General features: G+C 37.0%; 4 protein-coding genes across 6 annotated transcripts; 2 read left to right on the top strand and 2 right to left on the bottom strand.

Annotated features, from left to right (window-relative positions):
- The first annotated feature begins 25239 nt into the window (after window positions 1-25239).
- On the top strand, window positions 25240-27680 carry LOC111888285 (CDP-diacylglycerol--glycerol-3-phosphate 3-phosphatidyltransferase 2). Its single transcript, XM_023884435.3, has 7 exons — window positions 25240-25855; window positions 26361-26458; window positions 26537-26587; window positions 26696-26809; window positions 26937-26993; window positions 27079-27164; window positions 27338-27680. Exons 1-7 carry the CDS (start codon window positions 25369-25371, stop codon window positions 27459-27461), a joined length of 1017 nt encoding a protein of 338 aa, XP_023740203.1. The 5' UTR covers window positions 25240-25368; the 3' UTR covers window positions 27462-27680.
- A 1838-nt stretch (window positions 27681-29518) lies between these two features.
- Window positions 29519-31952, top strand: LOC111888287 (glutathione S-transferase L3). Its single transcript, XM_023884439.3, has 10 exons — window positions 29519-29829; window positions 30006-30077; window positions 30326-30386; window positions 30477-30563; window positions 30672-30770; window positions 30862-30964; window positions 31059-31135; window positions 31215-31322; window positions 31460-31540; window positions 31670-31952. The coding sequence occupies exons 1-10, from the start codon at window positions 29636-29638 to the stop codon at window positions 31679-31681; spliced, it is 894 nt and encodes a 297-aa protein (XP_023740207.1). The 5' UTR covers window positions 29519-29635; the 3' UTR covers window positions 31682-31952.
- Window positions 31953-32747: 795 nt separating this feature from the next.
- Window positions 32748-36695, bottom strand: LOC111888275 (uncharacterized). Of its 3 annotated transcripts, none has more exons than XM_023884416.3 (6): window positions 36406-36695; window positions 35781-35861; window positions 35342-35668; window positions 33617-35249; window positions 33298-33504; window positions 32748-33229 (listed from the first exon to the last, which is right to left on the bottom strand). In XM_023884416.3, the coding sequence occupies exons 3-6, from the start codon at window positions 35626-35628 to the stop codon at window positions 32915-32917; spliced, it is 2442 nt and encodes an 813-aa protein (XP_023740184.1). In that variant the 5' UTR covers window positions 35629-35668; window positions 35781-35861; window positions 36406-36695; the 3' UTR covers window positions 32748-32914. The 3 variants fall into 3 exon arrangements, with proteins under 3 accessions (XP_023740184.1, XP_023740185.1, XP_023740186.1); XM_023884417.3 differs by lacking the exon at window positions 36406-36695 and adding an exon at window positions 36319-36354; XM_023884418.3 differs by lacking the exon at window positions 35781-35861.
- Window positions 36696-39478: 2783 nt separating this feature from the next.
- On the bottom strand, window positions 39479-42586 carry LOC111888263 (serine/arginine-rich splicing factor RS2Z33). Its single transcript, XM_023884402.3, has 7 exons — window positions 42436-42586; window positions 41401-41512; window positions 40805-40844; window positions 40613-40708; window positions 40270-40514; window positions 40096-40194; window positions 39479-39986 (listed from the first exon to the last, which is right to left on the bottom strand). The coding sequence occupies exons 2-7, from the start codon at window positions 41505-41507 to the stop codon at window positions 39617-39619; spliced, it is 957 nt and encodes a 318-aa protein (XP_023740170.1). The 5' UTR covers window positions 41508-41512; window positions 42436-42586; the 3' UTR covers window positions 39479-39616.
- Window positions 42587-72089: the final 29503 nt, after the last annotated feature.

The raw sequence follows: 72089 nt of genomic DNA, 5'->3' as shown, positions 1-72089 counted from the left end.
AAGGAAAAAACATGATTTGGTTTGTTTGTACCTTCAAAAATCAGATATTGATTTACTTGTTCCTCTTATTTTCCAAATCGATTTCTTCATGCCTTCCGATTTTCGAAACTCCTTTGTATGTACTTTCAAAATCAAAAAAATCATAATCTCTTATCTTCTTACTTCAAACCATAAAAGCAAAGCACAAAAAATAGAACCAAAAAAGATAAAAAATCAGAAATACTTTACCTTCAGATTTCGAAACCTCAAGGTTGATTTTTAAAGAGGAGAAAAAAGATTTTAAGATTCGGTGTTTTCTTCCTTGAGATTGTAAGCACTCAAAGCTGATTTGAGTAGACTGTAGAATTGTTGTTTCTGATTTTCGAGAAAAATAAGAAAGAAATGAGATTGTTAGAGATTGTTGTCCCTGAAATCGGTTGACCGGACATCATTAATTTTCGCCTCTTGCGTAAATCGACAAACAAGAAATCGAAGAGTTTTTTTTTTCTTTTTTCGAAGGTTCAAATTTACCTCTTCGCTACCTTTGTGTGCTTGCGTCATAACTCGTACTTGTTGTATCTAAAAACAATGTTAACCTAATTTGAATTGGGCCAAGAACTTAACATAAGCTAATAAGCTAATATATAAGTTACAAAATTTTAGTCCTTTTGATTTTGTATGTCGTGTTTATGGGCACACTTTGAACTCCTTTTGTTTTGACTATGTGCTCATCTCTAAAGATTATTTAAGAACTAAACAATTATTCCTATGTAAGGGAAAAAAGTTAAGTGCACGAAAAAAAAATAAAAAGTACAAGTTTTTTATAACATTATTTATATTTGTAATATATATGTGTCTGTTTTAACTATAAAATTTATATATGTGCAACGTATAATGTTTGTCTAACTTATAATAAAATTAAACAAGTGGCTGCGTGTTAAGTAGAATAAAATTATTTGCTTAGAATTTTGTAAATACATGGGGGAAATAATTATGTTAATGAAATTAACTATAAATAATAATGGTTACACTAAGTTGATATTTAACATTATAATTATTTTGAATGTATAAAATAAATATTTATTTGGATCATATCATTCAATGTTTTTCAATTAAGGCTTATCCATACCTATGCTATCAATAGCGCGCTATAGCGTTTTGCGGTATTACTGAACCGCTATTTTGAAATAGCGTTTACGAATAGCGGTGACACTATCATCAGCGTTACTGACCGCTATTTACCGCGAATCTCATCGGTGTTATAGCAACGTTAAACCCGCTTTTACAATTTCATACACATTAGGATAATTTTAAAAAGAAAAAACCTATTGTTGGCTATTTCAATATTAAATATGTATTTTTTTAATTTGTCCACTATAATTTTGTTTTAATAAGTCCAAATAATAAATCTAATTAGTTACAAACTATAAAGCAACAAATGTCAATTTCTCTTTCTCGTGTCTCTTTCTGTACTTAGAAACCACGAACGACTTAAGTTGCAATGACATTTTAAAACTTTTTAGTTCCATGTTACTATTTATTAGAATATTATATATATAGTTTATGTGATGTTCTTATATGACATTTTATAATATGAATTGTATATAGTATTAATACTCCAATATATATAAACTTTGTATAAATATATAATATAAATTACACATAATATTAAAAAAATGATATATCATCGCTATACCACCGTGATAATCGCGATTCAAATAGCGGCATATGACCGCTCTTGAAATTCCGATCGCGGTAATTGCTTAGATCCATACAAATAAATACATTTTTTTTTTGCCACATGTCATATTTTCATGCATTTTGACACATGTAATTTTGTGGTTAATTCTTAGAAATTAATTTTCACATCTCATTTTGTGGTAATTTTTTTATTTTCTTAAATAACCATCTAATTTTTAGGTTATAGAAAGTAATTAATGTGTCATTAATTTATTTCCTTATATTTTCAATTTTTTAATATGTTTCCTTCAATATATATAATTTAAAATTGACATGTTTCTTTTAAAGTTCACTGCTATTTTAGGCAAAATGATCTATATAGAAAAAAAATAATCAAACTTTGTTGTTTTTTATTGACAATCTAAAAAAATGTTATATGGTCAAAATATAATTATTTTTCTGTAGTTTGTATTATTGATATAAATTAAATTATTTATTTATTCATCATTTTGTTTGTATATATTTTGAAATTTTATTTTAAAAAATACTTAATGTATACACTTTGATATTTAAAGTTTTCTTTAAAAAATATATTTAATGTTTGTATTTTCATATATAATTTTTTTTAATCAACCCGTGTAGTACACGGGTTTCACACCTAGTGTATGAATAAAACTAAATATAATTTCTAGTATTTGTTGTTTTAACATGATGATTAAAAAATGAATATGTATATATGTTTTAGATTTTTACTATTAATACTACTATGATTAATAAAGAGATTAAATGGATATTGATTAAAGTTTAACTAGATTATAACCCGCGTTAAACGCGGAAGAACATATAAAAAAATACATACAAATGTTTACAGATATTGCGTGATAATTATTAAAAAAAGTTATGGTTATTGGTATTATTGAAAAATGCAGAACATAAATTGAAATCTATAAATATATATAATCGTTGAAGGACCTCTTTGTACACAATATTTTTTGTTTTATTAGTTGAACGACATCCTTCATCACATATGAGTACCTTCAAAATCATAGATGATTACATTAGTGTAATTTAACGAAAGATTGATAGGTAAAACGTTAGGGACAAGACATTTAGCTTTTTCTTTTCTCGAAAAAAATGAATCGTCACTTGAGTCTATCACTTTGTTTTAGTGTTAATGTTGCTCATAAAAGTTAAATATAAATATACAGGCATATTGATAAGTTTTATTATTTTATATGAGGAAAGTAATAATTATAATGGGACAATATTATCTTAAAAATAAATGTTTGAAATATTTTTGGAGGAAAAAATCAGGATCATTAAAAAGTTTTATATAAGGAAAATACAAATATAGATTTGGTGAAATTATGTATGAAATTATTAACGAATATTATTTTGGAGAGAATTGTATTTTGTAAGGTATAATAATATGACAAAATTTGAAATATGTATATTTGTTGTGTAAAATTACAAATTTTATTATTACTATATAAAGATAAAACAAAGTAGGTTGGTATATTATACAAAATAAAAAAATTTAATCACTTGTTCTAGTGTTAATGTTGCTTATAAAATCGATATATATATATATATATATATATATATATATATATATATATATATATATATATATATATATATATATTGGTAAGTTTTATTATTTTATATGAGGAAAAGTAATAATTATAAGGGGACAACATTATCTAAAAATAAATGCTTGAAATATTTTTGGATGGAAAATCGGGTCATCGGGATCTCTAAAAAAATTTATATATGGAAAATAAAAATTTTAATTGGGTTTGAAATTGTGGATTAAGTTAATGACGAGTATATTGATAGATTACGATTAAATCCAATTTTGAAAAATTTAAATTTGATAAAGGAAACGCGTAAGTTATCAAAATATTTTTTTATAGATATAAGGAAAATGCAAATTTAAATTTGATAAAAGAACGCTTAAGAAATAAATGCTTGAAATATTTTTGGAGGGAAAAATCAAGATCGTTAAAAAATTTTATATAAAGGAAATACAAATTTAAATTGAGTAAAATTATAGATAAAATTAATGACAATAAAATTGGTAGGTTACAATCGGAATCCGATTTTGGAAAGTTTGAATTTGATAAAGGAAATGTGTAAGTCGTCAAAATATAAAATTTTAAATGCAGGGAAACATATAAAAAAATACATATAAAGTTATAAATAGTCAAAAAAAAATAAAAAAATAAGATAAAGCCAAATAAAAAAATATATATCCTAATAAATAAGAATCATTTTGCCACATATTATTTTCTCATTCATTTTGTCACGTGACAATTTTTGGTATTTTTGAATTAATTATTTTTCACTTGTTATTATTCTATGTTTTTCAGTTATTTGGAAATGTTACTTAATTATAATGTTATATAAGCATAAACATTCAAATTAGACATTCATTCTATAATAAGATTACTTAATCTAAACCAATATTAAGATTACTTAATTTAAACCAATAAAGGAAAGGTGATAGTTATGAACGTGATTTTAATTAGGAAGGAACGGAATTTACTTTCAAAAATTATGATGAGGTTCAAATGAGTTGAATATATTCCTTTTATAAATGATATTTACATTAAATCAATTAGTCAAACCTTCAAATTTAGTCAATATTAATTTAATTTAATTTGATTTTAGGATAACATCATAAAAATGATCCAAGGGTTGACTAATTGATTTAATTTAATTTGATTTAAATTAATTTAAGGATGACATCATCAAAATTAGCCAAACCTTCAAATTTAGTCAATATAAATTTAATTTTAGGATGACATCATCAAAATGATCCAAGGGTTGAAATTAATCAAGAAAACACAATGAATGATCCTGATTGTTGAAGATGATGTCATAAGGTTTATCTTTTAATATATATATAAAGATTTCAAGATTAACTGTCTTAAATACAAAACTCTGTTCACTGATTTCGACCAAAAAGGGTTTCCCATGACCGATATGTGACCTTTCAAGGACATGGACAAATTGGGGAAAAATGTTGAAATAAAAGCTTTGGCTTTTTAAATAACAAAAACACATACGCACATTGCTAGTAACTAAATATGTTAAAAACAAAATAGAAATTACAGTGCACTTTGTATCCACTGAACACAGTTATAACAACTCAAAAGAAATTTAGAAATTACAATTCAAAACATTATTGATTAAAGTCAAAGTACATTGCTATTAACTAAATCTGTTAAAAACCAAGAATTATGGGCAAATATGTCAAATTAATAGCAGTATAATATTGATAATTAAAAACACTTAAGGGTAAATGGTAGTTTTTAATCATCAACTGTCGTGCAATCCAAAGAATCTCATAAAAATTTAATCACATAAGACACACATACATACATACATATATACATACATACAGTTAATCAAAAGTCACTATGCTTTTCTCATGGGCATTTTATCAAACATATAGAGTGCAACATCAAATGCAAGGTTAAAAAGACAAAATAAAATACTGAAAAACTAATACTAACATTTATAATTAACATTATTCATGAATTCAAAGATCACAGCCAAATACAACACTAATGAGAATCAAAAAATCAAATATAATTAATAAAAATTAAGAACATCATATTAAAGAAGGAACCTAGATGATGAACGTGATGTTGCAAAAGGTGATACTGTTCGAATGTGATGCTGCAAAGGTTCTGAAGAAAACATAATATACGAACAGTAGCACATTTTTTATACATAACTTTCAATAATGATTATGGAAAGGATATCAAATTTCGAATTCTTTGATTTTTTAAATTGAACAACGATATCCCGTAATCTTGTAGATACGTTTCATATAATAGATATATATTGAAAGAATATATACGAAAGGTGATAGTTATGAACATGATTTTAATTAGGAAGGAACGAAATTTACTTTCAAAAATTATGATGAGGTTTAAATGTGTTGAATGCATTCCTTTTATAAATGATATTAACATTAAATCAATTAGTCAAACTTTCAAATTTAGTCAATATTAATTTAATTTAATTTAATTTTAGGATGACATCATCAAAATTATCCAAGGGTTGAAATTAATCAAGAAAACACAATGAATGATCTTGATTGTTGAAGATGATATCATAAGGTTTCTCTTTTAATATATATATATATAAAGATTTTCATGCATTTTGACACATGTAATTTTATGGTTAATTCTTAGAAATTATTTTTCACATCTCATTTTGTGGTAATTTTTTCATTTTCTTAAATAACCATCTAATTTTTAGGTTATAGAAAGTAATTAATGTGTCATTAATTTATTTCCTTATATTTTCAATTTTTTAATATGTTTCCTTCAATATATATAATTTAAAATTGACATGTTTCTTTTAAAGTTCATTGCTATTTTAGGCAAAATGGTCTATATAGAAAAAAAAATCAAACTTTGTTGTTTTTTATTGACAATCTAAAAAAATGTTATATGGTCAAAATATAATTATTTTTCTGTAGTTTGTATTATTGATATAAATTAAATTATTTATTTATTCATCATTTTGTTTGTATATATTTTGAAATTCTATTTTAAAAAATATTTAATGTATACACTTTGATATTTAAAGTTTTCTTTAAAAAAATATTTAATGTTTGTATTTTCATATATAATTTTTTTTAATCAACCCGTGTAGTATACGGGTTTCACACCTAGTGTATGAATAAAACTAAATATAATTTATGATATTTGTTGTTTTAACATTATGATTAAAAAATGAATATGTATATATGTTTTAGATTTTTACTATTACTACTACTATGATTAATAAAGAGATTAAATGGATATTGATTAAAGTTTAAAGTGTTTGAGCGATAGAGAAATTTATATCTCATTGCAAATGATAAAAATAACTAAATATCAACGTGGAACTTATAAGATTTATTTAATTCGTTATAAGTTCCTATTTTATAAGTTCCCATTTTATAGAGAAAAAAAAAACATTTTGTATCTAATTTTCATTTTTTATTTAATTATAAAAGAGTATGTTTATTACTAAAAAATAGATTCTTTTCTACACTTTAATACTATATCTAATTCAAGAAATTAATTGGGTACAAGTTATATTTTTGGAGCGATAGATATCTCAATAGAAATGATGAAAATAATTATATAGATGTTGAATCTGTGAGACTTATTTAATTTGTGAGCGGAAGAACCGATTGTACAAATGACTAAGAAACTTTATGAACATATCACTAAACTTGGATGATGAAGAAAATTGTAGCAAATGATGGAAGTTGAAACGATCGTTGGAGTTAGTGGACTTGAAATGATTTAGGGATGGAAGATAACAATGTGTAGGCAATGGAAGTGGACATCATTTCCCCCTTGGTGTTATGAATGAGGTGACACCAATTTGGTGTTACATCCAGTTGCCTACACCCAATGCTCTTATAAGAAGTCTTCTGTTTAAGTTTAGGATGAAAAACAAACTAGTAGTCTATTGATGAACCTAGACAACAACTTTTGTACAATTCCACTTGTTTACGTTTATGTTTGAAAGTAGGAACAACTTTTGATGTATATGCAATGAAAGTAGAGGTGACAAAAATTAACACGACACGAAACCCGACACGAAATAAACGGGTTTGGATAAGACATTTCAACCCGTTTAAATAAACGGGTTGACACGACACGACACGAAAATTAAATGGGTAAGGTTAGGGTTGAGAATTTCAACTCGAATATGACTCAAAAATGACCCGTTTATTTATATGCAAGTATTTTGAATTATTTAAATAAACTAGAGAGATACAAAATAAAAACCATAAGTAAAAGAAAGCCTTCGAATTAAATTGTTTTGTAATGTTGAAATGACTTAGCCATCTAGATCAATACTTCATTTCAATTTTTCATTTTCTTCTAAACTACACAGTTTCTTTCACCACTCTCGCATCCTCATGACATTTGTCATCCGCCTCCCCAACTCCCACTCTTTTAATTTTGTCATCTGAACTTGCTATGACTTCATCTATTCTGCCTCCAAAGTATTAGCTTTTCCTTTTTGCCTACCTAACTACTACTCTTTCAACATGCTCAATCTTTTAACCTCACATGACACGACATATTTCGAGCTATAGCCCTAACCCGAAACCCAACATGAACTCGACACGGAAATAAACGGGTTGACACGACACGACACATTAATTAAATGGGTCAGGTTATGGTCAAGCACTTTCAACCCGTTTAGTGTTTCGACACGACACGAACCCGACACGACATAACACGATTGCCACCTCTAAATGAAAGTGGGAATGCTTTGTATTGTTCGCATTATATCTTTTGTTTGGCTTATTTCCATTAAATAACATATTAGGACAAAATGTCAAACACAATTCATATTTTTATTACATTTACATTACATTACATTTCAAAAACTAACATTCTGGATCAACCTATTCTCAAAAAAACTTTTGTTTTTCTTTGGATTCTTGCGTAAACAGAAGCAAATGCTTATAGAGGGAAGATTGCTTCGAATAAATAAGACAAATTCGGAAACACGACACTTACCGGTTACCATTGGGTTAGAGCACAACCTAAGCCTTCTTTCAAAGTTATCTTCACTCCAAGAAATTCATATTCAAGGGTAAGCCACATTAGCATAAAATTTTGGTTTCTCCAAATGTAAATGTGATGGAGAAGGTAGAAGAAAAAGGCATGCTTGGAAGCTTTTTTGTTCAGTTTGAGGGCACAACATATGCAAGTCACATTAATATAAGCAAACATCTACGTAATGCATCAATCTTAAGCCATGTAAGATGCCAAATCAACAATAACATAAAATAACAAGTTATAATTGTTGGAAAAATAATTGGTGAATTGAAACTAATCACCAAAGTTAAGGGGTTGAACGGTGTATAATCGAAATTTGATGTTGAATTTCCGGTTACAACTCGTAATTAAGAACGATATTAAATATAATGTTGGTTACGAATTGTGTTTAATTGACAATTAAATTGTTTGTTGGTTATGGTTTGTAGTATAAATACAACCATTCCACAACCATTTGAGACATGCTAAAAATGCAATAAAAATCACTTCTCCATTTTTGTCTTCTTCATTAACTTGTTATATCGAAGGTATAATCTATGCACATTGAGGGTTTGGGTGGTCTTGAAGAGCCACTTCAAACTGATGTATCCTAGGAAACAAACAATCGGTAACAGACTGTAACGCCCGGTTCACTAGTACGCGTTTAATTAAGTATTTATCTATTTTATTCTGAAAGAAGGACTCGACGAGTTGGTAGCCGTGACTCGTCGAGTAGAAGGCAATTTGTACGTGGGGTTTAAGTGAGCTACTCACGAGTAGCAGCCCTGACTCGACGAGTAGGACAGGCTGGATGAAACCCTAATCTTTAGGGTTTGCACCATATTTAAGCATCATATATGGCCTCCATTCCAGCCTCCATCACCTCCAAACCCCTAATTTTGAAACCCTATTCCGCCATAAGTGATCTTGAGCTATTTCTTGCCATTTTGAGTGTTATTTGTGCCTTTTGAAGCATGTGGAAGAAGTATAAGATAGAAGACTCAAGAGGGAAGGAGTAGATCCAGGAACTAAACTCCATTTGCTATATTTTCTGGTAATCAAGTTTCCAACTTGATCATTCTTCTCTTAGATCTATTTGTTTCCATTTTATGAAATTTTTGGTTCTAGAACCTTGGTCCTTAGGGTTGGGATGTCCCAAGTGACTTATATCTGATATATAGGATCTATGAAGGGTTCCATGGCATAAAGGTGCAAACTTTATGACCATGAAAACCCCATGCAAGCATATAAGCAAGTTTATGGTCTTTTTAGCCCTAAAAGACAATGCATGGAAGGAAAGCTCGAAACTTTATGTGTCCAACAAATGTTAAAACCCTAGATCTAGGTTTATATGCGTGGATTTGAGATTCTATGGCCTTTTGGACGAGATCCATGTCTTATAGGAATTAGGGTTTTGTCCAAACCCTTTTAGAAGAGTTATGAATGGGTAAAGTTGGAAACTTTACCCTTAGAAAGTCCTTACCGGTGGGCAAATGAACTAAGAACCTTGGATCTAGAAGATTGGGGCTTAATCTGTTAAGATGGCCAAACAGACAGAAGGACTCGTCGAGTCCATAAGGGAACTCGACGAGTTGTGTCGTGTTGTCCTGATTTCAGTTAGTAGAATTCGACGAGTCTGAACAGGGACTCGACGAGTAGATGAGCCAAGTTGCGACTGAACAACTCAATAGGACTCGACGAGTCGGTGAAGCGACTCAACGAGTTGAGTCGCGATTTCAGGAATTCTAAGTTATAGAACTCGGCGAGTCGAAAGGTTGACTCGGCGAGTTGGTCAACCAAAAATGTTGACTTTTACCAGAGTGTTGACTTTGACCAGGGGTAAAATGGTCATTTTACCCTGTGAAGAGTTATTAGTTTTTGATTAAGTGTTATTATGGAATTTATAGCCGTAGAGTCGCCGGAACAGCAGACAATGATTCCTCACTCGGGTTTTCAGTAGTCAGTCGTACGAGGTGAGTTCCCTTTCAGTAGGAACGGGTCCAAGGCACCAAGGTCGGCCCGTATATATGATATGTTAGCAGTCAAGTGTGGGCGGAGCCCGAATCTCGTAGCAGTCTAGAATGTGCGGGGCCCGAACCTCATAGTATTATTTGAGTATAGATATGTTATTATTTGGTAGTTATACTTGTTGTTTGTGTGATACTTTTATGCATGTTAGACAGTGGAGTGTGGGTGGGGCCCGAATCTCCTAGACAACGGAGTGTGGGCGGGGCCTGAATCTCCATGAGAGTGGGTGGGGCCCATATCTCCTAGTTGCATGATATTTGTATGGTATGTGGTAGTTTGAGGGAGCTCACTAAGCTTCGTGTTTATGGTTTTCAGTTTTGGTTTCAGGTACTTCCACTAGCAAAGGGAAGGGCTCGGGATGACCGCATGGCACACACCATTGTCTTCAGTCTGGGAGTTTTACTCTGGTATTTTGATATGAGATTTTGGTATGCGACAGATATTATGATACATGATAAATGATACACGGTTTTATTTATGATTATGGATGAATTATGGTTTTAACAATGATTTGAAAACGAAAATTTTGGACCGTATTTTTGGGACGCTTCAAGTTGGTATCAGAGCCTTGCTTTGAGGGATTCGAGCACACTCTCGGGTGTGTCTGGACTCAAACTAAGGACTTGGTATGAAAACTTTCAAAAGAAAATCATTTTTATAAAAAAAAAAAAGGAATTTTGAAATGAGAATAGGATTTTGAAAAAGAAAAGAACTTTGAAAAGAGAAAAGGGTGTGGTGCATGCAATCAGCCGAGCTTAAGTAAGTACTCCCAGATTACCCATACAAGTTTATGTTATGATATGATTATCAGTATTATGAGAATTGCATGCTAGATTAGGACTAAGGATCTAGGGATGATGCCTTTTGTGCCTGTTATATGTGTATCAGCTTTATGAGAAATGCATGCTAGTACAGATCAGTCAGTATGATAGCCAGAGTAGTATATGCTTGATTATGTGTACTCAATGCTCAAATGTTGCTTGCTTTGTGCTTTTAGGAGTTCTAACTATCTTTTACTAACCAGTAGATGAATATGTTAAGTTACATACTGAGAGGACTAAATAATTTCAGAAGGTTAGGTTTAGCCTTACTTCGCAGCTCTCGTCTGAGTCTAACTGTAGTAGGGTAGAACCTCTCATTCGAAGAATTATCTAGTCTTAGTGATATGTAATCGTATTCACGAGCTAGTTAGGGGAAGATAGTAGGGACTTCTTATGCAGTTGATGGCAGAGGGTGGGATGATGATTACCCTAGGGCGAGCCTAGGATGAGAGTAGCGTGTGAAGCGGTAGTAGTAGAAAGGGACTTGGCGGAGTCAAGGCAGTTCTTGAGGAAAGTACGGATAGATGTGGAAGGTAGGCTGAGATGAATCCGTACTTGAATCAAGGAAGGCTGAGATGGATCCAGGAAACTTGTAGTGTATGAGATTCCTTAAGTTATGTTAAGTATTTTGATGTATGTTATGATGTGTTTATTTTCAGAATGGTGGTTTTACACCCTAGACCAGCAGTCGGCAATTCAGGTGCCGGTAAGGGATCAGGCTCAGGCTCTAGAGTTAAGCAGCTAGACGAGTAAACCAGGGAGTTCATCTCCTCAGAGATCACGCGCATCATACTAGACCAGACTCCTGTGATCTTTGGCACGATCAAGGAGGGCATTTTTGAGCTTATGGATGAGAGGTGGGGTGCTTTTCGCACTGAGGTGGCGGCCATGATGGGGTCGCACACCATGACTTTCAGGGAGTTCAGGGCTTGTGGAGCCCCCGACTACCATGGGGATCGGGACCCCATTGCGAGTACCAGATGGTTGGCGGATGTTGCCAACGCGTTCCGCACCAGCAGATGTCCCGAGGTGGACAAGGTTAGAATTGTGTCATGTCTTCTGAAGGACATGGCACGGAACTGGTGGGAGGAGGTTGGGAGAGCCATTGGTGATAATACAATGGTGGATATGATAACCTGGAGTGATTTCATGACCCGGTTTAGGGCTGAGTTTGCACCTGTGATCGAGGTGCAACAACTAGCGAGGGAGTTTCAGGATCTTGAGCAGACTACTGAGACTGTGGTGGAGATCACCGCTAACTTCAGGGAAAGGGCCCTTCTTGTTACGCAGTACGTGGCGTATGAGGATATGAAGAAGGCCTGGTATCATGAGATGTTGCGGAGTCATATCCGCCAGTTTGTGAGACCCTCCAGCTACAAGACGCTAGAGGACATGATTGCGAGGGCTCGTGAGAGGGAGATTGATTTAGAGATGGAGAGGAAGAGGAAGCCAGAGTCAATATCTGGCATGGAGGGCTCGTGCAAGATGCAGAAGACAGATTCCCGAGGGAAGGGCCAGCAGGGCTGAGGCCGTTGTGGCAAGTGCGGCAGGGGGCACGGAGGGTCGTGTAGTGCAGGTAGTTTAGGCTGCCTTAAGTGCGGCCGAACTAGACATGTCAGCAGGGATTGTACTGATACCACCACCACAACTACAACATCTGATCTGATTTGCTTTCAGTGCAATCAGAGGGGACACAAGAAGTGCCAGTGTCCGAGTCTAGCATCAGCACGATGGGTGGTGGCACCCATTCTTACCACTTTGAGGATTACAGATGGCCGGCAGGGCCGGGCTAAGGCGCCATTAGCGAAGAGCAGAGCCTTCCATTTGACACCATAGGAGGCACGTGCAACTCCTGATGTGGTTACGGGTATGTACCTTCTCCATTATCTCTTATTTATTTCTGATTATTGCTTATGTTTATGTGTTTTGTTATAGGATCGTTCTTAGTGAATGGCATATCAGCTATGGTATTGTTTGATTCGGGGGCTACTCAATCTTTTGTGTCGCTCGCACTTAGCAAGTGATTTAGTGGAGCTCTAGGGGAGCTAGATTGCCCACTTGATGTAGAGATAGTAGATGATAGGACCGTCAGGGTCGCGAGTGTTCATAGAGGATGTACGCTACGATTATTTGATGAGCAGTTTTCAGTGGGTTTGGTTCCTATTCCCCTGCAAGGGAATAAGGTTATAGTTGGTATGGAATGGTTGAGCCCCAATGGGGCAGTGATCGACTACGAGCAGCAGCTAGTGAGGGTTCCTACTCCTAGTGGAGAAGACCTAGTAATTCAGCGCGAGACGCCACAGGACAGACCGATTCTTTGTTCAGTAGCGAGGGCGAGGCGCCACCTTCAGCAGGGTTGCGTCGGATACGTCTCCTATGTCATGGATACCGAGGATAAGGGTAAGGAGACAACTGATGATGTTCCGGTGGTGCGGGAGTACCCGGACGTATTTCCAGAGGATCTACCTGGGATAACTCCGGAGAGACGGTTTGAGTTTAGGATTTACATGGTTCCTGGTGCGACTCCGATAGCCAAGGCACCATATCGGCTGGATCCTCCCGAGATGCAGAAGTTGTCTACGCAATTGCAGGAAGTTCTAGACAAGGGTTTTATCAGGCCGAGTTGTTCACCATGGGGAGCCCCGATCCTGTTTGTGAAGAAGAAGGACGAGTCACATCGCATGTGCATAGACTACCGAGAGCTGAACAAGGTAACGGCGAAGAACCGTTACCTACTTCCAAGGATAAACGATTCGTTTGATCAACTTCAGGGAGCATCTTGGCGCTCTAAGATTGATCTACGGTCAGGGTATCACCAAATGCGAGTCAGAGATGATGATGTACAGAAGAAAACTTTTAGGACTCGCTATGGTCATTATGAGTTTGTGGTGTTTCTGTTTGGGCTCACTAATGCTCCAGCCGCATTCATGGATCTCATGAACCGAGTGTGTAAACCGATGATAGGTCGATCTATAATAGTATTCATTGACGACATCTTGGTTTACTCCAAGACTCAGGAGCAACATGAGGAGCACCTGAGGGTGGTGTTGGAGACACTGGGGAGGGAGAGAATTTTCGCAAAGTTCTCCAAGTGTGAGTTCTGGTTGCGCGAGGGTAGTTCCTTGGGCATCTCGTCAACCAAAAGGGTATTCTGATCGATCCGGCCAAGATAGAGGCCGTGATGCAGTGGGCGATTCCGAGGTCTCCAAGCGAGATTCAGAGTTTTCTGGGTTTGGCAAGGTATTACAAGAGATTTATCCAGGACTTCTCCAAGATTGTAGTTCCCTTGACCCGACTGACCAAGAAGTCGGTGGTTTTTCATTGGGGACCTAAGCAGCAGGCAACCTTTGAGACGCTTAGGCAGCGGTTGTGCGAGGCACTAATTCTCACTCTACCAGAGGGTGTAGATGACTTCGTAGTCTACTGTTATGATTCAATCACAGGCATGGGAGCAGTGTTGATGCAACGGGGTCATGTGATAACTTATGCTTCGAGGAAGCTGAAGCCTCATGAGGCTAACTATCCGACACACAATTTAGAGCTAGGGGAAGTGGTGTTCGCCCTCAAGATTTGGCGGCATTACCTCTATGGGGTCCAATGTACCATTTACACGAATCACACGAGTTTGAGGTACCTTATGGATCAGCCGAATCTGAACATGAGGCAGCGTCAGTGGTTAGATGTGGTGATGGACTATGATTCTGGGATCCTTTACCACCCGGGCAAGGCCAACGTAGTGGCTGATGCCTCGATCCGATACATCTGTCTGAGGATGATAGTTATTACTCCATTGTTGGAGCAGATCCGAGAGGCGCAGGTTAAGGGCCTAAAGGAGGAGCGCCAAAAGTGCGAGAGGATTGTGGGTCGATTGGCCTCGTTTGATTATGACAGCCGAGGGTTGTTGACTTTGCATGGGAGAGTCTGGCTTCCCTAACAGGGCGGAGTACGGCAGGTATTGATGGATGAGGCCCACAAGTCTAGGTTCTCCATCCATCCGGGGGCGACAAAGATGTACAGAGATCTTCGACCTGATTACTGGTGGCCCTGCATGAAGCGGGACGTAGCGTGGTACGTGGAGAGATGCCTGACCTGCAGGAAGGTCAAGGCAGAGCATCAGAGACCGCATAACAAGATGCAACCGTTAGACATTCCCATGTGGAAATGGGAGGATATCACCATGAATTTCATTACTAAGTTTCCCAAGACAGCACGTGGGGTCGATACGATATGGGTCATCATGGATCGGTTGACCAAGAGCGCCCACTTTATACCGATCCAATAGAGCATCTCGGCCAAGAAGCTGGTCAAGATTTATGTGTGAGAGATAGTGGAACGTCATGGAGTGCCTGTCTCGGTGGTGTCAGACCGAGATGTCCGTTTCACCTCCATATTTTGGAAGCGGTTTCATGAGGAGATGGGTACTCGTCTCCACTTCAACACCGCTTTCCACCCCCAGATGGACGGGAAGAGTGAGAGGATGATTCATACTCTCGAGTACATGCTACACACATACGTGTTAGATTTCGGTGGCAGTTGGGATACGTATCTTCCGTTAGCGGAATTTTCGTATAACAACAGTTACCATGCCAGCATAGACCGACCTCCCTTTGAGATGCTTTACGGGAGGAAGCATAGGAACCCAATATGTTGGGGTGAGGTCGGTCAGAGGGTCATGGGGAGTACGGAGGTAGTACTCAAGACCATAGAGTCCAGAGCAGGCTCCAGACTGCTCAGAGTCGGCAGAAGAGTTACGCCGACAAGCGCCGTTCAGACTTAGAGTTTTAGGTGGGCGATATGGGTCTCGTGAAGGTGTCACCCTAGAAGGGTGTTATTAGGTTCCGAAAGCGGGGAAAACTAGGCCCCAGGTTCATCGGTTCGTTTAGGGTTTTAGCTCGGGTGGGTCAGGTTTCTTACGCCGGTTAGACCTTCCAACAGAGCTCAGCTTGATCCACAGTACCTTCCATGTTTCTTAGTTGCAGAAGTGCTTAGTGGATGATTTAGCAGTGGTACCCCTTGAGGATATTCAGGTTGATGACAACTTGAACTACATTGAGCGACCAATAGTTATTCTTGAAAGGAAGTCGAAGGATTTGAGGAACAAGAGTGTGAAGTTAGTAAAGGTGCAATGGCAACTCCACAACAGCTCGGAGTGGACTTGGGAGCCCAAGGAGGAGATGAGGGAGCATTACCCAGAATTTTTTTCAGACACAGCAGACTTCGAGGACGAGATCTAAGATAAGTGGGGGAGAATTGTAACGCTCGGTTCCCTAGTATGAATTTAATTAATTAATTATTTATTTTGAGAGAAGGACTCGATGAGTTGGTAGCCCTAACTCATCGAGTAGAAGGCAGGCTATGCGTGGAGTTTAAGTTGTTTGCTCGACGAGTCAAGTCCCTGACTCGACGAGTAGCTCAGTCAGGGGGAAACCCTAATTCCAGGGTTGTGCACCCTATTTAAACACTTTAATCCCCACCCACTTAGCTTCATTTGCAGCCTTCTTGTCCCAAACCCTCAACTACGAAACCCTAGAGTGCTTTTTGAGTGTGTAAGCCACTTTTGAGTGTTATTTGTTCCTTTTGAAGCTTGTGGAAGAAGAAGAAGTTGGAGGACTCAAGATACAGATTGTAGATTCAAAAGTTTCATCCCTTTAGCTGTACTTTCTGGTAATAAAGCCTCAAACTTGATCATTCTCTTCTTAGATCTATTTATGACCTCTTTTGTGGGTTTTTGGTCCAAGATTTGCTAACTTGTGGGTAAGGATCGACCCATGAGTTGTCCTTCCAGATATAGTGCCTTGAGAGGCTTTGAGGACATAAAGGGTGCAAACTTTATGCCCTTAATGTCCACATGCAAGTGCTAAAGAAGTATTTATGGCCTTTTGAGCTCAAAAAGTCCATGCATGGAAGCAAGCTTGAGACTTTTTGTGATTATTTGATAGCTAGGCCCTATATCTAGGTTTGCATGTGTGGATTTAAGATTCTAAGGCTTTTTGGACAATAACCATGTCTTAAAGGAATTAGGGTTTTGTCTAAACCCTTTAAGAAGAGTTATGAACGGGTAAAGTTGGAAGATTTACCCTTAGAAAGGCTATTCCAGTGAGCAAACAAACTAAGGACCTTGGATCTAGAAGATAGGGGCTTAATCTATTGAGATGGCGAAGCAGACAGAGGGACTCGTCGAGTCCATAAGGAAACTCAACGAGTCGATTTGTGTTGTCCCGATTCCATTTTATATTAGAACTTGACGAGTCTATAGAAGGACTCAACGAGTTGATTCGCCAAGTCGCAACTAAGCAGTTCGATAGGACTCAACGAGTCAAGGGAATGACTCGACGAGTTGAGCGTGATTCCAAGATTTATGAGTTATAGAACTCGGCGAGTTGAAAGGGTGACTCGGCGAGTTGATCAACTTAGAATGTTGACTTTGACCAGAGCTTTGAATTTGACTGGGGGTAAATGGTCATTTTACCTTTAGATGGATTTCTAGTTTTCTGACTAAGTAATATTGTATAGAGCTAGTCGGGGAGTCGTGGGAGCACCCAACAGAGATTCCTCACGCACGAGTACAACATCCAGTTTGATAGGTGAGTCCTCTTCCAGTAGGAACAGGTCTAAGGCCACAATGTCGGCCTGTTTAGTTGTTAGTAGTGTCAGACTACGGTCCGATACAGGGGCGGTCCCGAGAAGAGTATATGTATGCTTGATGTCTTTGTGATTCATGCATGTTATGTGTTATGTGTTATGGGGTAAGCCCAATGTATGTTAGTTTATTTGTTATGTGTTATGTGATCCGGGGTAAGCCCGATGTATGTTACTTTATTTCGGTCTGATGTCGGGGTAATCCTGATGTATGTTATATGTTTATGTTATGTGTTTATGATATATGATATGTTGTGTATGTGTCGGGGTAAGCCCGGTGTCGGGGTGAGCCCGATGCCAGATGTAGTCTGATGTCGGGGTAAGCCCAATGTTGGGCTGGAGTCCGATGTCGGGTTCGTCCCGATGCAGCTGGGCGGTGTCCCAAAGTTTATGTTACATGTTCTTTTTTATGTGTATGGTATGTGGTAGTTTGGGAGACTCACTAAGCTTCGTGCTTACAGTTTTCAGTTTTGGTTTCAGGTACTTCCACTAGCAAAGGGAAGGGCTCGGGATGATCACATGGCACACACCACAGTTTTAGCCTGAGATTGTTTTAGACTATGATATTTACTCATATGATTTTGATAAATTATTTGACATGATGTTTTGAGATACATGGTTCTTGATTTTGTTATGATAATGGATGATTTATGGTTTTATTATAAGTTTTTAAAATGAAATTTTTGGGTTGTATTTTTGGGATGTTTCATAATAAGCCCAAAATCAATGAAATGATTAATTATTCCACTTACTTGCTTGTGTCTTCTAATGTGTGGCATGCTAGACTAAAACATATTAATTTTGACACATTAAGATGGTTAGTAAAATTTGAACATATACATTTAAGTCAAAATATGGACACAACACATGTGTTGAATCAAAGTCGACATGACAATCATTCAAGTTTTTGACAAGACACCTAAACCCCTTGGATTAATTCACACAAATGTGTGTGATATGAATTTGAATCCATTTAAAGGTGGAAATAAGTACTTGATCACTTTTATTGACGATTGCACTAAACTATGTTATGTCTATTTACTTAAAAGTAATGATAAACAGACTCAAAGTGTATAAAAGTGAAGTTCCAAATCAATTCAACAAAAAAATTTAAGTACTAAGAAGTGATTGTGGAGGTGAATATGTATATCACCATTTAAAGAATTTTTTGCAAATCATGGTATAAGACATGAGATTATTACATTTTATTCACTACAATAAAAATAGTATCACAGAAAGAAAAAAATGTATCTTAAAAGATATGTCATGTTTATAAGTTATGGTTTCCCCGGTCAATGTGGGGGTAGCTATCTTGTAAGCTAATTAACTTTTAAACAAGGTGTAACGCCCCGATTCTCAGGTATTGCTTAAACGAGATTCATTGAGTTAAGCTCTACTCGACGAGTTGGTTGACCTACTCGTCGAGTAGCAGCGAGGTGGGATCGCGTGTTAAGTGACCTACTCGACGAGTCCATGTTGGACTCAGCGAGTAGGAGCTGGCAGTGGAAACCCTAAATCCCGGGGTTTACACCTCTATTTAAAGGGGCCTTATCCTCCTTTGGCATCTTTATAGTCTTTGAGAGCCCCTTAAAACCCTAATCTGTTGTGTGTGCATTGGTGTGGTGTTTGAAGCTTGGAAAAGAGGTTCTTGGAGGAAGAAGCTAAGAGTGCAAAGGAAATTGAAGCAAGGAAGGAGTGGGAAGCAGGAATTTCCATAGCTAGCATCCTTTGGAGGTATCAAAGTGCCATTATTACTTCCCTTTTTCCCTTTTGTTGAGTTTTTAGGGCTTCTTATGGATTTTCAAGTTGGTATGATGAGTTATGGGCTAGATCTGAAGTTGTAACTTCAGATCTGGACCCTCCTTGGATTCTAGAAGCATAAAGTCACAGTCTTGGTTGTGATTAAGGTCCCTCTTGAGCATGAAGTTCCATTAAGAACTTAGAATAGACATTTAGAGCCTCTAGAGTCATGCATGCACGTAAAGTTTGCAACTTTACGTGATAAGCATGCCCTAGAAGCTTGGATCTATGAGTTGGAACCGTTGCATGGCTCAAAATATGTCTGTATGGAGGAAGAGGACTAAATGGACTCGGCGAGTCAGATGAAGATGGTCGTGAACTCGACAAGTTGGATGAACAACTTGGCGAGTCCGATGAAGATCGCCATAAGACTCGACGAGTTGAAGAGCAACTCGGCGAGTCGGATGAGTTTCCTCCGGATTATGTACGAGTGTGTATCCGTCGAGTTGCAAGGAAGGAACTCGACGGGTGACCTTAAGTTGATCAAGAATCAAAGGAACTCGATGAGTCACTCCGATGACTCGACAAGTTGAAATGTACTTCAGGGAACTCGGTGAGTAGCCAAGGGTACTCGGCGAGTTAAAGTCAACATGGACTGTTGACCTTAACTAAGGACTTTGACCTTGACCAGGGGCTGACTAGTGGGTGATGGAGTACCTTATAAGGTTAAGGACTTATGAGTATGATGTACTATGATGATAGGTGGTGGAATCTGTGTCAAGTGATCCGAGAGTTAGAGTCTACCGTTTGTGTCTACATCTGCGAGGTGAGTTATCCCCACTATATCGATAGGGTCTACGGCACCAAGGCCGACCCTTTAGTTGTTATTGTTGTGGTATGCTACATGTGGTTATGATCTGTTAGATCAGAATCGGGGTAGACACTATGTTATGCTCTTATGATCCGTAGGGATTGGTATGTTAGTGACCTGCTAGGTCAGTACTCTAGTTACAGGAGAATTCTATGACTGATGATCAGTGTGACAAATATGTTTAATGTTTGTATATGCATGTATATGATAGTATGCGCACATGGTTATTTGCTGGTGGTTGGGTTGAGGCGGTCCTGCTTTGTGCTGAAGGCCAATATACCCTATGAGCGGTCCGGGGAGATTGTAGGCCCACGTGGCGGACCAGTCATGCTGAAGGCTCGGGATAGTTTCAGACAGACTGTAGGCCCGGCAGGGCGGTCCAGTCAGGTCGATGGCCTAGTATGTATGATGATTGATGGATTATTACTGATATGGTATTGTCAGTGTGGTATTGGTATTTTGGGGGTAGCTCACTAAGCCCTCGGGCTTACAGTTTTCAGTTTATTGTTTCAGGTACTTCAGGAGATCATGGAAAGGTGAAGGCGTGACCGTACCGCTCATCATCGTTATGTTATGATTTTTGGGACACTCTGATGGAAAATGACTTGAAAACATTTTGTAAAATATGATATTTGGTTTTTATGTATGATTGAAAAAAGTTAAAATTTGGCGTAAATTTTATGGATGTTACACAAGGTAACTGAAAGAAAATGAATAAAACATCATACGAGTTATGGTCGGGTATAAAATCATCTTACAAATACATTCGAATGTGGGGGTGTCTCGCAAATGGTATTATACCTAACCCAGAGGTTGTAAGGATTGGACACTAGATTTTTGGTTGCATCTTAATTTATTACGGACAAAACAATATTGTTTATTGTTTTCTTGTAAACTAATGGAATCAACAAATGCATCATACTTTGAAAATGTGTTTCCATGTCTTGATAAATAAAAGACAAGTGCTCCAAAACAATTGGGCAGAAAGAATCCTCTCGTGAATAAGAAATGGATGAATAAATTGATCATGATTGGGTAAAAGGGACAAGTGAGAAATCATTTGGAGATGATTTATGCATGTATATGGTTGAAAGAGAGCCTCGAACTTTCAAAAAAGAATTCACTTCCTTTGAAAGATCTCAATGAAAAGAGGCAATTAAAAGTAAAATGGATTCTATCTTGCAAAATCACGCATGAAAGCTAGTAGATATACCTCTAGGATGTAAGCTACTAGGTTATATATGTATTTTCAAGATGAAAAAGAAAGCAGATTAGATCCAAAAAATATGAGAATCAGTAGAACATAATGGTCTATGATTTCAATAGAAATATGCATCGCTTTCTTGTTTGGAAATTTAGAATCAAATGATATTTCCATACTCCAAGAAGCTATTTCCATTAAATGTAATAATATTGGTTGGAATTCATCAAAACAAGATAAAGGTTTTGATGAATATTAAGATATTCAACATGAAGTTGAAAGGACTATGAATGGAAATATGAGTATTCAAATTCATATTTGTAAATGGTTCTATCGTTTCAATTATTGAGTTTGAGAAATCAATGCGATTTAGTGGATTTCAAATGAGAAGTAAGAGTTGATGACATATTTGAAATATGTGTTTGGATTACAAACATAAGAATGCCTTGATTAATTTTGTTTATATGCTCTTATAATTATATGTGGTTGTGGCTTCTCGAAATTTGGAAGTATATCATTCTTATATAAAACTAAAACTTCTAAACATATATTTAGAAGTATAAATCTACATAGAACTGCCAAGTAATTATTTTACCCGAGGAAAAGAAACAAAATGTGTAAGTAGTAAAGTCGTTATATGACTCAAAGCAAGCTTTGGAGCAACGAATATCAAGAGTTTAAATATGTCGTTCAAAATCAATGATGTGATGAAATAGATCCTTTAAAGTGTTATTCTATTTTATGACATAATAGGATCCTTTAGATAGGATGCCTTAAGAATTTTACATGTAGATGGTTAAAGCAAGAAGTTGCATGGAAAAATACAATATTTACAAGGAAACTCATGTATGGTATATTCATAACTACACCTGGAAAATGTAATTGTGAATTCACAAATACATGTAGTACATATGCTTATCGTATTATGTTGACATAATTATGCATATTCAATAGTGATAACCATGGTGTAGTAATAACCATATTGATATTGGTCAACATTTGTTGGAAAATATAAGAGAACAAGTTTATCCAAGGTTGGACAATGAACTAAAGGGCTTTGTAAGTTCTTGGGAGACGTCCCATGATGAGCCAATAACTCCTATATATGTAAATAATGGCGAGTCTAGACATATTTGTCAAATACATAACACCATTCAAATTATCTTTAATGATTATATAAAGTCAAAATAAGATTGCGGATCCGCTAACGAAATGCTTGGAATGAGACGTAGTTATGAGGAATGGTACTAAAGCCCATAGATTAATAAGTTATTGTGAAGGAAAACCCAACCTAGTTTAATGGAGATCCCAAGATCTAGGTTCAATGGGACAACCTACTTATAACATTTGTGAATCACCGTGAGGGTTAACCCCAACCCATTCCTAAAACAAAAAATGATGTAGGTTAAGCTTATAGTCGTGGATAATAAATTGGAAATTATCACGAATTAGATTTTAATGATTATTATAGAATCACCTATGTGAGAGAGAAGTGGGGTCGCTTCAAAAGGAATTGTATGAGCACATTCGTAAGAGCTCTTACAGATCCATGCAAGTGTCCATGACCATAACAGACACATCAAGGAGAACCTAACTAGGTCAGGGAGAATCATATGAGACACATATTAATTATTTACACAAACGACATAATAGTTCAAAGACATCGAGACTACTGGTCAGTTAGTAAAATAAATATGTATCTTAAGAGAAGGTTCAAAGGGTAACACATACCTATCCTATGCATGATTTAACTGCTAAGTAGCTTGAAAATGTTTGATCAAGTTCAATTCATGTGGGAGATTATTGGAAAAATAATTGGTGAATTGAAATTAATCACCAAAGTTGCAAGGTTGAATGGTGTATAATCGAAATTTGATATTCAATTTTCGGTTACAACTCGTAATTAAGAACGATATTAAATATAATGTCGGTTACAAATTGTGTTTTAATGACAATTTAATTGTTTGTTGGTTATGGTTTGTAGTATAAATACAACCTTTCCACAACCATTTGAGACACACCAAGAATGCAATAAAAATATCTTCTTCTCCATTTTTTCTTCTTCATTTTCTTGTTATATCGAAGGTATAATCTATGTCTTTTGATGGTTCGGGTGGTTTTGAAGAGTCACTTCAAATTGTTGTATCATGAGAAACAAACACCCGGTAGCGGACAAATTTATTTTAAGGACAATGTGTTAAACAGTGGCTGAGCCAGGGTCAAAATAAAGGAGTATCCCAAACTGATGGGTTCGGTGTCTCGGTTTTCCAAACTTGGTTTCTGGTTTAAACCCAAACTCATTCGAAAGTTTAACTTGTTGAGAATTGAGAAGCTTATGTTGCTTATATAACATATTTATAGAAGCTATGTTTCATGTTATGAATGATGTAGGACAAATTTAGTAATTTTAAGAAACAAGTTGAAAAAATTGATAAACAAAATAAACTACACATGTGTAAGGGCTAAGACTCCAAATAGTGACCTCAAAGTTAAAAGTTTAGCTCTTTACCACTTGGACAACTTAATACTTGTGTTTAATTTTCACAACATCATAATATAATATGTATAATCCATATAATGCTATATAAAAGGAGCTGCAAAAACAAAAGAAAACAAATGTTTAAAAGAATATTTAAACTTGCAACCTCTAAAAACACTCACTAAGGCCTTAACCATCTAAACCAGCTACAATTTGTGTTATTATTTTGCTAAACATATTAATATTATGTATATATACACATATAAAACAAAAAGAGTAAATGACTAAAATAGTCCCTATGGTTTGATCAAAATTACACGTTTGGTCTCTAACTTTTTTTTTTGCACTCGGATCGTCCATGTGGTTTGATTTTGTTGCGTTTTTCGTCCCTTACATACATAAAGTTAGGGACCAAATATGCAATTTTGACCAAACCATAAGGACGAAAAACGCAACAAAATCAAACCACTGGGACGATTCGAGTGCAAAAAAAAGTTAGGGATCAAACGTGCAATTTTGACCAAACCATAGGGACGATTTCAGTAATTTACTCAAAACAAATTTTTTCTAAAAAAATTAAAGTACTGAAATTTTTTTGAAAGGTATCCCGGGATCTATAGTGGATCCGTCTATGGTGTTAAACGCATGTCTTTGTTTTTTGTTTTCTTGTTTGTTTTCATACATTACCGAAATATTATTTCTACAATAATAATGTTTTTTGAGTACGTAAAAAGAGTTCAATAGTAAAAATGTGTATAAAAAAACTCATTAAGTAAATATATACACAATGCATGATATTACCCGCTCAAATTATTAAACCCTAAAGGTAAAAAGGGCATTGTGCTTATTTGTAAAATGATCTTGGGCGTGTTCGGCAAAATTAGCTGGTAGCGGATAACGGGTAGCTTGTAGCGTTTTGTTAAACTCTACATGAAGTAACATTTGGGTTTGAAATGTTTTGTTTAAATTAAACGCTAGAAGCTTGTAGTGCTGAATGAAGCTTTCTGTTCAAAACGAAGTTTTTTGTCAAACGCTAGAAGCTAGAAGCTCCGTAACGCTACTTGCCGGACACGTCCCTTATTGTAAAGTTTATTGACTATATGTGCATAAAAAAGTTAAGAACTTAAAGTTTGTATTTAATTACTTATGAAGTGTGGATGTAACCATATTTATGGAAAGTGCCTTTATAAAACAATATAGGGTTATTTCTGTAATTTACGCTTTCATTCTTGAACTTTAATCAATCATGGCGATTTTACATCGCTAACCTATGCCCTCCCCAGACACGGACGCCTTTCCTGCTAACCTAAGCCAGGTGGCGCATATAATCCCTTCACCCACACCCTACGCCGACCGCCATGCCCCTAAACCTTCTCAAACTCACCTCTTCTATTTCCGTCCACCACCACCACCACCAACGCCACCGCCATAAATGGCTACGCCGGGCAATTACCACCGGGAATTCTAGAACACTGCCTGCGATGTGCTCGGGCTGGTGGAGGATAACAACACAATTTGCACCGCAAGCTCACGTTATCAATAACAACGATAATAACAGACTAGGGTTTCGTAGTCCGAAAAAATTCAGATATTGTTCCGGGAATAAAGGAGGAAAAGTGTTTGTTGGTGGAAAAGTGAATATGGAATCGGCAAGCAGTGATAACAGAGATGACAAAAGGACAGCGGAAACTGACCACGGCTCCTCTGTCATGCCTGCATTGCCGTCGGACGACCGCCGGCACCTAAAACCTCCTCCGTCTCAACAAAATTCGTCCTCTAAATTGCTAACATTGCCTACGATCTTAACAATCGCTCGTGTCGCGGCCGTTCCTCTTTTGATCAGCAGTACGTCCCCTTCTTTCCGTTTAAATCTGATTGATTTTAGCAAGCGTCAAAAATGACAAATACTATGAATTCTCTGAATCGTTGACATCTGAAAGCTGTTCAGCAGATGTGCAATTAGATATTTTGATGGAAAAGCAAAATCTTATGAATCTAAACAAATTTGGTGAAAATCTCTTTGGTTTCTACAGAGGATTTACGCACATTAGATTGATTCATTTCTAAAATTTTGGTTTTTGGTGATCCTGTGAGTTTTGTTGAAGCATGATGCTGGTTTATGTCTTATTGTTTCCATTAGACCATAGGTTATTGTCCGTATCATACATCCTGCAAGAAAAAGAATCATAATCTCTGTAGTCTGTACCTTGTACACAACAATTTGTTAGCTTAGTTTCAATCAGGGTCAGGATCCATATTGGATATGAATCTATGATGTAGCATTTAGTTATAAAAAGATCCTGGTAAACCATTTTACAAGACTAACATATCATTTTTCCTGTTTGATTAGCTTTTCATATGAACAGTCGGTTAGGAACAACTGCCACCACTGGTATTTTCATTGCTGCAGCAATTACAGATTGGCTTGATGGGTATCTAGCAAGAAGGGTATGCATTGATATGTTTATAAACTTGTATCTTCTCATTACAAAAATCAATGAATCTTGGTTTTGTTTGTGATTGCAGATGAATTTAGGTACTGCTTTTGGTGCATTTTTAGATCCGGTGGCTGATAAGGTATGCCTTTTTTTTATCTTTCCAGTTTCAAGAATTAGATTAACAACAGATCTTCTATCTTTTATATATAGACTATAGTAAGAATTGTTTGATCATTCATGGTCACAGCTTATGGTTGCTGCTACATTAGTCTTGCTATGTACAAGACCTCCAGAGGCTGCTATTTTTGGGCAACTACCATGGCTATTGACTGTACCATCAATTGCAATCATTGGCAGGGAGGTAAATTCCTAATCTTAGCACATTGTTCATAAAAATGACAGTGATATTTTTTCATTAATTTCTAAGCTTTGATGATGCTTTTTAGATTCTTTTAAGAATCTGATCAACAATGCATGGTGTATTCCAGATAACAATGTCTGCAGTTAGAGAGTGGGCTGCTTCTCAAGGGAGTAAACTTTCACAGGTTCTATTCTATTCCTGTGAAAAGCAGTCATACTTTATATTTTTTCTTTCATTTTTAAAAAAAAAAAATAATGCATCATTTTCAGGCTGTTGCTGTAAATAATCTTGGAAAGTGGAAAACAGCTACTCAAATGACTTCATTAACCATTCTTCTTGTAATTAGAGACAGCAGGTTATTTATTCTTCATTAGTCTCTTCTAAATTTCAAGATTTGTAAATTTAAAGTTGGTAAACATTAAAAAGGGGCAAAATGGGGAAGTTGGGTATACTTTTTTTGTATACGTTTTTTGGAAATACAGTAATCTTGAGTCATGTTTTAAACTTTTTTTATCTGAAAATATGCAGTTTTACAGAAGTAGGGTTTCTTGGTACAGCAGGTGTTGGTTTCCTTTATGTATCAGCAGGGCTAGCTGTATGGTCATTGGTTGTGTATATGAAGAAGATATGGAAAGTATTGATGATGATGTAGCAACATGCAACATCAACAACTTAATACCTTGTTTCTTTCAAAACCCTTCATGTATGCAGGTTAACTTGCATCACCAAATATATCTTGTCATTTTTTTCTTTATATGTTTCGGATGCTTATTTATCAAATTAGTTGACCCGAGGTAAATTTATGCCAGGGTCTTATAAACGTGCATTGTAAACTGGTTACTTTAAGAATATCAGTTTTTTTTTTTTTTTTTTTTTTTTTTTTTTTTTTTTTTTTCATATTCTGAGGTTGATTGATAAATAATAGTAATGATGTAGATTAGTGTCAATTTAATATCAAACTGGATGGAGATATTTTGGGTTTGTCATGTGTTGTGTTTCTTGTTTAGAAAGTGATTAAACGCATATTTCAGTCTCCTTTTTTCTTCCAAAATGTTGTCTTTGAATTTTTGCTTTGGTTATGGACAAGATTTCTCTTGAATTTTCGCTTTGGTTGATGATCAAAAACTAGTAATGAGTTGAATGCATTGTCCGATGAAAATGGGTTATGAATCAACATTGTTGAGATGGGATATGTATGATGCAATTTCAGCACGGATGTAAATGGTGGAGTAGAATTATGTATTGATGAGAAAGTTCTAGTGTTGTATGGATCTGAATGTTGATCGATTAAGAAAGAGAATAAGAAGAAAATGGAAACATGGGCGGAGTTAACCATTACCAAGAAAATGTCCTATAGGATTATTTAGAGGCTTAGAATTTAAACTTGTGTTGGTATATATGAGTAGTTTAGGTACTAGCTTCGTTCCCATTATTAGTGTTTGTGGCTCTATTTTTGCCGTTTTAGCATTATTTTTTTTAACTTTCAAATGGTGTTGTTTGTTTTAACCTTTTGTATTAGTGTTAGTATATGTTTTCACTATTTGTGTACACGTTCGGTATGAAATCATCCCAAGTGTATTAACATTCACTATGCATGAAATCATCCCAAGCGTGGGTTCGTGTGTTTTGTTAGAAGTGTATGTACGGAATCGGTTTCTGTATCATGAGGTAGATGTTTACATAGTACCTTACTATTATCCGATTACTATGGAACTTGTGAGTACTGCTGTTGATAAATGTTTTTTGGATTAAAAGTTTGAAGATCTGATTTTGATTGAAGTTTTGATTTGATTTGTATAGATGATCTTGGTGTTTATGTATGTGATTAAAAAATAAACAGATTAATCAAAAAATAAAATATTAATTAAAAGTAAAAGAAGCTTTACATCATTAATGTCCATGTATTCTTGTCTAAAACTTCAAATAAGTTGGTTTTAGCAATTCTCACTAAACCACAACATCATTATCTCAAAGAGTATCATATAACAAATAAAAATTGTATTGATATCTATTTGGATCAGGAACTATCTAGTTGGTAAAGAGCTCACCACAAAAGAGTAATAGTATAACTAAGTAGAGATACTTTTGTCATTATAGACCTAAAATACGTATATGTTTACACTCCGAAACCTCAAGATAGCACCTCAGAACCAATTGTTATACTTTGGTAGTTTGGTTAAATAGACATGTCCCGCCAACAAAAATAAAAATATCTCAATAGAGAGACTTTTGATCGGTTATTATTGTTATGTAAATACTTTAAATATTTTGTTATTATAAAAAATAAAAATACATTGTCATGAGTATTCTCATTTAGAATGTTTTTCCCAAAAGATGATCAATCATTTGGTAAAGATATAAGTACGTGGACAATTCGTTACCTCATTGACTCCTTGACCACCTCTAATTGAAGCCCCTGATTAAAACTTTTGTTAAAGGAAATTGATAAGTCTAATGAAGTGATGGTTAATAACAAAAGCAATCTTTTTTTTTCTTTTTTTTTTCTTTTTTTTTTTTTGTAGACATTTAACTCTAGATAAATCCAAGTTGACACAAAGAGGTCTTCTGTTCAACATTATACTAAACTTTTTAAAGTATATTTGATTTTTATAAAAATCATTTTATATAAAAAGAATTTCTATATGAATTTTGTAGTAGACTACTAGAACAAATTTTCAAATACAACATTTTTTTTAAAAGGAACGAATAATGAAGGTTAAGTACGGAGATCAACGTGGTTGATTCAAGTTCACAAACGAAGGTGAAGGCAGAGTTGTACATCAAAATCAGATACTGTTATTACTACTTGAACATCAAATCATAAAAATGGCTGCGTTGAATCTAAGCTGCTATTATCATCTCTTTCACTCTCTTTCTCACTCCCCACCACCACGGAATGTCGCCTCTGTTTCCATTCTTCATGGTCGTAATAACATCGCTCTCTCCCCAACGCCTTTAACATTTCATCGGCAAAAGCTTCACAACAACCTCTTGGTTCTAGCAACAACAATGTCTACTAGGTAATATATCCGCATCTTTTTTCTTAATCGAGAAACCCGTAAAGAAGCTTTTAAAAGATTTAAAGAAATTTCAAATTTGTTTCATAAGTTTAGAGCTCTTGTAATCAACTAGGATGGTAGATTCTCTGTTTCTAAATTCTAATATCTGATTTGGATTTCTTGGCTGTTGTTGGAAGTGTGCAAGAGGATCTTCCGCCTGCTCTTGATTCTACTTCAGAACCACCTCCAGTCTTTGATGGAACCACTAGGTAAACTTATGAATCACCAACTGTTTGTTAAAATGCCCAAATGAACCTGGCCTAGATCGTCCAAACGGAATTCACATATTGGAGTTGGAATCGGAGTTCCTTTTCATCAAAATCCAAACTAAATTTGCTTTGATTCCAAATTCCAATTCTGAAAATGGAACTGGAGTTCCCATATGCATTTTTTAATTGTACTTATCTGAAACTAGATTCGTTCTCTAAAGATAAATTTCCTGAATTCTCTTGCTTAGGCTGTATGTATCTTACACTTGCCCGTATGCCCAACGCGTGTGGATTACTCGGAATTGCAAGGCTCTCCCTCTCTCTCTATCAATCACTATTACTTAAAAATCCTTTTGATTATTACATGATATTTACCCGTTGCTGTTAAATTATGAACAGGGATTACAGGAAAAGATTAAATTAGTTCCTATTGATCTACATAACAGACCAGATTGGTACAAGGAGAAAGTTTACCCACCAAACAAGGTGTTTTTTTACTTTTTTTGATTGGATACAAACAACAATGCACAGAGTACAAACACACAAAGCAAACTTTCATGAAATTTAAGCTGTGGTGTGTTGTTATGTTAAAAGGTGCCTGCTTTAGAACACAGGAATGAAGTAAAGGGAGAGAGTCTTGATCTCATTAAATATATCAACACCAATTTCGAAGGACCTTCACTCTATCCTGATGTAAGATTTCATCCATAAGTGAAATTAATTGCCCTAATCTTTAAAAGACTAAGCTGATTCAGTCACTTATAATTACAAAACTACAATATAGGATCCTCTTAAAAAAGAATTTGGAGAAGAGTTGCTATCATACACTGATACATTCAATAAATCCGTGACCACCTCTTTCAAGGGAGATGGGGTTGATGAAGCTGGTAGTATATATATCCTGCATTACTATTTCCTTTTGAAATTAAAGACCAGTTTTGAAAATTTAAAACTAAATATAAATATATATAACTTCAACAGGTGCTGCTTTTGATTATATTGAGAATGCTCTTTCCAAGTTTGATGATGGACCATTCTTTCTAGGTCAGTTGAGCCTGGTAAGTATTTTCACCAATTTTATTACTTTTGATAATTGATGCTGTTGAGTCATGAGATTCTTGAATAATTAATGTACAGGTGGATATAGCTTATGCTCCATTTATAGAAAGATTTCAGCCATATTTGGTAGATGTGAAAAATTATGATATTAAGGTGGGTAGGCCAAAACTTGCAGCATGGATTGAGGTACTACTACTCACTGCTCACTCTTTAAAGAGCTTGTACTGTATGCAAGATTTGTTGTACCATCTATCTAGTCTAATGTCTAAATGTCTAATGCTTTTGTGTTTGTGTTTGTGTTTGTGTTTGTGTTTGTGTTGCAGGAAATGAACAAAAATGAGGATTTCAACCAAACAAGACGTGATCCAAAGGAACTTGTAGAGAGCTACAAGAAACGTTTTTTGGTATGGGTACCCAATTATGAATTAACAGTCTAGTGTCTTAATCTTCTGTTTTCAAAGATTTATTTACGCCTGACCTGAAATATGTAATAAATTATGTCAAACATTGTGTTGTTTTTCTTGATTATGCAGTCTCCCAAATAAGGTTAAAGGTCTAACCACAGAAGAAGACAAGAGCTTGCTGCAGAGTGATTGCACCAGAAACATTGCAGGAACTCAAAAAAAAATTGCTGTTACTTTTTATATGAAATGAAGAATAATTTGTTCAAGAAATAACATGTAATGAGGAGATTTGGTAAATCTGATTTTTAAGATTGACCAACTTGTTATTATGTGGTTGGTTATGTCCATATACATATACGAATACTTATATCCATTATGCATATATCACAATCATTGTTTTAAGTTTTGTTCACCAATTATTTATAATGTATGCCTTAAAACCCTGAGTAGTCCTTGAGGACCTATCAAGATGCATATACATAACAAACAAATAGACATATTACCTTGTTAAAACTGATTGTTTTCAGAAAAAAAAAAAAAAAAAAATAATAATAATAATAATAATAATAATAATAATAATAATGGAGTTATCGTTTTTACTAGAAAATTTAGAAAATGTCTGGTTAAAACTGATTGAACTTTTTATCAGTTCCATTTTCCAGTTCTAGTTATTTCAAATAATATAATATTAAACATATTACCTACACAAAATTTAGCAAATATTGTGCATTGTTCGCAAGGAAATGCAAAAATTAAGAAATGGTCCATGTGTTATTGATTTGCATAATTTCATAAATGCCCCTGTATAATCTCAAGAAATGTAGAAATTACAGATATAATCTCCATGTAATAGTACAATCACATAAATGATCCATGAATGACTATGTCCTTACATTTTACTGGAAATAACATTTTACATTAGGCTATTCTTAAACTTTCAGTTTAATTGTGCTACATAGTTGATAGGTGGGGAGTGTGAGTTTGGATGACGGTGGGTAGGAAGTAGGGTTTTTTAATTTTTTTTATATATAAATTGAATAATTGGAAAATTTATTTTTTAGAAATACTTTGAAAAAATATGGAATCAAACGCGTTTTCTAACTTTTCATTTTATTTCAGAAAATTTCTCTTAAAAACTAAAAAAAAAAAAAAAAAAAAAAAAAAAAAAAAAAAGAATCCACAACCAAACCAGAGTTAGTTAAGCCACTTACCGGTAAAAAATGTCCTCAACCCTTTTGTTGATTTGTTCACAAACTATCATATCATTTACCAGTTTACTTACAAAGAAACCAAAATCCCAAACTGTTTTTAAGAAAAAAAAAAAAAAAAAATCCACACAAAATTATTGGCGTATGAACAGCGAGAAAGTAACTATTATAACAAGAATCCTCCTCCGCTAGGAACAGGACTGGAAAGAAGATCAAAGGGCTTCCCAAGCGCATCTTTCAGAATCGTAATCTGACCTTCTTTCATCAACACATCCTCATCAAGCGCTTCCACCTTCTTCTTCAACATCCCAACTTCCGAACTCAAAAGCATGTTATTCTCGCTGTACCTCTGCACCTCCTCCCACATCATATCCCGTTCCTCTGAAACTTTCGGTAAGATCCCATTCACAATCGACAGTTCCTTTTTGCAATCCTGCAGATTGTTTTGCAGTCGATAAATCCCCTCATCCTTTTTCATCACCTGTTTGTTAACACAAATTAGTTTTGTTTTCTAAAATTAGGGTTCGTTTGTTTTCCAGAATTGCCTACCTGCATCTCAAGCTCTTTCATCTTGTGAGTTATACAAGAAAGCGTATCCATTGCATTTTCAACTTCACATCTCAGAATATCGTTTCCTCTGACAGCAGTTGCCAGCTCAGCCTCCAGCCGCTCTACATCTACCTCTTTCGCGTACAGTTTTTCCCTCAGTAAACTTGTTATCAAAGCTTCTGCTTTCAAATCAGACTTTCCAACATCCTGCACAAGTTTAAATATAATATAATAATAACACTCTACATTAAACTGTATAAAAACGACAATTTACATTAATAAAACTTAAAAGTTGGATTATATATATATATTTTTTTACCTGAGATTCGCTGTCTGAAGTTCCTGTGGAGGACTTGGACTTGTCACGTACCACATCAGACACAGTCTGCAAACTCCTTGTTAAGCTTTCAGCTCCCCTTTTAAAACCTTGAAGTTTCATATCAGCTTCCATGATCAATTGACTATCTAACCCATTCTGTAATGCTTCATTGGTTTCCAAAGAGGAATGACATGCTCTTGCTTTGATATTTTCCAATAACTTTGAGCATAAAACCACACCATCTTTAATCAAACACATTCCTTGATTTTGCAAGCAATGAACACGGCTCCATAGTTCCTGATCAAGCTTCAAGGCGGAAAAGCCATTTTCCTTTGAACTACCTTTTAAACGGTGTAAAAGGTTTATATTTTCATGCCTAAGAGAATCTACCTCAACCCTATAAGATTCCACCTCCTTTCTCAAAGCCTGTTCAACCCCGGTTAACCTCAACTGCTCCATCTGCAACTTTGACCGCAGTTCTTGGTCAAAGTTACTATTCTCCAATGAACCATTTTTCCTCACTTCTTTACTAACTCCTTCACGCAACCCTTCAATTGTTTTCTCTTGTTCATTGCAAGTTCTGAGAAGTCTTGTAACAGCCCTATGCAACTCCTTGCATTCTTTTTCTTTCTCAATGTAGTTTCTTTTGAAACAATCCCTATCCTCTTCAGCTGCTCTGTATTTATCTTGTAACTCAGAAAGATTTTGATGTAGATTTTGATTCTCCTCAGCTACTTCCTCCATCCTTAAAGTCAAATCCTTGACTTGTTGACCCGAATGCTCAACCCTACTTTGACTATCTAACTCCCTTTCACCATACAATGATACTTCCCTTTGAAGAGACACGTTTTGTTCAGCAAGCTCCCTTACCCTCTCTCTCAACCTATGCTCTTCCATTTGGTATTTTTCAAGCTTCATTGACCATTCGGTTGACCGCCTATCCAATTCCTTTTCCAATGCCGCCTGCAACTCCTTCTTCTCTTTTTCCAGTTTCCGAGTCCGGGAATGCAATTCCGCCCTTAGTAAAGAGACCTCATCAGCTTCTTCTGATTCCTCATATTCCAAAACCCTACTGCAATCATCATCATCATCAAGCCCATCTGGAGACAAATGATTGTGGGACCCACCATAGATATCTTCTAATGTGATTGGAATGTCATGTTCGAAGTCTTTCGAGTCAACCCTTGGCAAAACACGAGACTGAGAAAGCCTTTCGATCACTTGTTTTGCTAATTTTCTTGGGGATCCATGAACAACCCCATTTTCAACCCAATCTCTAGTAGACATGTAGAGTTTGGATTCTCTGTTAGGGTCTCTGAAGGAATGTGACCTCGGTTTCTGTGTCAAACCACCACCTTCGGTAGCAGTAGGTGGTGGTGGTGATGATGGTGCTGCATATTGGAATCTTGGTGGTCTTTTTCCACCACCATTTTGAGAATGATGACCTTTAATGTTGGAATTGTTGTTTCTGTTAATCTTTTCTTGATATTGTTCACCATCAATGTATCGATCAAGAATCTTGTTTGATGCATTTGTTGAGCAATAAGATGAGCTTTCTAATGAAACATTATCGACTCCGGTATTTTCTTCAAACCATTTTGCCCTTGAATGCCTCTCGGGGGTAAGAGCTCGACTGAAACAATCAAAAATAACAACACAAAATCAAAAACCATCACAATTTTTTTTTAAAAAAAAAAAGGTATATATTTACAAAGAATGGCTAACCGTGAAGAACGAGGAGCAGATTGCTTGTGAGAGACATTACTGCTGCTGCTACAAGCAGAGTCACTTTGAGTTCTGAGCATCACACTATCAACAAAAGTTCCTGAAGAAAATGAGCGACTCCTTCTAAGATGTGGACTAGTTTGAATCTGATTTTGATCTTCAAATGCAGCCTTTTTAGATCTTGATTTATGGGTATCTTGAACTCCATCTCCAAATGAATTCTCTTTGGATTGAGATGGTGCTTGATTGTTAGATGTGGATGACTTGAAAAAGAAGAGCTTTTTCATCTTTCTATCCCTTGTAAATTTTTACTAATCACAAAACTACCTGAAATTATATAGAAATTGATTAGCAAAATGGTCAAACTATCGATAATTGAAATGAAGAACACAAGAAGAGCTTTTAGAAATAAGCTAGTGTGATTGCATTCAGACATTACCCAGATGGGATTGTTTCAAAATGATGAAGAAGATGTAGAGAAGTAAGAGCCCACAAGTTGAAAATTCCAATGCATTAAACCCTAAATTCCACAAAAGAAACGGCAACTATAAATTACTCTGATAGTAAAACAATACATGCTGACATTGACTTCAGAAAACCCTTTTTATAATCATGAAAAACAGAACCCTGAAAGAATCAATAAACGTGGATTTCATTTATGATCGAATAACATGTGTCAGTAGCTTTTCTACATACATATATCAAACTGTTCATGTGGGAAAAAAGGACCAAAGTACCCTCGTCGTCTTCATTTCTCTGATATTCTGAAACCCTAATTCTCTCAAAAACAAGAAATCCCTAAAACCCTAAAAACTCAGATATCAATTGAAACCCCCCGAAAGTGAGGGGGAATTAACATGAACAAGTCGAAATCACCACAACCATCCCTTTCAAATTTCAAAAATAGGAGTACTGATTGAGAGCGAATTAACATGAACAAGTCAAATCAAAATCATGTAATAAATAACTCAACATACGTGATTGATCAAACCCCATAAAGTCACAGACGCAATTATACACACAAAATGCAATGCACCCGACTTGTGATAGAGTTGGAGAGTTACCGATAATGGCGCTGATGAAGAACTAGCCAGCGGTGGGTGTTGCATATAGAAAAAGCGTTGATAGAGAAGGAAAGAAGAAGGTGGAATGGAAGTGAAAGAAAAAAGGAAATGGCAATGGAGTCTGCTTTTGTGGTTGTGGTCATCTTTTTGTGCTTTGTTGGCTCGCAATTAGGGGTGGATTGAAAGAGCCAAAAGTCGAGGGGGTGGTTTTGTTCATAACTGTAAAATTTGAAAGTTTCGATGCCGCGGAGACGGCGGAAGGGAGGAGCGTACTTTTTTCGGTGTAGGGATCGAGAGCGCACGGGTGCAGGAGTTATCGGTGTACCTTCATCTTCTTTCTAAACTTTGTTAATTTTTTGATAATTTCACGTTTAAGTTTACAACATTTAATTTAATAATTTGAGATAATAATAATAATAATTAATACATCAAACTATTTTGAAAAAAGTAACATATTTACCTATCAAGATCAAATGTTTTAATTTTTTTATTTTTTACACACAATAAGGATATAAATTTTATGTTTTATCGTGACTTGATATATAAAAGACGATACACATTAGAATTTTCAGATTTGTAAATCTATTTTTATACAGTTTGTTCTTTAATTATGTACATATAATTTTCTGTTTGTTAAAAAAAAATTCATAACCAATAGTGGATTCATAAAATAAGTTTGTAAATGTAGTACCATAATATATAAATTGAGTTTGCACAATTTTAGGTTTCAGTCAAAAGGAAAAGTATGCATAAATATTAATCCCTACACATAATTTTATTTTATTAAATGTCAATCTAAATAGATATCATCAATTATTTTGAAAAACTTAATTACCTTTTTTTGTTACATTGCATGTAAAAGCAAGAAAAACGTTTTGTCAGTGGAATGCAACTTTGCAAAATCAGCAACACCTACTAATAAATGTGAAAAACTTTATGAATCACAATAAATGTCTTTTTAATTATGAAATGTCAAAATTAATACCATCCGTTTAGGAGGGGGTACGTATAGTAATATATAAATTATTACGGACGTTTAATTTTTGGTTTGGACCTAAAAAAGTGATTTTGCATTTATATTAATTGACATATTTCAAAAAAAAAAAAAAAGACATTATATTTGGGAGTTTTTCAAATAAAACTCGCAGTGGCTTTTTTGAAAATAAAAACCTTTAAATGAAAAAAAAAATCAATAGTTAAAAAAAAAAAACCAAAAAAACCAAAAACAAAATAATAGTTTCATAGAAATCCTAAATAAAAATTTTTATATTATAATATATAAGTTATAAATTCTTCAAATCCTAAACCTTAAACCGAAAACTTACTTAATTGACTACATAATACTCGCTTTATGCTTGAATTTGGTTTGAACTTTGATTTGTTAGTTTGAAACCAACAAACTCACATTAAAATAATATATTTGGAAAAAAGTTTCATCTAATTTCGTCTTTTTTTATAGTTTTGTTAAGTATTGTCTACAGTCATAAGTTATTGTGTTTTTTATAAGATAAATACAAAAAATAAACCGATAATGTTTTCTTGACAGATAAAATAGAGATCAATTATTTTTGCATCATCATGTATTTTACAAGATAAGAGCGGCTTGTGTATGTATTTTAAAATATAAATTTAAATACGAAAAGCATGGTATATGGTACAATTATGTTTATCTTTTGTCATACATCATGATGCAGCATTATGCATAATCTCATCATCCATATGGATATGGGGTCCACGCAGGAGCTTCATTCCACTTTTCCATAATACCTTCGACATGAAGCCCATATAAAATGCTTGTGATCCTTCCACTAATCATGGTCCAAAGGCTAAACTAAAGTCTAAAGGTGTCATCTTTTCGTAATTATGAATTCAGTCCTTCAAGTACAAAACTTATGACAAAACAGTCCTTTCACTAAGATGATAGATATATATATTTTCTTCATGTGTTGTGCCATTTGGCTTGTATGGAAGCCATTTTCAAATGTTGTTTGAAAAATTCATACGTATCTCCATTGGTGTATCCATGCACAGATGTGACCCCTGATGTTGATGTGGAAATGATGGTTACGCTCTAACAAAAATAATAGTAAATTTATTGTCTCAATTTGAAACGAAATGGTTTATTTAAGAGAATCAATCGCTCTCATTCACAGATCACTAGAATTGATTGTTTTATTACATAAAACAAAATCACATCATAGGAAACTGTCAAACATAGAATGTGACCATGTCAATCATACAAATTTGTAAAATGTAGTGTTTTGATGATTGGTTCCCGGTTTCACAGTTGGATCAATCCCGTTTCCAATTTTTTTTAGTTTTTTGCATACATATATACATCAATCCTATTACATTAAAAAAGAAAAATAAAATGTAATAACAAAATAAAATATATTTTTAGATGAATACAAACACATAAAAAACTTCATAATATTTACCATTTTTAGTAACAAAACCACACTACTTAAGCTCTAAAGAAAGACTTATCAAATACATCAAAAAAAAACATAAAAGGTAATAACAAACCAAAATATAGTTTTAGATTTAAACACATAAAAAAAACTTTATTATATTTACCATTTTTAGTAACAAAACCACACTACTTAAACAATAGACAAAAACGTATTAAAGATTTGATATAAAGAATTTTTTGTTATTTTGAGTGTCTATAAAGTTGGTCGATATAAGTATTAGAAATCAAAATAAATGTTTAAATAGATGTAAAAAAAGGTAACAAAAGTTCATTCCAGTCTAAAAATATGCATTAAACTGATGCTGGTTGACCAGTTTCCTTACAGGCTGATATAAACCGAATTTTAAAACTTCGGTAAAATGTAATGTTAAATTAACAAATGTAAAGTATTTCAGTGGGAAGGATTGAAGCATGCTGATTTGTAAAAGGGAGACCATTATTTGCATCTACTAACATAATTATATCCGATAATTACAAATGATTAGTCGATTTTAAATTTTGTTAAAACAAGTGAATTATTTAAGCCTAGATTGTTTTGGGACATTTCCATCATTTAACATCCCTAAAGCAGAAAAAAGAAGTCGAAAAACAGAAAAAAAATATAACAAATCAAGTAGCTCCAGTTATATCTTGTTTAACATCATCATCCATCACTCATACTAGTCCAAAATCAAGAAAGTCATAGTTGAGAATATATTTCCTCAATCCTTAAAAAGTTGGCAAATTCACCATTTTGATTTAACCAGATTCACTCCCCTCTGGTGAAGCATTGTTGACATCATCATCCTCCTCAACAGGTGTCCCAGTCCCACCATTGCCTCTAGGAGCAGGGCTAGGGCTCCTACTGTGTCCATTTTCTTCAACAGGGACACCATCATCACCCTCCATGGGACTCCTACTCTTGGGCCGCCTTGGTGACGGCGATGGTGATCGTGATGGTTGCAGGGCGGCGGTTCTGTCATCAGGCGATGGGCTGCTGCTGCGCTTCCTCCCTTTCGATGGTGGTGGTGAAGCCCCCCTGTGTCTCCTTGGGCTTCTCGATCTTCTTTCTGCACGTTCAATGCTCCTCTCTCTCTCCCTCTCCCGCTTTACAGGTGACCTTGATTGGCTATTATACATAATTCAATCAAAATAACACTAATTAATAATTAAAATATTACACAAATAAATGAAAGCATGTGGGTATTTCTAGCATTTAACAATAAAGACAAAGTAACCTGTAGCTGCGACTCCTGCTAAAACTACGACTGCGGCTTCTTCCACGCCTAGGTGGCGATGGGGTCCGCGAGTAACTTCTTCCACGCCTGCTATCAGCACTTGATAACAAACAAACAAACAAAATTAAATTTTTCATTAATCAAATACTAATAATAATTAATAAAATAGCTTACTTGACTTTCTTTGGGCTATTTTGACAATTCCTTTCTATATGACCACGTTCACCACATCGATAGCATTTGTTCTTCCAATCACCAGCTTTACAGTCACGAGCCCAATGCCCATCAAGCCCACAATTAAAGCACCGCCCTGACCCCGGTGGAGGACCTCTCCCAAGAAACTCACGAGAACCACCATCACGGCCACCACCGTCACGACCACCACCATCACGCCCGCCGCCGCCACCGCCACGTGGAGCCTATTAAATTACAAAAAAATATATATATATATGTATTTTAATTGTCACAAGAAAAAAAAAATTATATCAAAATTTTGGAAATTTCATTATTGATTTACCCCTTTAGCAAACTCCACCACTATTCGGCTTCCATCAACATCACGACCATTTAAGCTATATCTTGCATCATCAGCATCTCTTGCATCGCTGAATTCCTATAAGGGTATAAACAGAGAGAGAGGAGGGAAACGGTAAAATATATCAAGATAAGGGGTGGAATATTAAAAAAAAGAGAAAGAAAAATTACATACCACAAAGGCAAAGTCGCGCTTCATATCCACATCGCGTATTCTGCGTTAAATGGATTCCAGAAATAGTAAGGCCATCACATCATGACATTAAGTACCCACAAAGGGTTTTGATACGTTTACTTCGCCCCTCAAAGATGAACTAAACACCAGTTTTGAGATTGTTTGCCATTTCCATCAAAAAAACACGCAAAACAATTTAGAAAGATTCGCCAAAAGTCTCCCTACAGAATCTCCCCACCAAGGGCAACCTCTCACCATAGACCTTCATAAAGATCATTCAAGTTAATTTTTTTACTTGATGGATGGCACTTTTTTTTTTCTTTTTTAAAACGAGGGGTTGTTGAATATATCAAAAACTAAGCCAGTAATGGCAATGGTTTAGTTTTGTACACACCTTCAAGTAGAATGTCCAAGAAGGAAAAGGGCTATGCAAAACTACTAGTACTACCCAAAAGTGAATAAAGGAAGGTACAATGGTGCATAGACATCATTGAGGCTTATGTAACATGATGAACATAGAGGGATATGCATAACTATATCAAACAGACAGATCACAGAAATAGAGTGTTAATAATAGTTGATAGTTGAATGCTAACCTTCCATATCTGCTAAAAATGTCTTCCAAATCACGCGATCTTGTACGTGAAGCCAGGTGGCCAACATAGAGACGAGTGCTGCCATGGCGATCATCATAACGAGGCATATTTCCTACATAACAATAAAGATTATTAAAAAGCAATAACATCAAACAATTTTTTCAGAAGCAAACAACCACCTTGAATCTTTATAAGAGAATAAAACATAGCTTAATGAACAAATCAGAATCCCTCTTTGCACTATTTTGATGATAATTGCAAATGGGTGGACATTTAGGCAATGTAACATGTACACCAAGTTCCCAAGTAAGCATACAATACAACCCATGTACCCAAGAATTCGTAAAAATTTACTTGTTCAGACATCTGACTATGCATCCCCAAACATTTTAGCAAATACAAAAATTAGAAGTTAAAAAATTGTCATATTTTATTGTTCTTTTCCATCAGAAAGACTAAATTCTTAAATGATGATGGCTATCACTCCTAACTAAAGACAATAAGGTTACAAAAGAGTTAAAGATTATTAGGATGAATTGCTCAATTGAAACATTAAAGAGCATGTAGAGGAACCGGTGACTCTTTTATTGACACAAGTAGAAATTTTGTATGATTTGCATGTTGAATGTAAAGAAAGCGCTTTGATAGATCAAAGCAAGTAAACCTCCAAGGTTTGAACCATCCTTATTAAAGGAAACAAATTCTGTTAAAAATTGAAAATAAATATCAATTTCGAAGTCCAAGACAATCCGTTCGCTTTTCCCGAAGAGAGCGTAATTTATAGCCAAGTCGTCTAAAACACCAAAGAGGTTAGAAAGATTATACAGATTGTTTTTATATCAACACAGAAACATATAATAATCAAGAAGAACAAAAGAATATCCTGAATGTAAAGTAAGGAGAAAAAACATGAAGTTAACAGATCCAGATCCACCAAACTAAAACCTTTGAAATTATATCGATTCAAGTATTGCATATAAGCGCACAAGTAGTAAAGAATATCGAAAAACCAGATGCCCGCACACAAGGAGGTACCTGAAGAAGGCGGAAGTTCGTACAAAACCCTAGATTTGAGTTTCTCGCTTTTTGGGAGTCCGGAAAGAGATAAAAGACTTTGACTGATTTATATAGCGATTGGATGTCCAAATCCGCAGTTTTTTTTTATTTTTTTATTTGGATTTTTTTAGGTATATTAAAAAAATATAAAATACAATGCATCCATCTCCTGATTAGTTTTCAAATTGAAAATATATTATTTAAAAGGTTTAAAAAAATCATATAACAAGTTTCTTAGGTGGCATTTGGATCGTATAATGTTTTTAAATATTTGAAATTTATCAAAAAATTGAAATCTATAAGGAATTGTAATTCAATTTCATGTTTTGTTTGGTTGACATTAAATGAGATTTGAATCTAATTTTATATATTTGTTTGGTTGGCTAGAAATAGAATTGAAATAATATAAAATAGCATAATTGTCCTTGTTTTTTGCTTCATTTTATTTTGTTTTATAACTTATATATAAGCATATATTATATAAATTAAGAAAAATAGTAAGTCGTGGTTGTGACAATGGTGGAAGATGGTGGTGGTAGTGGTAGTGTGGATGGTGATGTGGTTTGTAGTGGAGATGGTGATGACTGATGGTGGTGATGGAGGTGGTGGTAGGTGGTGGTGGCAGAGGTGGTAGGTGGTGATGGCGGAGGTCATGCTGATAGCGAAGGTGAGTGGTGGTGGTAGTGGAGGAGGAGATAGTGGTGGTAGATGTAACATCCCAAAAATACTAAGTAAAATTTTTATTTTTAAGTCAACCAAAACCATCAATCATTCATTTCAAAAACCAATCAAGTGTGACAATGTAGAAAATAGTTATCAGAGTACAAAAATCAAAATCATTGAATGTGGAACATCGGTGGATGTTGTGCGATCATGACAGGCCCTTCCACTTCAAACCAGATGAACCTAAAACCATAAACATAAACTGTAAGCGCAAGGGTTAGTGAGTCCCTAAAATATCACATACCATACATACATTGGGTCCTGCACGGTACAGGTCTGTTAATAACATGTAATGGGCATCGTCTTACACATATAACGGGCCCCGCCCAAACATACATACAAATACATGCAAGAGTAATAAAGACAACTAGGCGGTAATCATGGGTGGTGGTCTTGGCAATGATGTGGGGTAATCACGAAGGTGGTGGTGGCGGTTGTGGTGGTGGTAGAGGGGTTTCATATGTATTGTTAAAAATAAAAAGGATAATTTATTTTGGATATAATTTATTTTCACTCAATGGAAGAAAAGTTTGACTCGTTCAGGAATCTAGTTCTTTTCAAAGCTTAAACCAAACATAAGAAAGTGTTGAAATTGGATTATAATTCCTTATAATTCCAACAAACCAAATGTCCCCTTAGTTCGATGGAAAAGTGTGTTTGGCATAACAGTAGCAAGGTGTTGATATTGTCTCTCCCTTAAGTGGTTATGAGAGTTCAAGTCCTGTAGTGGACTGAAAAAGTAGTTTAGGAGTAGAATTTAGTGGGTATATGTTAGTTGTTAAAAAAATATGTTAGTTCGGTTATGAATTGATAAATGATTTTTTTTAAACAAATTATATAACAATGTTTTCAGTGTGTTGATGTACCACCTTTGTCGTGTTCCTTTGTGATACTTTGGTTAAGGTACGACTATATACAGTCCTACTAACACCCATGTCGACTAAGTTGACACTTTTGTCGACTCAATTTTTGTAATGTCCCAAAAATCACGATAAAATGTTTCATTTTTAAATCAATAAGAATCGTTGTTTTCAAACAAAACCCAAAGCAAAACCAAACGTTTACAAAACATTGTTCTCAAAAATAGAAATCATATATATCAGAGTGTCTCGAATTAGTATCATCAAAACCAAGAGGATGTGCATGATCATGTCGTCGCTTTTCCCATGGTCATCTAAAGTACCTGAAACATAAAACTGAAACTATAAGTCAAAACTTAGTGAGTTCCCCAAAGTACCACACACTGTTTGGTGGTCAAACCAACAAATAATGGGATAAAATAATAATAATAAAGTACAAGTCACTGCTACTACTACTACGTACACTAAAGATAGTATAGAGTAAACAGGGTCAGTCCACAGGAATACAAGATTTCTTATTTAGCCATATTCTCACACATCATACAATCAATGTTAAAATGGGGGGTTTTGTATGACTGCAAATTGAACTTCATAAACAAACAAAATTTATACTAAAATTTAATAAGTGAAAGACATTTCTGATTCTGATTCCATTGTATGTGTTATGTTGTAGATATAATATGACTATAATTCATGTTCAATCTAGGTTGGTATTTAGATATTAATAAACTCTAATATCCAAGTTAACAAAAGCATTTCATTCAGAATATTTTCTTCAAATAAAACTTAATTTAGTTAATTTAATTCAAATAGGCTCTTGCATCAAATTACTAAATGACATTAAGTTTTTGCAACAATTACCAACAATATCCAACATTCCTCATAAGTTTGGGAATATGAATATCTAATCTTTGATTACACTAATTTTGATCTATTTACAACCAATCAAGTGCATGTTACTAACATCAAATCATAAAACATATACGAATTTCACAATTTGACTAACTAGATTGATAAAAACTCTGATTCATTGATCAAGTGAAAATAGAACCAATCAAACATATGTTTAAGACCAAATCAAAGATTACTTGATGATAAACATAAAATCAGGTGCAAGTTACAATCTAACAACAAACACGTAAGAATTTGGAATCAGAAATGATAGAGAAGATAGCCACACATGGCTAACTCAAACTAAAAATTCAACTTGATTTGATCTTCAAATCAACTTATAAAATGCAAATTAAAGTGTGTCCAAAGTGCTAAGTAGTGATATGATCTCCCAAAATCGCCCTCTCCAAATCCCAAGTCGAAGTTATGTCTCAATGTGCCAGCCACCAAAGATAAATTGGAAGTTACAATTTCAAAATCCATAAGATCACGTTACATGCCCCGTGTAACGCATGCATTGCCGTTACACGGCCGTGTAATGGTTATCCCGTGCTGAATTACATGCAAAACACAGCTGCGTAATGTATGCCTTGCCAAAGCACGCGTCGTGTAACGCAGTACAATATAGTCGATTTCTGATTTTTTTTTCATTTCTTCAACTTAGCTCCGAAATTTCACCAGAGCTTCCCTCGAACATCCTAAGCATACTCCAATCTTCAAATTACCCTGAAACATCCACAAAAAATGGTGAAATATCGATAGATCCTCGATAATGTCCCTTAATGCAAAATGCATGAAAGTTACACTAAAAATGCAATGCAATGCTATAAATAAACATGAAATTAACCTATGAAAAGGTGTAATTTATGCACCTAACAAATCTCCCCGAGCTTGAACCCTTTCTTGTCCTCAAGAAAGAACAAGAAAAGTTTAGACTAATGAGAATAAAAGAACGCAGAACAAAGGAAAATCAAAATCCAAACTTTTGAAACTTAACGTAATAACGAAAACAAACATGAAAAATATCCAACCCAATTAACCTCATTTTTGTAGCATAGTTGAGAATGTACCTGTTGTGCCTTGAGTTAACTTGGCATTAGTTTCACAATATTATATAATAGTAAAAACAAAGCTTTTGGCCACTCCCTAATGCAAGAGAATCCAAAGTCACAACACTTGTTCACTTTGACTAGAATTGAGTCAACACAAGGAACAAGTTGTGGAGTTACTCTCGTGAAAACACATATGATGAAAAATATGCTCAACCGTCTTTATTTCACAAAATATGACAATGACCGACTCCAACTATTTGTTGATTAACAACAACTTTTTTCTAAAAAAAATCTAAAAATTCCTTAAAATTTACCCAGATTGGATAGATATTTCAAACCACTTACACCAGTCAAAGTAGTTAACAGTCAGTTCCAATGTCATAAGTTCAAATCCAAGTCCAATGGGATCTTTTGGCAGCTAAGCGTTTTTACTAACTTGAGTACATACATGTGACATCCCCATTTTTACGGCCAGAAAAAACCGATTTTGCTTATGCTTTATAAAAAAAATCAGAGTGCCTCCTTTAACAAAAATGTTGCAGAAATTGTTCCCAGTAAAACATGATAAATATGTTATCAAATTATTTACGAAGAAAAGTATTTTTCATGATAAATACGTTATCAAAGTATTTCCAAAGAAAAGTATTTTTATTCATTTTAAAACATTTAGGATGTCATCGTCAATACAAAAACATAAGCATAAACAGAACGTACATTCATTATCACTAGTGATTTACATCTCCTTAATCTCCCAGTGTAGTGTAGCTTTATATCGACACCTGTAATACAATTAAACTGAGTGGGTCAGGTTGGAAAACATGGTGAGTACATAGGGTTTTCAACCCACAATAATATAGTTAATTTGTTTCTTCACATAATACATGTCAAACAATTAACCCGATTACCCATCCCTATTTTCTTCATTTAATATTCCCTAAAGAACTATCGTAAGGGTCATCTCCTATATCGTATTTACCACTCGTCTCTTTACATCGTATTTCCTTATATGTTCGTTCCTAAGGATCATCTCCTACATCCCATAGACAACAATGATTCGGGTATTACTCCCTCCATATGTGCCTAGTAAGGGTTGGGGTATCATCGCATGAATACGTAGTTACAACATCGTCTGAACTCGTAATTCATAGTAAGGGTTAAAGTATCATCACATGAATACATAGTTACAACATCGCCTGAACTCGTAATTCATAGTAAGGGTTAGAGTATCATCACATGAATACGTAGTTACAACATCGCCTGAACTCGTAATTCATATTAAGGGTTAGAGTATCATCACATGAATACATAGTTACAACATCGCCTGAACTCGTAATTCATCACCTACAGGTTATGAGCCTGCTGGTGTTTCCACGGGGTTGTCTATAATAGTCCGTGGTCGCCATCTATACTCTGGTAGATGACTACATCTCCAAATTGTCGGACAAGGTTATAGTATCTTTCATCCTACATCATCGATTCATCATCACCTATCCATCCTCACCTAATTATCATCACCTTCCTATCATCACCTATCTCTCATCATTTTATTTCACATCAACTATTTCATCTACCCATGTTTTACCCAACATTTTCGTAGATATAAAATACATATATAGCTTAAATCATTTAAAACATGTATGAAATCGTTTCATCCAGCATAGACAACAAGTATTCAAACAGTATACACACATAGCACATAATTTATATAAAATACTTCATATCTATGTGTAAGATGAAAGTAACTATGCATTCACTTGACTAGGTGGCGACTCGGTACTCGGACAGCACTTCGTTACTCTTAAAATAATTTTCCTCGACAAAACCTAGTATCAATATCACTAGGGTTTAGTCTAACGTTAACCAAGAATAATTAATATTCTAGCTATTATTACTATTATATAAGCTTTAACACAATACTTTTCACCCCACTATATACAGACGAGGCCAGACATGGAACACCGGAGGGCATGATCATTTTGGCATATAAGCACTTCTGAATCCAACAACCCAAGCGGCCCTCCAAACCGGATCCCCCGTACCGTGAGTGGTTAAAAAGATATTATAATGACACTTATATAACTCATAATAATAGCCCAAATATTTATTATAAGGTCCTAATAACATTATTATATTGAAACATAAGTTATACTAAAGATAAGTTAGGTGTAGCTCACTTATAGCATTTTTTTCTCAAAACCGGGCTCCGCTGGAGCAGCGTTCCCGAGCCGAAAGACTCTTTTTCTCGGAGCCGTCGAGCACTCCAGGGCTTCCGGCTCGTGCTAAGGAGGTTCCCATGCTTTTCGGGGGGTTTCGGGGGCTAGAGAGAGGTTCTAGAGAGAGAGGAAGAAGTAGGAAGGTGTGAGAATGAATGAAGGCCTCACCACTTATTTATAGGGGCTGGAGAAAGGTTCACGTCGTGAATTTTTGATATTCACGTCGTAAGCCAGGCGCAGCCTGGTGCTGACACGTGGCATCGCACACAGGGTGGAAATCAACCGATTTTCAAAAATTCATAACTTTCGCATACGAGCTCCGCTTTTGACGTTCTTTTTTTCCACGCGTATTTAAAAACAAGATCTACAACTTTCATTTAGACTTCGTCGGCTAATTCTCGACTGATCTTAAATTTAACAGTGCGAGGAGATTAGACTATTAAATAACCGCGAAGAATTCATAACTCCTTCATACGGACTCCGTTTTCGTCTGTTACCGTTGAGTTCCTATTAATGACATATTCAACTCTTATTTAGGTCATGTAAGCCAAAAACCGCTCAAACTAAAATTCGAGTTTTGGGTCGTGCACTACTAAGCTAAATCTTAGAAAATTCATAACTTCCTCATACGAAGTCATATTTGGGCGTTCTTTTTTTGTATGTTCTCGGTTTAACGCACACTACAACTTTTGTTTAGATTACTAAGGCCAAAAAGTATTCTATCATAAATTCACTATTTACTCTTCCCAGTGTCGTGCCGGTTTTGCCGCAAAACTTCGACGAGCCATAACTTCTTCGTTATAACTCGGATTTCGGCGTTCTTTATATCTACGGAAACCTTTTGACATATTCTACAACTTGGTTAATATTATTTATTCTAAATAATATTTTTACGAAAAAGTCATTTTCGACACTTATTGCCTCTAAATTGTCTAGCCCAGATCTACGGGCGTTACAATACAATAATGCATATTATTCAATTAAACTATAAACATAAATATATACATACCATCTAATTATATTTTTCCTACAAATAAATCTCATGGATTTCTTTGAAATCCATGTAACGGGCTTCCAACCAACACATCCAGGTCATATGACCTTGGTGTGCTAGATTTAGAGAAATTCCTCGGGTTTACTGGCCCGTGTAACATCCTGTTTCAGATCGTCCGTGATTAGGGTTCGTGGGCTGCAGCACGGGTATGAGGAAGTCACGGGGTTGTGACGAGTTGCTAGGAGCGTAGGGCATCTCGTCACCTTTCCGTGGATATGAGGTTCATTGGAAACGGAGTTATATCGAGGAAGCAATGGAAGTTTGAAGTTTTGGCAGGAATAATCCCTTTTTTGAGAAAGGTGGCGGCTGAGTATGTTGGGTGTACATGTGTGTACACTTAGCGTACTCATGCGCGTGATTTTTAAGCGGAGCCACCTAGTACGCTAGGTGTACTAGGCACAGAGTGAAAACCCTAATTTTGGGTGTGTCCCTATATAAAGAATGAGACGACCTCATTCCTGGCCACCATCCTCAGATTTCAAACCCTCTTAAACCCTAAACCTTCGTTCATGGAGCTTGTGAGTGCATTTAGGAGCCTTTGTGTGTTTTGTGTGTTCTTGGAGTGAAGAAGAAGCTTTGGAGAAGAAGGAGTGAGAGTCCAGGCCCTTGGATCTGAGCATATCTATGTTGGGAGCTTCATATTGAGGTATAAAGCTTCAAACTTTCTCACTCTTTTGATTTGTGCATCTTAGTAGAGTATTTTTGGGTTTTTGTCCCAAAAGTTGGAGACTTTATGAGAAATTGAGCTCCAAATACTTTGATCAACCCCTTTGAGTGTATTTAGTGGTGTAATGTCATAAAAATCAAGACTTAGACGTTGGAATCAAGCAATGCACGAGATATGAGCATTTTGTGATAAAATAGTGAAAGTTTTGTATGTTTGTGACCTTATCAGCCATTCCAAGGCTTAAAGTCACTGGATTTATGGAGTAAGAGCCATTCCAGGGCCAAGGTCTTAATAGTTTAAGACCAAATGAGTAGAAAGAGTGAATTTGGGAAGTACGTTGAGTGTAATTCCAGTACGCCCTGCGTACTAACCAAGGGTCCCCGATGAGTAATATGGATTCGTGAGTACGCTGAGCGTACTAAGGGAGGTAAGCCCCGCATGACCTCACTGTGGACTTTTGGGCTAAGTCTTATTTTGGGCCTTGAGTGTTGGGCCTAGAGTTTGGGCTTGTTGCACTAGAGTTTTGGACCAGAGGAATATATATATATATATATATATATATATATATATATATATATATATATATATATATATATATATATATATATATATATGTGTGTGTGTGTGTGTGTGTGTGTGTGCTTTGGGCCCTTGGGTTGGGCTTGCCATTAGATTTGAGAGTTGAGCCTCGGGAAAGACCATTTATTATTGGGCCTTGGTGGGCCCAATGGGTTTTAGTTTATTGATGGGTTGGTTAGTGGGCTACCTTTAGACCTAATGAGTGAGAGTTTGGACTTAGTTCTTATGTGCTTATATGTGTATTGTGATATTCTGCATTATGTTTTTTTTATTTATGTTGAGTATTATTATTATGAGCTTCTTGAGTTAGGACCGGAGGGTCCACCCGAGTTGTGGGACCGGAGGGTCCCACTTAGACACATTGACCGGAGGGTCTTATCTGAGTATAACCATGAGAGGCTATTGAGATATGTGTGGTATTTTGGGGAACTCACTAAGCTTCGTGCTTACCGTGTTATGTGTTATGTGTTTTAGGTTTTTCTTAGCATCGCAGGAAGGCACCGGCTTGATTGTACACACCAGTGAAAGAATTATGTTTTGAGGATCTTGAATTTTAATCAAACTGTTATGGAGTTGCAATTTGTAAATTAAATAAATGAGATTTTTGTGAAATTTGTTATGAGAATTATGTGATTTTAAATGAAATTTTTGTTTGAAAATTTTGTTTGCACGAGTAGCTTCGGGAGTTGTGTTCGTGTGTGGTTAGTTTGCTTTGAGATTTTCAATAAAAAAGAGCAAGTCTAATCTCAAGGCATACGACTCACTTACCAAATAAACTGTTTGAAGAAGATTCGGTTGCTTGGATTGGATCAAAACAAACATTTTTTTTTGAAAATTATGCAATGCAAAATTTGAGATGCAAGAATATTAAAAACATAATAGAAAGAAAAAAATTTCGTTCTTTTTAAAAAAAAAATTAGATGAAAGCAAAAACGAGAGAAAAATAAAATGAAAAGCCCCTCCCCAGGCTTAAAATATAACATCGTTCTCGATTATCAGGAAGAGAGCAGAACTACTGAAGAGGATCTTGAGGTGGAAATAGAGGATGATATTGTTGTGGAAATTGTGGCTTGTACGGTGGAGGGTGGTGTGGATATTGAGGGTAATAAGGTGGTCGTGTGGGCCACATGGTCGTAGAGAAAACATAACGGGCTTGCCCCCTGAGGACAATCCCTATTGACATGATCAATCTTGCTACACTTGTAACAACCCATACCCCTGGAACGACAAGCTCCATCGTACAGTTTCTCGCACGTGTCGCACTGACCCTGGCCCCGCTGGCCTCCGAATCGTTGATCTGAAACCTTGGTTCTCTCCCAGGGACCTTCCCTTGCTCGCACCTGATCTGCCCCCTATTGCCTATGTGCTCGAATCAATCTCTCGCTCACAGCATGAAAGAGTGTAAGCTCCAACATTAGCCAAATCCTTAACACGGATCGCGCCCAAGCGTTCACCCACGATTTCCAAAATCTCCTCGTTAACTAAACCAAAAGATTACATGAGTCTACTCCATAATACCACGAGTAATCACCGATGAGATGAATTCCCATATTTGTTCGCTCATCGACACCTGCACTTGAGCCGAAACCAGAGCATGAACCTTCTCCCCGAGCACCCATCACCAAATTGAACTACAACATGCCAATGACTCGAACACACCCAAAGATCCTCCTATCACAAGCTTATTAGATTCTCCAAGACTCTCCCCTATTCGAGTATAGATCTTGTGCTTTCAGTAGTACGGTCCCAATACTACCTTCCACACTTACTCAAACAGATGCACCAAATCTCACTAAACAACGCGACTAAAACCGTTGCAACACTCCCTAGGCTCACCTAGGTTCCTGAACTCACACTGCTATTAGCTGCTAAAGAACTCCCCATAATGCCAGCCATCCACCTTATGAATACCACCATATTCACTTAGTACCTGACTCCCATCATCTAAGAGTTCCACAAATCACAAAGCAAGCAGCATTCGTGCAATAACACTCCAATCCATATAACGATCATATGACACTCAACCCACACACCACAACACATGATAGAAATTCAACCCTTACTGTCGGCTGCCTTATGCATGCAAATTATACACAGAACAGGATCGAATTGACTGTCGAATAATAGACTCTACCGTAGGACTACAACTAGACAATGAACAGGAAGTAAGGCCAAATCAATTATTCTATGGCTATAAGATCCTAACCGTATACAATTTTCAAAGCATACACTTAGTAGTTATTGATACAAATAAATATTTCCATTATAATGTAGCATCCAATACTCCCAATACTACAAAACATCACACATATCAAGCCAATCTATCACTGACTCATCAGCTCTAGCATGGAACTCTACTCGCTCATACAATAAACATACAAAGGCATCTATCCTAGCATTCTATCATGCAAAAATTAAGCAGATCCTTAGCCCTAACTAGCTCCAATTCATAAATTAAATCATATCAGATAGCACGTATGGGTATTTTGGTAAAACTTACTTGAGCTCGGCTGATTGCATGCACTACGCCTTTTTCTTATCTTAGAAAATTCCTTTTTCTAAAAAAACATTTTTCTTTTGAACACTTTACCAAATCCTCAATTTGAGTTCAGACACACCCGAGAGTATGTCCAAATCCCTCAAACCAAGACTCTGATACCAACTTGTTGTTGGGTTATGAGCAAATCATCAATCCTATGGTGCACATGCAAACCCTAAAGCTTTGGATCTAGGTTTTTCTAATTGTACATGCAATAATCATCTAAAGCTCTCAAACCCTAAAACTAGCATACCAAAATTGAAATTAACATCTAATAAACAAGTTAGAAAGTTACCTTTGATTGTAGCTTGATGATCTTTGAGCTTTTGAGAACCTAACACCTAAAATGCGATGCCTCTAATGAATCACAAACACCAAAGCAATTGGAGAATGTTAGAGAGAGGGGAGAAAGGATACTAAAAATCGTCTTTAAGATCCTTAGGGTTCAAGTGGCCAAAATTTAGATTCCCAAGGGGTCTTTATATAGGTGAGGAATTAGGGTTTCGGTCAAAGACCTCACCCGGTTTCTTAGGCTCTAAGCAACCCATAAGAATCTTCTAGAACCCTATCCCTTGGACGAAATCCTTATGGGCTCCCATAAGATTTCATCCAATCCTTTCCCAAGGGTTCCTCAGACCATTATGCAATTATCCTATAATTACAACTTCAGTCCCCTTAATCCAGTTAACCTCTTTTGACCACATAATTAATTCTAAATTAATTATTGACCAATATTAATTAATTAATATGATGTCTCTTTTAATATAATATTCATATAATATATTAATAAAACATATTTATCCTCTTTTTCTATTATTCATCCAGTCAAGTTTCCTTGGTGAAGGCAACCCAAAAGGACCATGCTACAACCGGGTCAAGTACATACCAAATATAGTTATGGCTTAGACACCTAATCCAACACTTGTAACGTCCCAAAAATCAAGACATGATTTTTTTTATTTGTAGATTAATAAATCGTTAATACATATATGTCCATAAGACCAAGTTCAACAAGTTTTAGCTAAACATCATTAAATTAGAGTAATTCACAAAATCCGGAAACATGTGGTGTGTACTCTGCAATCATCTCGAGCCCTTCCATTTGAAAATTGGAGTACCTGAAACATAAACTGAAAAGTGTATGCACAAAGCTTAGCGAGTTCCCAAAAATACCATACAACATACAACCACATATTATCATGCAACATATATATAGTTTCCATGGGCTCCCCCCATGATCTTTATCTAGAATGCCATGGGCTCCCCCATGATCTTTAATTGAAATGTCATGGGCTCACCCCTTGGTATGATATCCAATTGCCATGGGCACCCCCAGAGTCTTCCATGCAAGTATTACAGAGACAACTAGCATACCACATAACACGTAATGGGCCAGCATTGGTGCCTTCGACCCATTGATATAGTGAGAAGACTCACCTCAAACGTTACGCGAATAATCCTACATTGCCACTACTGTTGCGAACGGTCTCTCGAACTGAGGAAAACAACCCAACACCATAATCAATAACTAAACAAGGCTATGTTGGATTTGGTGTCTAAGCCCATAACTATAACTGAGATGTACTTGACCCGATTGTAGCATGGTCCTTTTTGGGTTGCTTTCACCAATGCAATTTGATAGGATGGATTTTGAGAATAAGGTTATTTATGGTTTATTAGTATATTACAAGTATAATATATTAATATGAAATCATATTATTTAACTAATATTGATCAAAAATTAATTTGTAATTAATTTTGTGGTCAAAAGAGACTAATTAAATATATGGGGATTGATTATATAAATCAATGATTCTTGTAGTGTGGGCCAATGATATATGAGTATGTAGATGGGATAAACTAATCCAAGGATAGTCTATGGAGGTAAAATCCATGGAGCATGAGAATGTGGAAAGTCATGGGTCATTAGGGTTTACAAAGTGTACATCGACCGTGCTCCGATAAGAAATCGAAGAAGAATTGGCAGGAGAAATTCTTTTGGGTGAACAACGATCTCGTGGTGCTCAGTTATCTAAGGGATAAGGTGTACATCAAATGTGCTCCGATGCTTTTTGGTGCTGACAAGGAGTTGGACGTTTTCCTTGAGAAGATCAACATCAATGGTAAAGACTGGCTTGACTGCTTCTTGGCTGCCGACAGAATGAGCACCGCTTGGAGGGCTCGCGTAAAGATGCTCGATTTTTCGTTGAGAAAAAGGGTATTTCTCTTGCTCCTCTTCCCCCCCCCCCTTTTTTTTGAAAATTTTGCAAAGCCCATTTAAATCGGCATTCTATTTTACCATCGTTATCTTTTGCTTTGTTTCTAGGTGTGAAGGAGGTTGTTTCTTTAGAGAGAGCTCTTCAGGGCCAGTTCAAAGATGAGTTTCAGTGTCGTGACGTTGATCTTGTGGAGGCTCTTCCACCCCCTGTTTCTGGACTAGGAATCGAGGCAACTATTGGTTCTGACAGTGCCGCCAGCACCGGCTATGACCTAGATCTGCAGGACATTGTTGTCACCAGTGCTTCTCATAAGGATCCTACACCTTCAGTGTCTCTGAGGAGTCTTTGCCGTGTTAAGATGCATTATGGTTTCGTGGAAGCCTCTTCTGGTGGTCGAGCCGAGTCAGCCAGCACCGGTCATCCTCTTCGTAAGAAACGCAATCTAAGTTTATTTCTGGAGGGTACCAAGGATTCCACCTGTACCCCCGATGAAGGTCCTTCAAAACTGTCGAAGGGGACAAAAACTAGGGCAATTGAACCGCCCTGTCATATAGGAGAAAAAAGTAGTGAGAAAACCAGGCCTTCTCCCGCAACCGGGGGAGCCGAGGAGAAAACTGGGTCTTCGCCACCCCATGTTTTTGCTTCAACTTCTTATGGTAAAATCGCAACCACCCCCTTCTGGTGAGTTCTCATACGGATGCCTATAAGCCAACCTAGAGACTAACTGCTCAAGATCTTGTCTCCGATCACGACACCGCTCTCGTATGGTGTCAGTACGCATTTCCTCCAGCGACGACTTAGGCCCTACCTGTCCTATCCGACGAGCATATGGCCAACAACTTGCGCTACACTGCCGCCCAAGTGTCATCTTTTTTGGTCGCGGCCACCGAACGTATCTCCAAAATGGAGACCCTCCAGTATGATTCTGACATGAGGGGCATTGAGTGGAAAGAGCTGAAGGCCCAGGTGGCGAAGTAAGAAGCCGACAGGAGCAGCTTGGAGGCTATGCAGGAGGCGGTGCTGCTCCAGAGGTGTCACACCCCAAAACCAAGAACGGCGGAAACGTTCTGGGGCGGAGGACGTCATGTAAGGTAATCACAACACAGTAAATGTAAATAGGCAAACAACATCATCCATTGCATTAAATATATAAATTTAATACATGTGTGTTCTGTAAAATTTTAGACACCAAAAATATAACGTAAATCAAAATAACAAAATGATGAGTCTTGAGTACGCTCCATCATCTCAAAAGCTGGCATCGGTACCTGTCTACTGATGACCTGAGAATACAAGTTATTTTGAAAGAGTTTATCAGCATTAAGCTGGTGAGTTCATAAGTATTTTAGTGTCAATGTTCATTGTCAAAAACGTTTGAACTTGTCCCAATGTATAAGTTTGTAAAAATGTAAATAAATGTTTAAAAGTATTTGCAAAAGTTTGAATCTCTCAGAAAATCCTATATTTTCTATAATAGTAACCTCCTACCAAGGCTTAACTGTTTTGTAAACTCGTCTGTTGTAAAAGTGTGTGATTACCCAAGTATAACTATCATTTGATAAAATATAGTTTGTACATTAATGCTTAAGTGAGATTATCACCAAAATATGTAATGGGTAAATCATTGTAGTACTGTAGTTTTGTATAATAAGAACTACTGTTGTACTGATTACTACTACCTTAAACCGGATTTATATTAAGGTATAATGTGATAATTGCACCATACTATCGACTGATAACAACGACATAAAGAACGGTCGTAATAACGGAATGACGTTTGGCACCCGCAGACCTGCAGGTCCGGCTGTAGCTAGCAGCAAGGTGTAGGATAGTCAATCCAGTATAGATCTATACGCAAACTCAACGCTCTCCCTCCAAGAGAATTATGGCTACAACTCGGGCCATGACATTTAAGGCATGCTCCGATACAGTGGATCACATTTGTTATCGTATTCTTGCATGTGTGATGAAATGTTTCTTGTTCTAGTATAGTTGTATATGTTCTCGTAGTATAGTTGTATATATTCTCTTCCTAGTATAGACTCATGAATGAACTGACTCATTGATCTAGCAGTTGTAATAGTTTGATTCTGTGTTACCCCGATGGTAACTTGTTAACAGTGCGTTTAGTACATATGATTATGGAAGTACTTTCATGTCTATATATGTATATTTGATATATAATTAATATGGAAACGACCTTCGGATGGTCACCCAAAATCCTATCAGACCACATCCAAATCGAGGAAAAGGAAACAAGGTGGATAGCCTTCCTAAGTCCTTTAAACATTATTTATACGTCTATACATATATGGGCATGCAATTTGTAATATAAAAGCATAAATAAGTATTTATAAGACATTTGAAACATAAGTATTATTTTTAAAGAAAGATTGACTTGATGTCAATCTATAAAACCATTTGAAGGTGTAGATTTGATTAAAACAGTTTAAGTATAAGGAACATTTGCTTAAATCACAGTTGCAGTGTAAATTCGAAAAGTAAATGGGTTTGGAAAACATTTAGAAGTAAAACAGTTTGATAGATAGTTTGAATAGTGATAAAACCACTGATTTCCCTAGTTATTAATCACATGTGATTAGTACAATCACAGGTAATTGAAACAATAACTATAAGTATTTAACTTGCATTCCCCCCCTTTTGAAAGCATATAAAAGCATTTAGAATATTTAACAGGTTGATTAAGGGGTATGAAACTCACTTGATTGATTGAGGAAAGCGAGATGGAAAACCGGGCAGAGTTTCGTCTCGGAAAACGGATTTTTCTCGGGATTCTCGGGAATCTCGGGAGTAAAATCGACCCTCGGGACTTGAGCAAAAAGACCAGAGCTTCGGGTTATAACGGGCACGGAAAACGAGACAAAGTTGTGAGAGAGAGGAGAGAAATGAGCAACATTTTCGGAAAGCCTCGCATCCTATTTATAGGAAGGCTGAACCGCCTCCGAACGCGGGGCGTACGCTCGTACGCAGCGCGTACGCGTACGTCATGCATGACCGAAGCCTCGACTGCCTCGGTTCGGATGGGACGGGTTGCTGGGTACGCGGGTCGGATGGGACGGCGGGTCGGACGGGACAGCGGGTCGGACGGGTCGGAGCTTCGGACGGGTTAGATTCTTCGGATAGCGCGACGTGGACGATCCGAGACCCTCGATCTCAGTACGCGGGGCGTACGAAGGTACGCAGGGCGTACTTCGGTCCAATCCGATGACTCCCCTTCGGATATTACCGGGAATTTATAATTAAATTCTTATTTATTTTAAATAAACTTCAAAAATTCATATCTCTCTCATACGAACTCCGTTTTTGACGTTCTTTATATCCACGCGAAGGTGAGACCATGATCTACGACTTCCGTTTAGATTCCGCTGGCAAATTCCGAAATCATTTTTATTATTTATTTATTAAAATGACGTGATTAAGGAATTTCTTCAAAAATTCATAACTTCCTCGTCCGAGGTCAGATTTGGACGTTCTTTTTATGTACGCAAACCTTGATATGATTCCTATTACTTTATTTAATCCGAATAAGATTTTAGGAAGGTTACATTTTGACCTAACTTTGATCGATTTTTACATTACATTGACTCGAAATATCGGGTTGTCACATCATCCCCCCGTTAGAAGGAATTTCGTCCCGAAATTAGAATTTTAAGCAAGTTAGAAATTACGAATAACTAAGCAAAAAGGTGAGGGTATTTCAGTTTCATCTGATCCTCACGTTCCCAAGTGAATTCCGGTCCTCGCTTGGCATTCCAGCGAACCTTCACGATAGGGATACGGCTTTGCTTTGTCTGCTTGACTTCACGGTCCATGATCTCTATAGGTTCTTCCACGAAGTTGAGGCTCTCGTTGATTTCGATCTGATCGAGTGGGATTAGAAGAGTCTCGTCGGATAGACACTTTTTCAAGTTAGATACGTGGAATGTAGAATGTACGTTACGAAGTGCGTCTGGTAGTTCGAGTTTGTAAGCTACGGGGCCGACTCTTGCAAGAATCTCGAAAGGCCCTATGTACCTCGGATTAAGCTTTCCACGCTTGCCGAAGCGTATCAAGCCCTTCCAGGGTGAGACTTTGAGGAGGACTCGGTCTCCCACCTGAAATTCCAAAGGTTTCCTTCGCTTATCAGCGTAGCTCTTCTGTCGGTCTCTAGAGGCTTTCAATCGTTCACGGATCTGAACGATCTTCTCTGTTGTTTCCCGAATGATCTCCGGACCGGTGAGAGTACTGTCGGAAGTTTGCCCCTGGCTAATTGGGTATCACCCACCTCAGCCCAGCACAGAGGGGATCTGCACTTACAGCCGTAGAGAGCTTCAAATGGAGCAGCCTTGATGCTCGTGTGATAACTGTTATTATAGGAAAACTCGACAAGGGGTAAATGAGTATCCCATGCCTTCCCAAAGTCAATCACGCAGGCTCGCAACATATCTTCTAGAGTTTGGATGGTCCTCTCACTCTGTCCGTCGGTCTGAGGATGGTAGGCTGTGCTCATGTCCAGCCTCGTTCCTAGGGAATGTTGTAGTGATTGCCAAAATCTTGAGGTGAACCTACTATCTCTATCGGAGATAATGGACATAGGTACACCATGTAGCCGTACGATTTCCCTAATGTATGTTCTCGTAAGCTTCTCCATCTTGTCGGTTTCTTTGATAGGCAGGAAGTGTGCAGACTTGGTCAATCTATCAACGATGACCCATATGGTGTCAAGTCCACCCGTTGTCTTGGGCAACTTGGTTATGAAATCCATAGTGATCCGCTCCCACTTCCATTCCGGGATCTCTGGTTGCTGCAATAAACCAGAGGGCTTCTGGTACTCGACCTTAACCTTTGCGCAAGTAAGGCATTTACTTACGAAGGTAGCAATCTCTCCTTTCATATTAGGCCACCAGTATAGCTTCTTAAGATCCAGATACATCTTATCTGAACCTGGGTGGACGGAATACCGAGTGTTGTGCGCCTCGGTCATGACCAAGTCTCGGAAGCCACCATGCTTCGGTGTCCAGATCCGGTTCATGAAATATAAAGCTCCGTCACCCTTGGCTTCTAAATTCTTGTCCATTCCTCTAAGGGATTCACTTGACACATTTTCAGATTTCATGGCCTCAAGTTGAGCCGCCTGAATTTGCTTAGTCAGGTGTGAATGGATGGTTATCGATAATGACTTGACTTTGCGACCAGAATATTCCTTCCGACTTAGGGCGTCTGCTACTACGTTGGCTTTACCCGGATGATAACGAATATCGCATTCGTAATCACTGAGTAGCTCGACCCATCGTCGTTGTCTCATGTTGAGCTCCTTCTGATCGAAAATGTGTTGTAAACTCTTGTGGTCGGTAAAGATAGTGCTCTTCGTTCCATACAAGTAATGTCTCCAGATCTTCAGAGCAAACACTACTGCTCCTAGCTCAAGATCGTGGGTCGTGTAGTTAACCTCGTGTGTCTTCAATTGTCTTGAGGCGTAGGCGATGACCTTTCCTCGCTGCATCAGAACACATCCGAGTCCTTGGTTTGATGCATCGCAATAAACTACGAAGTCTTCTATTCCTTCGGGAAGGGATAGTATTGGTGCGGTGCACAAGGCTCGTTTGAGCGTTTGGAACGCTCTTTCTTGTTTCTCTTCCCAGTCAAAGGCCACACCTTTCTGGGTTAGGGTTGTAAGAGGCTTCGCTATTCGTGAGAAGTTCTGAATGAACCTGCGGTAGTAGCCAGCGAGACCTAGAAATTGACGAATTTCTGTAGGAGTCTTCGGTGCTGACCAGTTCTCAATGGCCTTAATTTTGGATGGGTCCACGTGGATTCCCTCTTCGCTTACCACGTGTCCTAAGAATTCGACTCTTCGGATCCAAAATTCACATTTCGAGAACTTCGCATAAAGTTTCTCTTTTCGTAATGTCCCTAGAACTTGTCGCAGATGATCGCCATGTTCTTTCTTACTTCGGGAGTAGATTAGGATGTCGTCAATGAAAACGATGACGAACTGATCCAAGTAGGGTCGGCATACTCTATTCATCAGATCCATGAATACTGCGGGCGCATTGGTCAATCCGAATGGCATCACCACGAACTCGTAATGTCCGTAACGAGTTCGGAAGGCGGTCTTCGGCACATCCTCCTCTAGCACTCGTAACTGGTGATACCCGGATCTCAGATCAATCTTAGAAAAATAGTTCGCCCCTTGCAGTTGGTCGAATAGATCATCTATGCGTGGTAGAGGATAACGATTCTTGACCGTCAGTTTGTTGAGTTCTTTGTAGTCAATACACATACGGAAGGATCCGTCCTTCTTCTTAACAAACAAGACCGGTGCTCCCCAAGGTGAGAAGCTTGGCCTTATAAAGCCCTTGCTGAGCAGTTCGTTAAGTTGACCAGAGAGTTCTTGCATCTCGGCTGGTGCTAAACGGTAGGGCGACTTGGCTACTGGGGTAGCTCCTGGGACTAAGTCGATTCTGAACTCGACTTGTCGTTGCGGAGGTAATCCGGGTAGTTCTTCTGGGAAAATGTCGGGGAAGTCGCTCACTACTGGGAGGTTCTTTAGTTCTTTCGTTTCTAGGTTCGTGTCGACGACGTGAGCAAGGAATGTGTGGTATTCCTTACGCAGGTATTTCTGTGCTTGAATACTTGATATGATGCGAAGACTTGCACCGGGTTTGTCGCCATAGACTATAAGAGTTTCGTTAGACGAGAGGTTTAGACGGACTGCTTTCTCGAAGCACATGATGTCGGCACGATGAAGGCTTAACCAGTCCATGCCAATGATGACGTCGAAACTTTTTATTGAGACTGGCATGAGGTCGATTGGAAATGAATGGTTGTCTAGGGTTAGGGTACAACCTAAGTATATGCTACTCGTATTTTCAGTTTTTCCATTAGCCATTTCTACTGTAAATAGTTCTTTGAGTGCGTGCGGTGGTTGATTAAGCATGCGAGCAAATTTATGGTTTACGAAGCTTCGCTCCGCTCCACTATCGAATAGAATGCATGCATAGGAGTTATCGAGGAGGAACGTACCGGTTACTACTGTCGGGTCAGCAACTGCTTCCCCGTGGCCTATAGCCAGTACCCTCCCTGCTCCTCCAGCATTCCTCGCTTTGGGGCAGTCCCTCTTAAAGTGGCCTGCTTCGCCACATCCATAGCAGGTTGGGCTTGCGCCAGGGCCAGGGACTTGGTTGATAGGTTGTGTCGGGAACTTACAGAATCGGACGGTGTGTCCTTTCCTGTTGCAGTTAGAGCACTGCAATTCACGGCAGGGGCCGTTGTGGTGGTAGCTGCATTTGGTGCACTTGGGCGAACTTCCAGCATACCGACTCACCGGAGCAGTAGTAGCAGCAGTAGGGGTTACTGCGGCATGAATTGCCACCAATTGCTGCTTTTTGGCAGCCTGATGCTTCTTCCTTTCATCCCAGAATTTCCGCTTAGTATCGGCGGGTTTGGAGGGTTCCGGGATGGCTAAGGTGGTTGTGGTTGCAGGGGTTTTGACTCCATGGTCAATGAGTCGTTGTGCCAATCGTTTGGCACTGTCGAAGGTAGCAGGGTTTGACGCTAGCACATTCCCCTGATACGGAGGCACTAGTCCCCATATGTACCTCTCGATCTTCTTCCCCTCGGTGGGAACCATATTGGGGCAGAGGGCCACCAGCTCGCTGAATCGGGCAGTATAAGCGACCACATTGGTGCCCTTCATCGACAGGTTCCAGAGTTCCTGCTCCAGTTTCTGGATCTCGCCCCTCGGGCAATATTCCTCAGTCATGAGGTCTTTCATTGTTTCCCAGCCCATGTCGTTGGCTACGACGAGAGTTAGGGCTTTGACGTGGCCGTTCCACCACGTTAGGGCTTTACCCTCAAAGGTGCAGGCGGCATATTTCACCTTGCACGCAGCAGGGCATGAACAGATTTCGAAGACTGATTCAGTCTTCTCGAACCACTACGAGAGAGCAATGACTCCGCCGGTGCCATAGAAAGGCTTCGGCTTGCAGTTTGTAAAATCCTTGTAAGAGCACTCCCTTGAGCGCACAGGGATTTCGATCGGAATAGATTCCACAGGGGTTCCACCTCTGCTGGCATCAGAAGTGTGATACTGAGCCATGGCAGTTGCCACTGCTGCAGCTACAACAACATTCAGGGCTACAGTATCGATGACCGGAGGCGGAGGAGGTGGTGGAGGTGCAGGATTATTCCTATTCCTGGGAGACTTGCGAGGAGGCATCCTTCAACTAAAAGTTTATAAAGATAAGAAAGATGGTAAGAATCAATTTGTAAGCAACGTGAGAGTGACACACGGACTAACTAACCATAGTCCAACAGTTGAAAGAGTGTTTGAAACCTTAATAAGAAATATTTGAAGGAAAGCATAAGTGTATAGACTTTTCCCAGATAGATAGATCTCAAAAATACTGGTATTACCGATGTAATAAGTTCAGTGAAAATCGACCTAACAGTAGGTCATACATCATACCATATAGAAAAGTTTGACAGTTCTTAGATTTCAAATTTGAGTACGGAAGTTAGAAACATTTTACACATAAGTGCTACTTGGAGTACAGATGTTAAAGGCTATCCTTTAATTAAAAGACGGAGATGTACTAGACATCAACCAACGGCGATGGGAAAAATCCCGGGCGAGTACTGCGGTCGGATACTTGACGAAACACTTCTTGAATGGGTCGATCCTGAGTCCTCTGACAAGCTCGAAGTTCCAATATTTCAGCTCGTGAGGCAGCCAACTGCTACAGCAGGGTTTTATTTGTCCTCCGGGTCCGTTCCATGTCTTCTTCAAGACGGCGGATGCTGACTGTGTTGACACCTGAGTCGGCATCAATCTCTATGACCCGGTCGACGGCTGCTCTACCTTGCTCGACAATACGAGCTATTCTGCGGATAATGACAGGCAGAGCTCGGTCAGTAGAGCCACCATCGCTGACGTTGTAAAAGGTTCGGTCCCCAAAGTATGGTAAGGGTTGACCCTGATCATCACTCCAGCGGTTCAGGTTGTTTGCCCACATGGGTGTAGGACCTGGAAACGCTGGTCGAGGGTTGTTGTTCGGGGCTTGACCTACAATCGGTAGGTTGTTGACTTCAGGCTCGGAGTCGGACCCATCTGAAAAGCCTTCTGCGAGGTGATCATCCAAAGGGATTGGATGATCAACTTCGGGCTCTTCATCGATCCACCCGGCATTGCCTTCATTGGGAAAGTACGGGTCGCCATGATGGATATCTAGCCATCAAGATCTATGCGAGAATAGAGGTATAAGAATATAGTATACGTGTAACTAGTAGCGCAAAATACTCCTATAGTATTTTAAGTTTAAATTCTATTGATCTTCTTGTGGTATTGTTGGTAAGTTTTTAGACTTGTTAACCTATCACAACCATTCTAAGGCATGTGCTAATCACTCCTAGGATCAGCATAGTTGATCAGGCTATGCCATTCCCAGGACTGACCATACATCCCCGAGCTCACTTGTGATATTTAACAATCGTAATACTTTTGTTCTTGTCATTGTGACACTTATTTTAGTATGAATGCAAACTAGTATACTTAGTTAAATATTTTATTATTTTAAGTATAGACTCTTGGTCAGAGTTTAATCCCCAATGGGTTTATAGTTTAGTATATCTTTTATGGGTTGATATACTCAATTCACTATAAACAATGCTCTGATACCAATCTGTCACACCCCAAAACCAAGAACGGCGGAAACGTTCTGGGGCGGAGGACGTCATGTAAGGTAATCACAACACAGTAAATGTAAATAGGCAAACAACATCATCCATTGCATTAAATATATAAATTTAATACATGTGTGTTCTGTAAAATTTTAGACACCAAAAATATAACGTAAATCAAAATAACAAAATGATGAGTCTTGAGTACGCTCCATCATCTCAAAAGCTGGCATCGGTACCTGTCTACTGATGACCTGAGAATACAAGTTATTTTGAAAGAGTTTATCAGCATTAAGCTGGTGAGTTCATAAGTATTTTAGTGTCAATGTTCATTGTCAAAAACGTTTGAACTTGTCCCAATGTATAAGTTTGTAAAAATGTAAATAAATGTTTAAAAGTATTTGCAAAAGTTTGAATCTCTCAGAAAATCCTATATTTTCTATAATAGTAACCTCCTACCAAGGCTTAACTGTTTTGTAAACTCGTCTGTTGTAAAAGTGTGTGATTACCCAAGTATAACTATCATTTGATAAAATATAGTTTGTACATTAATGCTTAAGTGAGATTATCACCAAAATATGTAATGGGTAAATCATTGTAGTACTGTAGTTTTGTATAATAAGAACTACTGTTGTACTGATTACTACTACCTTAAACCGGATTTATATTAAGGTATAATGTGATAATTGCACCATACTATCGACTGATAACAACGACATAAAGAACGGTCGTAATAACGGAATGACGTTTGGCACCCGCAGACCTGCAGGTCCGGCTGTAGCTAGCAGCAAGGTGTAGGATAGTCAATCCAGTATAGATCTATACGCAAACTCAACGCTCTCCCTCCAAGAGAATTCTGGCTACAACTCGGGCCATGACATTTAAGGCATGCTCCGATACAGTGGATCACATTTGTTATCGTATTCTTGCATGTGTGATGAAATGTTTCTTGTTCTAGTATAGTTGTATATGTTCTCGTAGTATAGTTGTATATATTCTCTTCCTAGTATAGACTCATGAATGAACTGACTCATTGATCTAGCAGTTGTAATAGTTTGATTATGTGTTACCCCGATGGTAACTTGTTAACAGTGCGTTTAGTACATATGATTATGGAAGTACTTTCATGTCTATATATGTATATTTGATATATAATTAATATGGAAACGACCTTCGGATGGTCACCCAAAATCCTATCAGACCACATCCAAATCGAGGAAAAGGAAACAAGGTGGATAGCCTTCCTAAGTCCTTTAAACATTATTTATACGTCTATACATATATGGGCATGCAATTTGTAATATAAAAGCATAAATAAGTATTTATAAGACATTTGAAACATAAGTATTATTTTTAAAGAAAGATTGACTTGATGTCAATCTATAAAACCATTTGAAGGTGTAGATTTGATTAAAACAGTTTAAGTATAAGGAACATTTGCTTAAATCACAGTTGCAGTGTAAATTCGAAAAGTAAATGGGTTTGGAAAACATTTAGAAGTAAAACAGTTTGATAGATAGTTTGAATAGTGATAAAACCACTGATTTCCCTAGTTATTAATCACATGTGATTAGTACAATCACAGGTAATTGAAACAATAACTATAAGTATTTAACTTGCATTCCCCCCCTTTTGAAAGCATATAAAAGCATTTAGAATATTTAACAGGTTGATTAAGGGGTATGAAACTCACTTGATTGATTGAGGAAAGCGAGATGGAAAACCGGGCAGAGTTTCGTCTCGGAAAACGGATTTTTCTCGGGATTCTCGGGAATCTCGGGAGTAAAATCGACCCTCGGGACTTGAGCAAAAAGACCAGAGCTTCGGGTTATAACGGGCACGGAAAACGAGACAAAGTTGTGAGAGAGAGGAGAGAAATGAGCAACATTTTCGGAAAGCCTCGCATCCTATTTATAGGAAGGCTGAACCGCCTCCGAACGCGGGGCGTACGCTCGTACGCAGCGCGTACGCGTACGTCATGCATGACCGAAGCCTCGACTGCCTCGGTTCGGATGGGACGGGTTGCTGGGTACGCGGGTCGGATGGGACGGCGGGTCGGACGGGACAGCGGGTCGGACGGGTCGGAGCTTCGGACGGGTTAGATTCTTCGGATAGCGCGACGTGGACGATCCGAGACCCTCGATCTCAGTACGCGGGGCGTACGAAGGTACGCAGGGCGTACTTCGGTCCAATCCGATGACTCCCCTTCGGATATTACCGGGAATTTATAATTAAATTCTTATTTATTTTAAATAAACTTCAAAAATTCATATCTCTCTCATACGAACTCCGTTTTTGACGTTCTTTATATCCACGCGAAGGTGAGACCATGATCTACGACTTCCGTTTAGATTCCGCTGGCAAATTCCGAAATCATTTTTATTATTTATTTATTAAAATGACGTGATTAAGGAATTTCTTCAAAAATTCATAACTTCCTCGTCCGAGGTCAGATTTGGACGTTCTTTTTATGTACGCAAACCTTGATATGATTCCTATTACTTTATTTAATCCGAATAAGATTTTAGGAAGGTTACATTTTGACCTAACTTTGATCGATTTTTACATTACATTGACTCGAAATATCGGGTTGTCACAAGAGGGCAAGCTTGGCGGATCAAGTGGCGAAGCTGAAGGAAGAGGTGGGGCGCTTGAAGGATCGTGTGGGGATCCTGACTTTGAAGAACAACGGTCTGAGTGGTCGGACGACGGAACTGGAGGTTGATTTGGTTGCTGAGAATGTCATAAGGGGAGCGCTGGAAAAGGATATATCTTGGACCCTTAAGGACGGGCTTGGCTGGGTGGTGGACCGGGTAATCGAGAGCCCCCGATTTCTCCAGGGTGTAGTGCAGGTGCGGGTGGCTTGCGTATAGGGGTGTAAACGAGCCGAGCCGAGCCCGAGCCTGACCAAGCTCGAGCTCGGCTCGTGAACAATTCAGTGGGCTCGCGAGCCTAATCGAGCCTCCATGTATATATATATATATATATGTGTGTGTGTGTGTGTGTGTGATTGTATGTATGTGTATATATATATATATATATATATATATATATATATATATATATATATATATATATATATAGGCTCGTTTAAGCTCGTTTAGGCTCGCGAGCCCACTAACTGTAGCTCGGCTCGAGCTCGAGCTCATTTAATAAACGAGCCTCATATTCAGGATCGAGCTCGGCTCAGGATCGTTTAATTCAATCTCGATTCGAGCTTTTAATGAGTCGATCCCGAGTAGCTCACGAGTAGCTCGGCTCACTTACACCCCTACTTGCGTAGCACCAGGGGTGGAGTAGGGGAAGAAGGCTGCTAAGGAGCTGGCAATTGTCGGGGAGTATATGTATGATGTATGTTGTATAAATATAAAGATATATATATATATATATATATATATATATATGTGAGTGTGTGTGTGTGTGTTTATGTATGATGTATGTCGAAACTACCAAGTTGATAACCGTCTATACAATCATAGCACTTTTATAGTCGGAAAGTATATGTTATTTTTATTAGTTGTGTCATTTTAACAACATAACATATATTGATATTGCGTTTTAAAACTAGTTTGTTTACTTATAACATATAAGCGTTTAAACAAATATTTCACAAACTAGTAATGCGTTTACACAATATAATGGTATTTCATGTGTATTTTGTATGATAAATATTACTCAGTACATTTATAGACGAGGGTCGGACATGAAACATCGGAGGGCAAAATCATTTTTGCAATTAAGCCGTTCTAAAATCCAACAACCCTATGTGGCTCTGCTGTTGGGTCAAAAATATGGTTTATACTTTACTTTTCTAGGAAAATGCATTTTTGTGTCTTGGACCGTAAACAGCTAGGTGTTTACAGCCCATGTTCAGTTAGCCCATGCTCCCCTTGTATATATATAGGTGTTAGGGTGAGGAGTAGAGATTGATGAATAGTAAGGAGTGTACGGCCAAGAGAAACTAGAGAGAAGTTTTGTGTGTGTGAATCTTTTGTATTCGGATCTTCATTCTAATCAAATCATACATAGATTCATATTATTCTTCTTCTCCTTCTCTTCTATTTGATTTGACATCATCCGTTTGATTGGATTCCGCACCATCAAATGGATCTGATTGATACACAGACACTTTAGGGACTTACAATTGGTATCAGAGCTTGGTTGTATCAGTCAATTTTGTCAGATTTGGAGCATTATTTGATCTTATTTTTGAAATATTCTTGCATTTTTTGGATAGATCTCTGAAAAATAAGGGGGGTTTGTTCTTCGTGTTTTTCATAAAAAAGGGTTTTTGATTGAGTTTTGGAGCTTCAAGGTCGAAAAATCAGTGTTTTTGGTCGAAACCTGCGAGGGTGTGGCGGAATTTGCGGCCGGCGGCTAGGGTTTCGGAGTTCACAGCCCGAGGTTCACGGTCCGGAGTTTACGACCCGTCCTCGGAGTTTGCGTTCCAACAATCTCGGTCTTTGCCTCGCACCTTGGTCCTCGTCATCGCATGTTCAGTAGCCTCACATATAAAAAATAGGAAGCAGAAGCGGAGGTGCCGGGGTTCAAACTCACGACCTCTGGTTCACCAAGTGACGCTTCTTCCAACTCCTCTAGGCCATGAGTTAATACATACCTTCCCCATTTAATTCATAAAGCGTCTTTTTTCGCTTCAAGTTTCGGATTTTTGACACTTTTAACCCCAAAATTCAATTTCTTTTAATTTTAAATTCCTTTTTCATCCAAAATAAAAAATTAAAATAAAATAATAAATAAATAATAATAATAATAATAATAATAATAATAAAATAATTTAAAAAAAATATTTTTAACTTTTATTTTTGATTTTTTATTTAAAATTTTGATTTTGACTTTCAGGTTTGACCTTTGATTTTAAACTTTGACTTTCTCGTTTGAGTTTTAAAATTTCAAATTTAGCTTTTCGGTTTGACTTTTAAGTTTGACTTTTCAAGTTTGACTTTTGAGTTTAACTTCTTAAATTTGACTTTTGAGGTTTATAATCAAAGGGTTTGACTTTAAAGTTTGATTATGGCTTCTAGTTGTGCTTTTTAATGGCTTTTAAGGTCTACGAGGGAGTTGAAAACATGAAAGAGAGTCATCAGAATATGTTAAGACAAAATTTCAACATTTTCGATTATATCTCTGGAGAAACCCTCGAAACTCAGTTGCAGCGATTTACCACACTCACTACTGAGATGAATATAGCTGGGATCTTATTGACTAAGTCCGAGATAAATAAAAAGCTGCTAAATTCACTTCCAAAATCGTGGGATATGAACGTAGCTGTCGTCAAGAAGACAAAAGATCTCAATCCTCTTAGTATTGCTGATGTAATTGAAGAGCTTGATGCTTTGAAATGTGGAGAAACAATGAGTTCTGCAAACCTTCCGGTCAATGAAGTTTCATGTTCTCAATCATGTGAAGTTTCATGCTCTCCATCTTGTGAAGATACAATTAAAATTCTTCGTGAACATAATGATTTGCTAAAAAGGGAAGTCGAGGACCTAAAATACGAAGGATATCAACTTAGGAAATGACAGAAACCCCTGAAGGCTGAATTAGAAGCAAAAACCAAAGACTTTAGGAAGCTTCAGGAAGAGTATAGCAACAAGTGTGAAAATTATGACTATATTAAGAGACAACTTGCTGCTATAACTGAAGAACTTGACACCTTGAAAATTAAGTGTGGAAAAACAGATGTCAGTTTCGAAAATTATACTGCGTCAAGTCAGACAGTCGAGTCCTTATTTGAAACCCAATTAAAATTTAAAGATAATCAAAAGAAGGGTCTAGGTATGATAGTGTTCATCCGCCTTTCAATCATAACTACACATCCATCCCTATGACACAGGAAGAAATTGCGAGGGAGGCACATCTTCAATATGGCAAATGAGCTAGATTTGTGTCAGGAGGAGTTATTAATGTTGAAAATACTAATGTTTCTACTTCATGTGCAGGTAAAGTAGCAGAAGATGAGAACAAGGAGAAAACCAATGAACAATCCAACATCTCCTTGAACTCAGAATCTATTGCTTCGAATTATGTTACTCCTAACAAACCTGTCGTTGAGAAATATAGGCCTCCAATTTCAGCGCAACAGAGTGCCTATTGCAAGTGTGCATGTGGGATCAATAGGAGACAAGGCATGGATACGCCACCAGGGACAGGAATAAATAACTTTACAATGAAGAAAAGACTTGTTTTCACTGTGGAACACCTGGACACATTGCCAAAAATTGTCCTAATCGCGCATATGTTCCCTACAACGCACAAGGATGGCAAAACGCGTGGGAGATACTTCAAAAGAAACCCTTCCAGGTCACGTTCAGACAATGATGACTGGAACGCGCAGACGGCAAAGAATCAATCTTCCAAGGCCAAGAATCAAAATCCCAAGGGCAAGAAGGGAATGCCGACCAATAAGTCTAATCCAAGAGATGCCCCAACAAAACCAAGATCGGCTATGTCAAAGTCATCTTGGCGATCGGTTTCGTGTTCAACATCAAGTACCGAGGCACCCATCTGATCCAACAAAAAATGGGTTAAACTCGAATATAGATGGGTACCAAAGGTGAAAACTCCCAAATCTTCTAATGACTCTAATATTTCATCGTCTTTTATTTGTGATAAGCAGAATATGTCATGGGAGAGAGTATCGTGCGTTGATGACAAAGGTCGACCTAATTTCAAAATGGACTGGGTTTCAAAGACCAACTAATCCCGTTCTGTGTCAGAGCAGCTATGGAAGCATATCATCAAACTTCGGTTTGTTGGTAGTGGTTGTTCCTGGCACATGATAGGAGGCATCTCTTAGCTGTAAAACACTCAGAACATTATTTGAGAGTATGTGTCCTTTGCGGGAAGGGAAGAAAGGAAGGGATCACTCATGGGGTTAGTACTTAACGATGTGAAGAATTTTTGGATCTGTTCTGAGATTACGCGTGATGTTCTCAGACCTTTTGGATGCAAATTCAATCGGTGACTTACGGTTTGAATTTTCTTCTCTATACTCCTGAGTTTTTCTTAAGCTGATTCGCTTTAAAGACTAATTTTTGTTTTAGGATAGTTTAAATTTGCGCATTTACTTTCGTTTTTCTCATATGCACAAATTTAGGGGAGAAATAAAAACAAAACAAAAATTAGAAAAATTTT

This window comes from Lactuca sativa, chromosome 2 (genome assembly GCF_002870075.4).
Source record: "Lactuca sativa cultivar Salinas chromosome 2, Lsat_Salinas_v11, whole genome shotgun sequence".
Taxonomy (NCBI): domain Eukaryota; kingdom Viridiplantae; phylum Streptophyta; class Magnoliopsida; order Asterales; family Asteraceae; genus Lactuca; species Lactuca sativa.
The sequence above is the reverse complement of the archived record's forward strand: the minus strand, read 5'-3'. Positions and strand labels throughout refer to the sequence as shown.

Coding starts and splice junctions, on each gene's coding strand:
- LOC111888285 (XM_023884435.3), top strand. CDS start 25,369: ATGCCCCTAAACCTTCTCAAACTCACCTCTTCTATTTCCGTCCACCAC. Junction 25,856..26,360: donor CGTTCCTCTTTTGATCAGCA/GTACGTCCCCTT, acceptor CTGTTTGATTAG/CTTTTCATATGAACAGTCGG. Junction 26,994..27,078: donor AAGGGAGTAAACTTTCACAG/GTTCTATTCTAT, acceptor CATCATTTTCAG/GCTGTTGCTGTAAATAATCT.
- LOC111888287 (XM_023884439.3), top strand. CDS start 29,636: ATGGCTGCGTTGAATCTAAGCTGCTATTATCATCTCTTTCACTCTCTT. Junction 29,830..30,005: donor GCAACAACAATGTCTACTAG/GTAATATATCCG, acceptor TGTTGTTGGAAG/TGTGCAAGAGGATCTTCCGC. Junction 30,387..30,476: donor GGATTACTCGGAATTGCAAG/GCTCTCCCTCTC, acceptor AATTATGAACAG/GGATTACAGGAAAAGATTAA.
- LOC111888275 (XM_023884416.3), bottom strand. CDS start 35,628: ATGAAAAAGCTCTTCTTTTTCAAGTCATCCACATCTAACAATCAAGCA. Junction 35,250..35,341: donor TCTGCTCCTCGTTCTTCACG/GTTAGCCATTCT, acceptor TGATTGTTTCAG/TCGAGCTCTTACCCCCGAGA. Junction 33,505..33,616: donor CTTCAGACAGCGAATCTCAG/GTAAAAAAATAT, acceptor AAACTTGTGCAG/GATGTTGGAAAGTCTGATTT.
- LOC111888263 (XM_023884402.3), bottom strand. CDS start 41,507: ATGCCTCGTTATGATGATCGCCATGGCAGCACTCGTCTCTATGTTGGC. Junction 40,845..41,400: donor ATTTTTAGCAGATATGGAAG/GTTAGCATTCAA, acceptor CATTTAACGCAG/AATACGCGATGTGGATATGA. Junction 40,195..40,269: donor AATAGCCCAAAGAAAGTCAA/GTAAGCTATTTT, acceptor TTTGTTATCAAG/TGCTGATAGCAGGCGTGGAA.